The following is a 72,089-nucleotide window of genomic DNA, read 5'->3' as shown; positions in this document are numbered from 1 at the left end:
GTGAATATGTTTAAAACTCGGCCTTTTGTCGGAATTTAAATCCCAGCAATTAAGCATTAATTTATACATGGTGTCGGGACATCCCTCAGGGCTTTCGAGTCGGTATCCCTTTTCTATGTGCTTTATCACATCACATAAAGGCTTTATTTTTTTTTAATTTAGGATATAAATAAGTGCTAAACTATTAAATATTAGGTTGATCAGATATAAATATTGCATGATTGATTATATGAGAATGTCCACGTAATTACGAGGACTATAACGAATTTACAATTATTATAATAGAATACTGATGAAAAATCATTTGATTTAATTATTTAAAAACGAATTCTTAAATATTCAATAATTTGGAAGGAACTTTTTATTTTTATCTTTATTTTCACAAAATCTAAATTTTTTACAAAATATAATAATCCAATTTTTTAGAAAAATAAAATTTTCGAATCGAATATGAATAATGAAATTATTGATTCATATTTTTGGAGGTCTATAATGTAAATAATTTTAAAAAAATATATTTTCCATTTTATTTTAAATTATTTTTTTAAATGTGCTTTATATAAGTATAAGAAAAAGGTAAAAACATTTCAAAATTATTTGTTCTTTAAAAATATTTTTTCAAAATTTAATTTAAAAATAAAATCATAAATCATTAATAAAAATAAAATAAAAGTGTCTTCTTTTTTAAAAAAATTTTGGTTAATTTTTTTAAAGCCTCTATAATATGCTATATAAATTAACATTATTATAAAATAAATAATGTTTATATTATTGTACGATTCTCGAAAAGGGAACTTTTCCGAAACTGAATATTTCCCATAACAAAACACCGTAACTCCAAACGTCCGACTTTGATGAGAATTTCTTATTTGACATTAACACGAATAAAATAATTATATTATTTGTATAAATATAATAACAGTCTGATTATGTTTTCCACTTTTTAGCATTTCGTCTAAAAAAGTATAACTAACCTAGAATAATAAAATTATTTTAATTTTTTATATAACATGATTCAAGTGCTAATCCTTAAAATGAACCATAAAATATTATAATTTTTTTTAAAAACTTTGTTATCTCTAAGGGCCTCTGGTGCTGTCCATTTGATAGGAAATTTCCCATTCGGGTCTTCGTTGGTATTATTTAGCATTTCGCCTTCATTCGCAAGAATATTATTCGTAGTTGAGTGATGATTATTGGTATTGACGAGGAGAGAATTAGAATTCGTGTCCGGAAAATTGTTTGGGGGATTTGGTAAGTTGTTGTTTATGAAGGATCCTTCTTTGGCTAGGCCGAAATCTGAGAGCTAAGTTGATATAGGGGACGGGGGGGGGGGGGGGTGAAACATAAAAATAGTTTGTGTGCTAGATGTTATCATGACGAGAAAGGTTATATTGATTTATAAATGTAATTTTAGTTTTAAGGTTTTCCTAAAATATTTCAACTCAATTTCATGAGTATAAAATACCTAATTCAAATCTATCATTACCTAAATCTATCATATTTTTTTGTCCTCTAAATCAATCATATTGAAAATAAAAAGTTTGTATGTTTAAAATCTTAAAAGCAGCTTGCGATTTATTAATTTAGGTAATTTTTAAAAAAAATCATTTTTATTTTATATTTTTTATATTAAAATTCTCCTAATTATTGATTTCTTTTCTAGTAAGCTGTGCAATTTTATAGGCCTACAAAAAAACGAATCTAATCGAATATTTGTGCTATTCGTATTTGTACGAATCGAATAATATCGAATAATTTATTATTCGTATTTAAATAATAAAATCATTATTCTATTTGATTCTAAAATTTTTCTAAAGCTTATAAAAAATATATAATTTTTTGCAAAAAAAATTATAAACAGATGTAATGTTTTAAGATGACACTTTTAAGGATTCTCTAAACTAATTGTCATTAGCATATAAAAATTTACAGAAAATAAACGAAATTAAACCCAATGATTACATATAACGTCATTTCATAATCATCAAAATATAATACAGAAAAATTATATATAATGATAGATCCGAATTTGATAATAACCAGTTTTATCAAAAGTTTTTCTAAAAGTTACCTCCTTCAAGACATTCTATTTTTCATTATCATATTTGTTCCTATTGAGAATAACCACTAACTTGATGCCGAAGATCCCTGAATTGACAATATATCAGTTGCCATTTTAGACAACACAGGAAAACGATCCCCATGCAATCTCCACCATTCTAGTGGACTCTTATTAGAACTGATTCTTAATTCATTAAGATATGTTTCCACCTCACATATATATTGATGCGATGTTATTTTGTTTGAAAATTCTATCCAAGTTCGACTGTACTATTGCGCTAACTGATGTTGTATTGATATTATATTTCACTTTGTATTCATTATATACATCCTTAAATTTTTCTAATAGAATTATTGTATCTATGTTATATGATGTTGGTGGTTGTTCAAAAAATTCCATTTTTAGTCTAGGACCTAGTATTGTGATATTATAGTAAGAATATTTAAGTTATAATAATTTTCTGTGAGGATGAAGATGATAATGATTATGATACACTATCTGAATTAGATGATTGTTTTTAATTTTCTCAAAAATAAGGTCACTAAATGGGAAAAGAATTTTCCTAATCAAAGAATAAGAACTAGTCAAGAAAATTTAGTTATTTATCTGCCAGGAGTTTAATAATATCGAGAGGCACACTCCATAAAATTTCACTTGTTCATAACACTAAAAATGATTAAAACCAAATCATCAAAATAAAATAGTTATATTTTAGTTTATTTTGTTGGGGCGTTTCTCTTTCCATAACTTTATCAGAAAATATAACTTGTTATGATTTGATAATAGGAAATAAAATAAAATAAACGAAATGATATCCACTAGGAAAATTTAATTACTTCTTTTTTTATTATACTTACAATAAAATATTTTCAAAAAATTACGAATATTTATAAATAAATAATTTCGAATAAATGAATAATTTTCCTCGTTTGTGCTATTCGTATTCGTAAAATACGAATCGAATCAGATTAAATCGAATAACTAATAATTCGTTTTAGGCCTAATTTTACATAATGTACATTATGATTTGTCCTTATATAATAAATAATAGATTTATAAAATAAATAATGATTACTTTTTTCTTAAAGCTGCTTTTGTTTAATGCATTAAGTCATATGATTAACATCATTTTTGAAAAAAATTAAGATGGTAATTTAGATTTAAGTAAAGGTGATTAGTTACATTTCAAGTAAAACTATGCGTTTTGGAAAAGTTTTAATTATAACTAGCTACATTTGAAAAGTAACTTTAACAACACTATCTTTTATACTTTGGCCATTTGGTCCTGGTCCAATAGCACATTTCTAGCGGCTAAATCTCTGTGAATTATTTGTTTGCTCTCCAAATACATCATACCTTTGCAGCAATCACTATTTATTCATTTTTGTTTCAAAAAATATAATTAAATTCCTATTATCAAACTACCATTTTTTCAAATTTATTTGAAGTATTATATTATAAATAATGTTTTTAAAATTTTAATGAAGTTATCAACATAAGGAGTTATGACAAATATAAGTTCGAAACAAATTTCAAAATTAAGTAATTTTAAAGAACACAACGAGGCTGAAAATTTTTTGTTTTTTTAAATTTTTTATATTATAACTAACAGCAAAATTAACAATATTTGTTTCCCCTGTTTTAAATAAGCTTTCCTTTTCTTCCCCCATTCTACAAATTCAGAAGATAAATACGCTTATAACGGTATATTATAGTATACATTACAATTTTAAATACATAATAAAATATATAACTCACTCAGCGAAATTGATTAAACGGGGAGGAGTGAGAACATTTCGACCTCTTGACCTTAGAAATTCTAGCAAATTTCCATGTGTCATGTATTCCAAGACCATATAAACCCTTTCCCCTCCAAAAACAACGCCCAAAAACCTAACCACATTAGCGTGCTTGATGCCACTAATATGAAAAAACATGTAAAGAGGGAGTATATTTAAATGAACGATATCGAGAAGTTAGAAAAAAAAAATACTTGCAAATTTTTTTAAAAAAAGGATCTTATTTTATTTTTTTTATATCAACGTTTAAATTAAAAAGGTATGGACAAGTCAATTCAAGAATCTAGCAAAAAAAAGATTCCCTATATAAAAATAAACATTTATTTATAAACTATATGATATACGTTATTTTTAGGCTATTCAACAATTCGTTTCAACTAATTCTATTCACTTGATAAATACGATTAGTAATTAATCGATTTATTCTAATACAAATAAATAATTATTTAATTCCAATACAAGGAATAATTATTTAATGGAATAATTTGACTTTAAATATCAATAAAAATTATGTAAATCAAAGTTTCAAAACTAATTTTTTAAAATTATTATATCGTTGTTCGTTTTCTTAATATTCTGAGCGAATTCCAGATAAGACGTTTAATTTTCAAACGAAAAAAAAATAAAGATTTGATAGAAATGTTTAGGAGGAATATAGTTTGTGTTTGTTCCATTTTCCTTTAATATTACATTTTTTTGAATTTTAGAACAAATTTATTCACTTTTATTTACTATGATAAATTGCTAGTTAAATAATCATAATATAAATTTTATTCCAATTATTTAAATATTATTATATAATTTGTGTAATGAATTAAATTTTACAATTTATGGCATAATTAATTTAAAAAATTTTAATTTAAAAATTAATAATTTGAGTAAGAATATGTAGCAAATAATTATTATATTCGTTTATAAGAATCGATTTCGAAAAATGCAATATTTGATTCGTGATTGTTTTTGAATGGCCTTTACTATAATTCACAAATCATTGGCGTCAATTTTTTACAATTAGCATTTACAATGATAAAATAAAATATACATTGTTAAATATCATTTTGAAAGTGAAGAGTATCATTATGAATTACAATAATAAAAGATACTTAACAGTATTATTAAAAATGGTGTAGTAGATTAAAATAAAAACAACGTACGTCATGATAGAGGCTTCGGCGAGGAATTTTTCAAAACTTTTAGGGCTTTTGTCTTTAAGAGTTTTAATAGCTACCTTTTTGCCCCTCAAAGTTCCCAATAAAACATCTACGATTAAAATTTAAAATAATATTTTGGTGTTGTAAATACATAGACTTATAATATACACATTTAGGTTGCTTAATCGTTGATTTTGTGAAATAATAAAGATCTTTAAAACCTTCCATCTTTGGATTATCAAGAATTAAGCTTGTTTTATTAATGCTTACTAAATTTAACTCGAAAAAATATTTTATTATAAGAAAATTTCTTAATTTATTATTTTGGAAACAAATTTAGAAAAATTAATAATATCTTATAGCAAATCATATCATATTTATCTAAGAATCATTTCTATAAATTTGATTAAAATCTTTTATTTTATAATCAAAAAATAAATATATAAAATGGGATTTTTTTTGGAACAAAATTTCTAATGCAAGTTAGCGCAATTTTAAAATATAAAACATTTATAAAAAAAATTTATTTTTTACCGGATATAAATTTCTACATAGTTAAAACAATAATACAAACCTTTTAGGAATTGCTTAAGATTGATGTCAATTTTCTTTATTTACTGTACAAAGAAGAATTTTTCAACTCTTGATTTTGGATCAGGTAAAATGTTTGGGCGCCGAATAGCATTACAAAACCGTTGGGAGTGACAATTCTTTACTCCATGAGGGAAAATATTGGTTTTGAACTGGATAGAAAGTTGGGTAGTAGATGAGTAATAAAAAATCTTTGGAAGTAGTTTAAATGAATTGTCAATTCTTATTACACCGCGAAATAAAAAGTTGAAATTTTTAGAAAAACTAAATATGATTTGTTGGTTATAAATTTGGATTTTTTCCTTAGTGGAGTAATTAAAATTGCCAAATTTCATTTTATACTTCCCATAGGTTTTTCAATACTCATCTACTATCCAAAACCAAGTTAAAAAAAATTGTGAAATAAAGAAAGTTGGCACTATAAATTTTAAACTGCTCCCAACGGTTTTGTAATACTGTTCTACTATCCAAAACATTTTACCCAGCGCAAAACCAAGTTGTTCAAAAATTTGATTTTTTTCCTTTTTGGAGTAAAGAAAATTGGCACTATCAATACTAATATTATCCCATAAAGGTTTGTAATACAACCTAGAACTTTTCATTAAAAACAGATTTTTTAAAAAATATTTTACATCTTATAAACGAAGCGCCAAGTTGCGTTAAAAATTTTATCGCGGGCATTAAATAAAACAAGCTTATTCGTAAATCGTGATTAAGATAGGTGACTTTTTTATCCCCTTCTTGGCATATATGTGGTTAAATCACCTATCCTTAGCAACTCTATAATAGCTTAGATTGAGCTCATCAACAAAGATGGAGGTGAAAAAACAAAAATAGGTGATATTTTAAGAACATTCATAGGAAAAGGAACGTTCAACAAAAAGTTTTCGTGTTTTAGAAAAATTATTTGGAACACATTGATGAGAGTTCCAGATGTTTCTACGAATTTGCTTCTAATAAAATATTTCGGCGTCTCAAACCATTTTTATTAAGAAAATTTGAAAAATAATGGGAAATACAATTTAAATCTTATAAGGAATAGAACAGGTACCAATTGTGTTATTATTTGTTTTATCACTTCTCGGCTATATAAATCCTGGCGAAATTTTTTAAACTTTTAAACATATTAATAAACTACCATTCATTCTTATGAGATTCACAAAATTACCTTAAAAAAAATAAAGAAATAAGCGTTTTTATTTTCATTAAAAAGTAAAAACATGCCCAAAATTTTTTATACCATTTTTTTAGAAATTTTAAAAAATTAAAATAGTTTATTAAAATATTTTTATTTATGAAAGTTCTGAAATTTGATCAAATTTTTTTTAAGTTTTAAACACCCTTATGTGTAAATAAATAAAAAACATTTAAAATTGACCTCCAAACTCTCCTTTTCCTATAGGATCTAGAACAGTCAAGGCATCAGGTTTGATAGCCCAACCGGCAGATTTAAAAACGGCAGGTGTAACTATGAATTCGTCTGTCTTTGACATCTTACTATCATTTTCTATATTTCCGTCGATATTTTCTTTGTTTATGTGATTAAGGCCACCATTTTTAGTAGCATTTATCGAATTATTTGAGTTATTTAGGTTTGAATTCAAATTTTGTTTGACATTGTTTTGATGTGGGAGTTTTTTGGGGTTATTGCTGTTACTCTGCAAATTTATGGAAGAGGTTTCAGGGTAAACTGGTTTACACAAGAGGCAAACCAAGCCATCTTCGTTGAGAGAGTAATGCTGATAAAGAATGAAATAGGAAAATTTTATGAAAATTATTGAATTAAATTTGATTATGAAATATGGGCAAAATGTTTCATACATTTTATAAAACAAGTTTATTCATAAAATATATATTTTTTTTATTGGTAATAATTACAAACAAAACAACATCTTACTCATTCAAAAAGTTTCCTGATTCTATATAAATTTTTTTAGCAATAATGTGTTAAGATTTCAAATAATTTTTAGAGAAATATATTTTAATATCCAATTGCTAATATATTAATATTAATCAGAAATCCCATATTATCTTTTTAGCCAAAATAATATTCAAACAATATACTAAGATATTATTTAGTTTGTAAAAATTAATTATCATTTTTGTCTATTGACCGCTGCTATTGGTCAAATTAAAATATATCCTTAACTGATACTTGAGTATATATAATGCTTACTTCTGATATTAATATAAAATAATATATCTTTAAATCTTTTTTGACATTATATTATCCTAATAAATAATTTAAGTATGATCTAACTTAATATAAGAACAGGATATATTTTAACAAAATATAAGATGTTAAATGAATAAAGTCATGCTTATATAATTAACAGTTTTGAAAATAAAATTTGGAATTATAAAAAAATATAAATCTTTGCAATATTTTATTTTAAATATTTTGATATACTTTGACCAGTTGAATAAGGTTGTCAAAAAATATTTCATTATCAATAGTAAACATAGATTTTTTCTCATCTTCAGTATTTATATCATTTTCATTTATAGTGTTTGAGTTAATTATATGATAATGTTCAACAATATTGTTGCAAAGTAGGCAGAGGGTATAATCTCCTGGAAAATTTGTGCTCTCCCTTACTAAAAAATATCCATCTTTTGATTTATTTTTTAGTATAATTTCAGCTTTTTCTCTACTAATTTTACCATGGAACCATCTTAAAAAATGAATTTAATTTAAACGTGCAAAAAAAAATCAATTACAGCATAGAGTTGTACAGTGAAATTTTTTTCCTCAATTCACAGTAATTTGAAGGAATAAGACCTTTTGCACCATCCAATCTTTGAGCAAAATACCAATCTAATTTCTATAGTAATATCGAATACACTAAATTTAATAAAATTTAAAAAACTTGCGATGAAGATAAAATAGTTAATATATCACCCTTATTAAATGATAAATCTTCAGGAGTCCTACCTACATAAGAATATTTTGTGATAACTTCACTGCCAGTTGGCCAAGTCTATAGTTACAAGATATATTTCAATGTTAGATTGAGTAAGTTTAAAATACCATTTATTGGATCGGAATTTTAGCATATGTAGGGTATCCCTGATAATAGAGCTGAATGCATGAATTTTTAAATTTTAAAGGTGGTTTTTAAATTTTGTCATTAATTCCTATAAATTTTTTTAATATTTTAAATTTTATATAATACAATTACAAAGCAAAGTTATATATTAATTCAACCGCTTCAAATCCTTGTATAAATTCCCCCTGCGAAGTAAAAAAAATGCACTGTCAATTTGGAACTAGGCTCAGAGAATTGAAAAGACTATTCTTCTATCCAAAATATTTTATCTAATCTAAAACCAAGATGTTATAGTTTTTTAACTATATTTGAAAGAACAATGCAACGATCTACTACACTAATTTATATTGGTAAATTAATTCTAAATCTTAATTGGCGATTCATTAATTAAAAATGCCATTAGTATAGAGTCAGCTGTAGCGCCCACACCTAGATTCGCTCATTAAAGGAGAGAGATTAACCTCCAATTGAATAGATATTTTGAATAGCTATCGATTGATATCCTTTAAAAAATTGAACTCTTAAAGGGATTCCTTTAAATCCCATGATGATCTCGGATAGTACTGATTCTGATCCCTTTAAAAAATACAACATATATATAGCGTAATTGTAATGAAAAAATTTGATATGCCAAAAATATTAATAAAAAAAATTCGATTGCGAAAGAGAAATAAAAATTAAGTGATTTTTAAAAGCTAAAAATATAAGGAGAAAAAATCATAAGGTCAAATAATTATATAGAATGAAAAAGAGGAAAGAATTGTTAAAAAATAACATAAAAAATGGATTAGAGGAGTGAAGAAAGATAAGAGGGAAAATTAATAAAAAAATTTTAAAAAGACAAAAATGAATTATCAAAAATAAATCGAGAAAAGATAATAAAAATAAAAATGGCTAAAAGAAATAATAAAAACTTAAAAATAAAATAAGAAGGAAAAATAAAAATAAGAAAAATTTACAATTTTTTGAAAAGGAATTTTGATTTATTGACACTTTTCCTTTCCTTTTGGGAATTTTCATTTTTTGATTGGACTTTTTCCTAAGCCTTTGAGACTTTTCTTTTTTGATTGGGAAACCCTGTAACACCCTATATTTGATCAATTACACTCCTGTTAATTTTTTAAACGGTATTTTTTAAATTTGGCTAGATTTTTTATATATTTAATTTTTTGCTGCTTCATTATATTTAATATAATTAAAAGTAAAACTTTCATAAAATACTTTTCATTTAATATATAGTCAATATTCAGTGATTGAATAAATTTACATTACAAATTACAATTCATATAAATCTTATTTGATTAAATATTGTGTTGTTACTTTTAGAACACATTATATAAAATTACTTGATGTTTTTGTGCCTTTCATATATTTATCTTGATATAAATATTACGAAATTTTCAAAACCTGGAAAAAACCTTTAACTTTTAAAATTTAACAGCTGAACCATAACTTTTTAATTTTTTTTCTCCAGATCTGCTTAAAATAATTCAGTCAACGAGATGATCTCATTGCCAGAGTTGTTAAAGGATCAAATTAAAAGATCGCCGATCCTGGATTCAATCCTAAATTTGTAAATATTCTTGGATTTAAGATCTTGACCTTAAATTGTGGATTGTCATCAAGATCATTTTTTTAAATATTCGATCCCGATCCTTTTAAAAATCACTTTTTTACTTAAAAAGCAATAAATAAAATAAAAATTTTGAAAATTAAATTAAAATATTATTTAAAGAAAAATATCTATCTACATCATATTTTATCAACCACCATTCCACCAGATATATTTCAACAATTTACCAATTGATTCATAATATTTTTATTGATTTTTTTAGCCCTGAAATTTTTAAACTGATTTTTTTTCCCGATTCACGCATATAAACATGTGAAAATTAAAATATTTTCCGGAATTTAATGCTTCAAAATGGCCGGAATGTATCCATTTTATATAGTTAAGCAAAAAGAATTTGTTAAAATGATGGAAGAAATATTAGGGCGGGTTATCCGGTGCAAAAATTTTGGAAGTATAACTGATATGTAGTGTATGGATGAACCATCAATAAAAAATAATACTATATCATACTGATCAGGCAAATTTTTTTTATTTAATCATCTTTATTTACAGATTCTATGAACATTAAATCTCAATATTGATATCAATCATTAAGTCTTACACTAAAGAATTTAAACTTAAGATCAGCCACCACCCACCCTTAAACTAATTAAATTATACTGTAGTTCTCGGGTATAGGCTCCTTTTCTGCCCCACTCCTTTTTAATAGGACTAGAGGTTTACGTAACATTTTTCGAAATGTTGCGCCTACAAGTATGTGCGACTTGCCCACAAACGTATTGAGGGCTCCTCATATTTTTACTTTTACACCCAAATTAAATTAGTTCCAATTAGATGGAAATGAGGAAAACCTAGCGTAGTTCTGCTGAACCTTCAACGCTAGAGGGAAAAGTGCTATATATCACGTATCACATAATTTACCAATTTTTTTATACGCAAGTTATATTTATTTATTAATTATATTATAATAAAATAAATAAATTCTAGGTTTGAATAATGTCCTCCATTATAGATTTAGTAGATGATACATCTACTTCTATTGATGTGACAGCAGATATAAGTGAGAATGAGAATCTTTTACCATTTCATAATTTACGTAAGTATTTTACTTTATGTGAAACGGATGGAAACCTTACAATAATCTATGCAAAATGCTCTTTATGCAAAAACAAAATATCTTCTTCATTGATTAGCAGTTCAAACCTAAAGAGGCATTTAGAAGTAATTAATTCTTTTAAAAATACAATTATTATTTGTGAAGATGAAAAGAATAAAGATCTTAACGATATAGCGCGAGGTGCGAGTCAGTAAAAATATATTTTATTAACTAATTTCTTTTTCTTTTCTTAAGGTATATATACATTTTCTATAAATATAAATTAGAATACAAACAAAAAACAAAAAGTAAATATATTATAAAATATAAAAAGTAAGGTTACGCCGAAAGTTATAAAAACAAGGTTACGCAAATAAGTTATAAAATCAAATTACAAAAAATAATAAAAATTAGATTACAAAAATATATAATAAGATTAAGAAATTAGAATAACGCAACATTCTCCCTCTTCTGATAATTTCATCGGAGAAGACACAGAGAGTTTGTTGTCCAAGTGGTTTATCGTTTTGGTTGTCAATGTTGCATAAGTCACTAATCGTTGGCTTGTCCAAATCATTGTTTGTTCGTTTTTGTTTAAATCGTGAGCTTGATATCCATATCGAATGTTTTACAAATCGTGTCGTTGATATTATTATCATTTTTCAAAATCATTATTATCAGTGAGTTGCGAATAATAAGAAATAATAGTTCATCAAAATATAAAAATAAGTGAAGAATGATAAATCAATAAGATTGTTATATTTTTAGCGTTTTAATGACTTTTATTTTTTCGCGTTTTAGTGTTTAATTAATTTTTGCATTTTAGTATTTAATTTATTTTCAATCTCCGAGGTTAAAATATGCAAATATTATGCACCTTTCCCTCTCTTAAAAAAAATTTAAATTTCACACAATATTTTTCTAAAATTGATGTTTAATTTTTACATAACCTTTTGTCTTCAAAAGCTTTATTTCAAAAACATTTTTATCATATTAAGCATTACTTATAAGGGTTATTTAAATCAATCCCTTTTAATTCATATGTTTTAATTACACTTTAATATATTTAAAATTAAAGTTTTATCTTCTTGTTTAGGATTTATAATGGTTTATATTTAATTATATCTAAGAATTCATTTTTAGGATTAGTTGTTAATTTACAATTGGTCATCATTCAAGAAATTAAAAAATAATATTTCACTAAGAATTTAAGTAAAAAATTTTTTAAAGGTGTGTTCAAATAAATCCATTATGATTTTACATTTTAGTGATTTAAAAAATTTATAACATGCCTTTATCCTGGCATAAAATTTTAATTTTTAATAACTTTTCTTCTTACGTGGATTAGAATAATAAGTAATCATCATTCGTCTCACAAAATAGAATTCATAACCTATCGTTCAACTTCCATATCAGTTCTTCCTAGGTTGTCACATTAGGTTAGGTGCTGCATATTCCAGTCCAACATCCAGAGCCGGGACACCATGAAGAAAGAAGCTTTTTGCATGAAAGAACGTGCTAAGGTTTGATTCTTGGTCATCTCCATAGATTAAGCAATCAACACAATAGGTAGTCAATAGGTAGTCATATAAATAGAGTCATCTCAATGGATTAAACAATCGTCACAATAGGTAGTCATATAAATAGAGTCATCTCAATGGATTAAACAATCGTCACAATAGGTAGTCATATAAATAGAGTCATCTCAATGGATTAAACAATCGTCACAATAGGTAGTCATATAAATAGTCATCTCAATGGATTAAGCAATCGTCATAGATTAGATAGTCATCTCAGCAGATTAGGTAGTCATCTTTTTCTAGTCCACCACCCAGAGCCGGGGCACCATGAAAAGAATAAAGATCTTAACGATATAGCGCGAGGTGCGAGTCAGTAAAAATATATTTTATTAACTAATTTCTTTTTCTTTTCTTAAGGTATATATACATTTTTAGAATACAAACGAAAAACAAAAAGTAAATATATTATAAAATATAAAAAGTAAGGTTACGCCGAAAGTTATAAAAACAAGGTTACGCAAATAAGTTATAAAATCAAATTACAAAAAATAATAAAAATTAGATTACAAAAATATATAATAAGATTAAGAAATTAGAATAACGCAACAGAAGATCATAACAATATATATATAATAAGAAATATTTACAATAATTAATAAAATATTTATTGATGTGTTAATCTTAATTATAATAATCAGGAATTTTAGCCCATTCTTAGCATTGATATGAAAGAGAGACAAATATTTTTAATTGGAGTTAAAATTAATTTTTAGTATTTAAAACCCTTCAACCACATATTAATAATATACTTAACTTAATATATTTAACAAAATCTGTGTTGAACCCTTTATTCATAAGTTTTTAAATAATAAAAAACCTCATTTTTATTCATATCATAGGAAAATATTTTCTCAAAATCTTTTGCCCATATCATCTTGGGCAGCTTTTAATGATAGACAATTTTAACTTAAATTTTTAAGATAACCTATATAACCCTTTTAACCACATGTAAATAATATAAATTTGTGTTGAACCATTAATTCATAAGTTCTTAAATACCTAAAAAGCCTCAGTATTATTCATATGATAGGAAAATATTTTCTCACAGCTTTTAATAAAAATTTTAATGGGCCAACATAGGCATTAAAAATTATTAAATTTAATCAATATTATACAGATTGGTCAGGCCTGACTGTAAAATTTGAAAGGGCGGAGATACCTGATTTATATGAATGAACACTTATTTAATAATAAATTAATTATCATTTATTAATATAGATTTCCTTCACTATCTGATGACAGTAATATATTGGCATCAATAATTCACCCAAAGTTTAAGCTCAATTGGCCTTTTATTAATCTGCCACAAAATTTGCTGCTAAAAGAAAGGTTAATTGCCCATTTAAAAAATATACAGGGTCAACCACATGCAGATTCTTCTTATGAAGGCTTGGATGAAATTGATACCTTTTTGGGGAAAAATTCGTCACAAAATGTTTTTCCATTAATAATTTTTTTTATTTTATGATGATTCTGTGAATATTTTTAATAATTATGTTAATTTAAAATAAACATTTATTTAATATAACACACCTTTACCATCAAGCGCTCAATATATACTTAATGAAAAACGTGGTTGTTTAAATGATGATAATTTAGAAAAAAATTTATTATTATATGCTAATTTTAATTATAAATATATATATATTCTAATTGTTATACTAATATATTATTCAATTACAATATATATATATACCATATTTAATTAATTTTTATATTAGTTAATTTTGCATAGATCAGAAATTTAAATAAGAAAAGGATCGTCGTGATCGCGATTCTTTTTTTAAAAAAAGATCGATCCTGGATTTCATCCTATATTTTTCAAAAGATCGTGATTCGATCTTTTTAAAAGGATCGATTAACAAGCCTGCTCATTGCATAGAATACTGGTGCTAAACCTTTTAAATATAAATACTCAATGATTTTTAGTTATATAACTACTAAAAAATATTGAAAAAAGCAATGAAATTAGGTTCGATGTATGAACATATATTTTAAAGAAAAGGGAATATATATTAAATGCTAAACAATTTTCCTAGTATGAAAAATGTTATTTTTTGAATTAATTATCTTGCTATTTGTTTTAGAGTCGTGGGAAGGGAACGTGATTTCTTTTATTTCTTTGATCGATTTTTCTGATAGCCTTTTAATAAAATTAGCACATTTATTTTGCATGAACAAATAAATCATTTTTTAGTTTTAAAATTTCATTGAAAAAAAAGGAAAGTTTTATTTTATTTTGGTCATCAGATGTTTCCAATTTTTTTTAAATATACTAATTATTAAATGTTGTCGTCTAAGATAGCCAACTTCTTATACAGTATAAGAAATTATTTAAAATTAACGCAAATGTTGTAAAATTGTAGTTTGTACTTGTTGCTGTATCTGAGCAAACATTTTTTTAAGGTATTTTAAAATTAAAAATATTTCATTTCTATAATGTAAATAATAATTAAAAATATTAGGATCACATAAATAGACTTTATTATTTCCGCTTGTTATTTTATAACATATATTAAATAAAATTATTACAATAAAATTAGATAATAAATATAATACACCCAAACCTTTAAAAAAAGAAAATTTAATATCAATTATTCAAAAGTTACGAAAATATCCAAATCCCCTTCGTCCTTCATAAATGATTTATCCCCATTATCATAATGAAATGTTTGAATATCGTTAAATGAGCCATTATCATTTGTATAATTATTAGATGTCGAATTCAAAAATTTATCAAAATTCGATAAAGGAGGAACCCATTTGGTTCTGAATATTTGAGCTTTTTGCCATAAAATGCCGTCTAGTTTATAAGGGAGAGAATTTTCAAAAGCTTTAGGAAATATAAATTGAGCCGTGATAAAGAAATAATCAGCACCTATGTACTCTTCGGTGTCTATGTCAAAATTTTCTTTTTTTATTAAAAAATAAAATACATATCAATTTAACTTTTATCAAAAATTATATAAATATACCGTTAGCGGATAACAATATCGATTCCGTTCCGGATTTTAAAGATGAAAGCGGATAGTGAACGTTTAAACGCCATTCGATCTGAGCTATATTAGTATCGTACACCTGAGTGCCTTTAACTCTAATTTTTATTCTTTTGATAGTTGGAATATGAACAGATTTCGTATTTTCTATGATTTTTATATAATTTGTAAAATTTTTTAAAAAAAATTATAATTATGAAAAATATAAATATAAATTAAATATTTCTTACGATTTTCAGAGATAATTTGATTATTAAACGACTTATCCACAAGGGCTGCGAAAGTATTTTGAGATGAAGCATCATTTTTCGACAACGATTTAGAATAGGGGTCTAGTAGGGAAAAATATTTTTTGATAATGGTTAAACATTTATATGTGTAAAAATAACTTCCAAAAAATTATAAAAAAGCCTCTGAAGCAATATTTCAAAAAATAGGATAAATTTATTATTTAGATCTTAATAAAAATATTTTTATACCGTAACAACTCACTTTCCAAACGATTTTCACTGCACTTGTTGCGAAATCATCGATAGCGTGTCCAGGTTCAGGACACAAGTAACAAGTTCTCCAATCACGTTCCGTCTTGCGTATTACATGATTAGTTATATAGCTCAGTGATCTAAAACCTGGGACGCCATTTTTTACTGCATTATTATTGTTTTGATTGATGCTAAGAAAAATTGACATGTTAATTGTGAAAAAAATGTGAACCTAGCAAGACATAAATTAACATGAAGTAAAAAAAATGCAAACCAATATTCGTCAGAGGAGCAAAAATAAAGAACGTGCAACAATCTTTCGTGTGAGGTAGAAGGGGAAAAGGAAAAAGAAGGCTCAAGTTCATCTGTTTATAAGAAAAAATATGTAATATATTTAGTATTTATAAATGTAATGCAACTAAAATAAAATTGAATTATTTTAACAAATAGAGGGTCTTTAAGTATTTTTTTTATATATATTATAATTTAAAAATTTGTATAATTTACTAAATAAAAATTGTATTTTTTGATCAAATTTTATATTTTAAAAATGAAAGGCCATTTTGTTTAACACAATATATAAAATGATACCGGAATAAGGAGCCTCGTTTTTACAGTATTGGGATAGTAACGATGCAAAATTCACGTTGGCCTTATGAATAAGATTGGTGTCACCGTTTTTATTGATAATATTAGGTCCTGTTTCTCCTCTAGATTGCTTCCAATCGATGTCTCCTTAATGAGGGTAATAATAAAAAAATTAAAATAACAAATGCTTGAAATTAAGAAATTGTTAGGTATCTTTTTCCTTTTTTGTTGATGGGGTGGGGGTAATTTATAGTTAATGTTGAATTTAATCAGGTTTGTGTATTTTGTCTGTTAAAATAGACAAAAGGAAATTTACATGATATAATATAATAAATATACAAAATATATTCATAAATCTAAATGAATGCATACCGAATCTGAACAGTTAAACCGGTATTAACCATTACCAAGAAACTGGATCTGAAATGTCAAATAATTTGTCATCCGAACCTGAACCTGAACCTCACCAGTTTAAATCTTTTAATATTCTAACTCTTTTAAAAATGTATTTTTAGATATTGTTATTTGATAGTGCTAGCCAATTTAGCGTATAGAAGTGTTTACAACTATAGAATTTATTCCTTTTCCTTATAGAGATAAATTTGACGGAAGAGAATTTTGAAAATATGGCGATAAAATCTAAAACAAATGTGTCTATTTACACAAGTCTAATAGGCTAGTATGCAAAAAGGTTCGCACATTTTTTGTTCAAACCGAATATTATTTTTCACCAACCGAGCCTGAACCATAAAGGTTATTTTTATCTGAACCTAAACCGACCCGATATTCGTTATGGTTTGGATCCCTGCTTAATTCTAAATAATCTTTCGCTTGCTTTTCCAGTTTTTTTTTTGATTTATTTAGTTATTAACATTTTCTTCTATATTTTAATTTAATCGTAAGTTATATCAATTTTCCTTGTAGTCAACTAAATGGATTTCGGTTCCTCACTTGAATATTCCCAAACGGACCAATTTCTATTTTAAGCAGGTGAACCTCAGAGGGTTACTGACATTTGTCACTTTCCCCATAGGGCAAAGTCCTATCATCAGCTTGATGCCGACACATGATTAATGTTATAGATTCTACCGCGTTCCCCAAGTTCATCAAAAATTAATTATATTCGCTAAAATGGGTGAATTATTCCCACCTCAGAAATCCTGATTCTTTTATTACTCAAGCTTCATCGTTATTAGAAGTTGCGAGCTTTATATTGAGGATATAATAAGTAAGTAGCATTTGGGGTGGTTCAATGTGAATGAGATTTTTTCAAAACTTATTTCAAACATACTTTTAATTTTTCCTCTTCTTCTAGTGGAGAATATATTTGATCATAGCGCAATTGAATATGCTGTTATAAAAATAGCTCTTATTTTTTATGTGAGTTAAAAAAAAGGTGTATCCCCTATTCTTAATATTGACATGACTTATGGTTGAAGTATCGTTTAAAACTTTTTTAAAAAAAATTCAAAATTGTTTATAGTTTAAAATATTATCGACTATTTATCTTGGACGTATATCATAAGCAGTATCTTCAGCTACGGATGCCCTTAAAACTTTTTGCAAATTTGTTTTTGTTGAAGAATTTTATAGAGGAAGCTCACTTTGAGGGTATTGTAATTAGTACAAATGATGTTGATCTCTATAATGAGATAATACAACGTTTATCATGTGTTTAATTATTTTTTAAAAAAATTGATATATGTGAATTAGGAAGAGGCCTTCATAATTTTCTAAATATCTCCAAAGGCTTTAATTAGGAGAGATCTCGCCAAATTTCGACTTAAAATTATTAATAGGGCATATTTTTTAAAAAATTATTAGTATTCGCATTTAAGCTGAACTGAAACGGCGCAAAGCAATGCTCTTTTAAGGTTACTTTAAAAAATAGCGCGTTATAACTGCAACTACTTTCCAAAAAATGTTTTCTGCGAGCTATAGCTTATTACATTTTAAATGTAATTTAGCTATTTTAGTAGCTACTTTAAAAACTATATCTAATATTTTTTCTCAGTAAGTAGGTTAATAAATAAAATATTGCAACCCTAATTATATATTTTGTTATAATTGTAAATGAAATTTGTATTCAGATAAAAATTTATAATAATATCACATAATAAAATATTAGTTGTATATATAAATAATATTTTTTAAGAGAATATGTTTCTCAAGGTTTTCATCTAATAAAGAACATCTTTTTTCACTAAAAACATATTTTGCTATACTAGATAATCTCTCAACAGGAGAACTGTATGGGATAGAGGTATTATATTTAATGAAGAACAGTTGTAAAGGAGGGAACTCTTTTTATATGGCGAGATCTGATATGTGGGATCCCAAAAAATTTGTTATATAATCAATATTATCTATATCATTACTTTATAATTATCGGAAATATCATCAAATAATTTGAGAACATAAAATTATATCGTTTTATTAGATAATTATTTTAATGTTGAGTTTAAAGATGTTGAAATATATAGTTCCTGAACTAATCCGGATTATTTTATCCTTAATTAATGTGTTCGCCTCTAGTTTCAACCACGTCCAATTTTCTTTAAAGAATAAACGTAAAATACTCGTGATTCAAGTTAAAAATTTTCATGTTCTAATCTATCTCATGCTCTCACTCTTTGTCTTGTCTCTTCCTAAAATAAAATATCTAAATTAAATCTATATATTTATGATTACGAATAAAATGTCATCTACCAAAATTTACATAAATAATGAAAGAATTATTAAAAATTAATAAATATAATATATACATATTTCTTTTACTTTTCTTCTAATTTTCTTTTAGTAACAATATGTATATTTATTATTTTTTATAAACAAATTTCTCCCCCCTCATAATTTCCGATTACAGTGAAACGAGTATTATTTAGTGCTGTAAACGTTACTACAAAAAATAAACGCGTTACCGTTACTCGTTACGTTTGAAAAAAGAACGTGTTACAGTTACTCGTTACCTTTTTAAAAAAGGAACGCGTGTTACTCACTATTTAAAAAAGTAACGGGTTACTCGTTACTTAAAAAATTAAATATTATATACAAAAAAAATATTAATTTTTTTTTTACAATAAATATAAATAAAATTATACAAAAATAATATATTATACATAAGATAACATCTCAATTTTTTATTCATTTTCAACAATTGATTTTTAAAATTTTGATCAGATAAACAAGAGTGCTTAGTGCTAAACACAGGTTTCGCTGTGTTAAACATATGTTCAACTGGCACAGAGGAAAGGAGAATTGTATTCTATTGGATAAAAAAAATTTTTAATTGAGGGAATTTATTAAAAATTAAAGAATAATATTTATTTTGAAAAAGCTTAGTTCATCGAAGAATTAACATTCAGATCCTCATCCAATTTTTTTTAATTATCTTTATTAGAAAATAATCTGTAAGTGTGTTATTTTTTAAAGGAATCAAATCTGCCTTTTCTTTGTCATGATCTTTTCTCAAACAGGAAATAAGTTCTCCATCTTTTGCTGACATCTAGTTTCACGAGGGCCAATCTGATTTAAATAGCGGGTGAATTATTGCTGATAATATATATTCAATTGAAATAAAATAAAATAAAATATTATCAAAATATGAATTGTGAACAATTCTTCAACTGTATACCATATATCTTTGTCTAACGTGCATTAATAAGTGGCTTACAAAATGAAATTATTTAAAGCCATTTTTTTAAATATTATGATAGTTATCGTGGGAGTGAGATTTCCCAAATGCATTTTTTCTTCTCTCTCTAAAATCGAAAGAGCCATAAAAGCGGGTTCGATGACCTATAAAATCATATATATAGCCATGCAATATTCACCTATTAAAGACTTGTCATTATCCAATCTCTGTAATAGATTTATTACAAGATTCGTCAAATTTGTGGCCATTCTCCTTAATAAGACTATATTAATTTCACAGAGTTATAGAAAGAGTTCCATATTGTTATAGCCAGTTTAATCAGATATCCCCATTTTTCCTTATAAATGGCTGCACAGTTTGGAGGATACCCACAATTGAGGTTAAAATAGTTGAGTTGGGACACTAACTTACAAAGTATAGCTCCGTACCCTTAGTTTTCTTTATTGGTGTAAAAAATGTTTCATATTGGAGTCAAGGTAGGCTTTACACATCTTCATCTGCAGAAAATGTACAATTCATAATATTCTTTCTAAAATAATAAATCATAATGTTTATAAGAATATAAATTTACATACATTGATTGATTCAATATTAATTAGATTAATAATCTACTAAAAACAACAAAAATTTTAATAAAAATGAAGGAATTTGGTGGTTGATGTGGATAAAAACTCGGCTTAAATTATTTATAAAATTAAAAAAAATAAATAAAAGTAATTTTATAATACAATAAAATATATTTTTTCAGTATTTTTAAAGAAAAATTTGAAGTGACTGTTAGATTTAGGCGTAATTCATTTTTATAAATACGCAATAATAAAAATATAATTTATATTCAAATTATTACGTATTTATAAGAATGAATTACGCCTAAATCTAACACCTCCACCTTTGAGACTAACTTTCTACCGCATCTTTCGTCAGTTCACCACTCTCCCGCACCAGTAACGCTGTATTGTTATTTGATGTCTCCACTGCTATGGGACAGAATCTCAAGTTGTGCATACCTCCACACGACCAACATTCTATACGGCTTTTCTTAACCCAATATGGTTCAATCTTTCGTTCGAATCGTTGCCTTTTGGGTACTTCCTGCAGTCCATATCTTTGTTGCGCTTTCGTTCTCGCAGCCTCAATCCATCTGTTTGATTCTAATGATCAGTCCACCTCTCTAATTTCCATTTTTATAATCTTATTTCCTAATCGGAAGTATGACGCCATCTACAAAAATTACTATAAAAATATATACATATTCCTTACTCTCCTAATGATCTACAATACATTGTATTCTATCCACATGATAATTCTCTTAACCGTTTTAACCTTTATCAATTATGATTCTCATAATTAGGTCTATCATCAATTTTATTTCATCAAGAATTATGATTCTCCTAATTAAGTCTATCATCAATTTATGCCTTTATAAATAGATTCTCCTAATTATGTCTAACATCAATTTCATTTCATCCGAAAATATGATTCTCATATTAAGTCTATCATCAATTTATCTCTTTATAAATTATGATTCTCATAATTATGTCTATCATCAATTTATTTCTTCTAATTATATCCAATATCTCTTTCTTGCCCTAAGCTTCTTAGTTTTACTTGTTTCAGGTGTCTAGTGAAGGTTCCTTCTTGTCCTTCAATTTCTACTTCTACTTTTTTTCTTCCTATATTCTTACTTACTATACCCTTCCCCCATTTAACTGGACCATCAAAAAGTAGAATCCATACTAAACTTCCAACCTTAATTTCTCCTCATATGTATCCTTTTGCTTTATCTTTTCTTTTAAAAAATCTAATTCGGTTCTTGTTTTTCTACCTAAAAACATCTCTGCTGGTGAATTTCCTTTGCCAGTCTTAGTATTGTTATATGCTAATAATAATAACCAACATTTTCCCTCTCCATATTTTCCTTTTTTAGCCAGCTTTTAACAATAGCTACCATTCTTTCGGCTTGCCCATTACTTCTTGGGGAATGTGGTGGCGATACTAAATGCTTAATATTCCACCTATCACAAAATTGGTTAAAAACTCTACCTTAGATATTGGATATAATTAGAAGAAATAAATTGATGATAGACATAATTAGGAGAATCATAATTTATAAAGGCATAAATTGATGATAGACTTAATTAGGAGAATCATAATTCTTGATGAAATAAAATTGATGATAGACCTAATTATGAGAATCATGATTTATAAGGGTTAAAACGGTTAAGAGAATTATCATGTGGATAGAATAAAATGTATTGTAGAACATTAGAAGATAAGGAATATGTATATATTTTTATAGTAATTTTTGTAGATGGCGTCATACTTCCGATTAGAAAATAAGATTATAAAAATGAAAATTGAGGTGGACGGATCATTAGAATCAAACAGATGGATTGAGGCTGCGAGAACGAAAGCGCAACAAAGATATGGGGAACTACTGCAGGAAGTACCCAAAAGGCAATTCGAACGAAAGATTGAACCATATTAGGTTAAGAAAAGCCGTATAGAATGTTGGTCGTGTGGAGGTATGCACAAGTTGAGGTTCTGTCCCATAGCAGTGGAGACATCAAATAACAATACAGCGTTACCGACGCAGGAGAGTGGTGAACTGACGAAAGATGTGGTAGAAGGTTAGTCTCAAGGGTGGAGGTGTTAGATTTAGGGGTAATTCATTTTTATAAATACGCAATAATTTGAATATAAATTATATTTTTATATAATTAGTTGGTTTGTGAATATGTTATCGACGGTTGTAAAGTATTAATTATAGTTATTTGAATATTCAGTTTTGGAATTTATTATTTTTTTATGAACTTTAATGTACTTGTAATTTTTTTTTGCATATTAAAAAAAATGTATATAAATTGGATAAAATTTTCAAATAAAATAGTTGTCTTGTTTATGATTTTAAAAAGCTTTAGTAATATTGTGCAAAATTCAGGATATTATTAGCAAATTTTTTTTTTATCTGCCTCTTATTATTAATACCAGGTTCCATTGAGTTTATTAAAGTCTCTCCCACGCCTTCGACAAATAGATTACAATTCAAATACGGAATTGTAACAGTAACGTTTTGCGTTACCGTTACTCAAAAAAAAAGAAACGCGTTACCGTTACTCGTTAACTCTAGAAGAGGGTAACAAATGGCGTTCCATTTCTTCAAAAAAAAGTAAAGCCGTTAGTAACGTCGGTTACTTTACAGCACTATATAAAATATGTTTAAAATCATGAAATATACATTTTTTTGGTAGCCAATTTACAAACATTTATTTAATTTCAAGACGACTAACCAGATATTCGCCCCGGGTAAGCTTGGCCATCTACAACTTCGGGTGGACTCATAAATTCTACCAATTCCTTAACTGTTCGGAGATTTAATTCGTCGATCCGTTCGGTTAATAAATCTTGTCTCAATCGGGCATTCATATCTTTGATGGTCTGATATAACCACGTTTCTGAAATTAAATTCCTGTTATTTATTTTTTTTGCAATGTTAGTTCTATGTTACCAATCAAAATAGCCTTTTGATAATGATAAATAAATAATTTTCGCATAAATATTTAATGGCTTGGTCCGGAACCTGACTAAATAAAATCATTTCAAAAATTCAGGTCGGATCCTATAAATTAAAAAAAATCCAAACCCAGGCCTGGCATAATAAAAAAAATTTCAGGACCCGGAAAATTTTTAAAATATGGATTATAATTAACTTTCATTTACTGCATATATTTTCGATTTATCTTTGAAAAATTACAAAATACAACCAAAATAATTTAAGTGACAAAAAAAACCCAGGCCAAGATATTTTTTTAAAAAAAAAAATAATCTTGGCCGAAGGCTTGAAATTAAAATGTTGTGAAAATAAGAAAAGTAAAATAAATTAAAGATTGAATCTTAAAATAAGTGTTCTAGGGGTCAAAAAAATAAGGACTTATAAAATTTAGTTAAAATAACAAGAAACGTCAGTGTTTTTTAAAAAATTTATTTAAATTTTAAAAGAGAGTTCGGATTCTCCGATATATTTTATAACATTTATTACAATGATTTCGTTTAGTATCAACCATCAGCTGAATTTAAAACAAAAGGCTAATAATATAAGAACCTTTCAAAACATAAAATTAAAAACCTTCGTTTCAATAGTGTCTTATGATCGTTGGAATACCTCCAACTGACGTCCATTATTTCTTGACTAGAAAAAGCGATTATGTAAGACAGAGGTTTGGCCCAACCAATATGATAGAGCAGCGGTTTATCGCAAATACATTCACATGGGTCGATATGAATCCATCTTTGTTGGCTAGTGGAATAATACTTATTTTATATTAAACTTTAGGATATTTTAAGTAAATTATTTTTTAAATTTATACATATCAGATCCCGGTTAATTTTTTTTAAATTATTGCTATGCAACGTATGTGTCGGTAAATAGTCACATACTTTTTAAGATTAGTGTGTGTTAGAAAAAGACTACTAGTTTGAGAATAATTGATTTATTTAAAGATAATATATAATGAATCAAATTAATGTAAAATACAATCGATTAATAAATTTATTTTAGATATAAAATTAACAATTTCGTATATAAGAAAAAAAAACATAATAGTCATTTTTGATTTTTGTCATGCTTTATATATCTATGCATAAAATATCATCTTTTTTTCTCAAATTTGAATAATAATCTTTTTAGCTTGCATATTATAAAATATAATTTTTTATAATTGTTCATATAACAATTCATAAAATATAATACTTTTCTTAATTTTGAATAATCATCTTTTATGCTTGAACTTAACTCTTATAAAATATATTTTTTTTATGCTTAAATATTAAAAATAATCATTTGCATAATACAACAAGATAATATTTAAAATTGGTTATATAGGATAAGACGAAGGCCTGATTTTGGTTTGGGGCTTGCTTTAAATGTATTAAGTCTAAATTTCATAATTTCTCAAATTCATTTAGATATATTATATATCTCATGTGCTAGATTTCTATAAAATCCATCTATAAGGCGGGGTTAGTTTCAAAATAAAAAAACGGTGTATTTATTTGGGGTTTAAAATATCTTTTTAGTATGAGACTATCTACCGACACCTGTGTTATGTATCATGGATTATATTTATTATCAAACATTAAATTTTTAGGTTGAAAGTTAAATTGAATTTTAGATTCACAGTTATTATTATTTTGTGTTATATCGCATTTATTAGTGTGTAATTATAATTGTTAACAATTATTTATATATATATATAATCTCTAAAATTAATATCATCTTGATGTATCAAAATTTAAGAAGACTGTATAGTACAATGTTAAATTTTTGCCATCTAGTATTAAACTAGGAGACCTCTGTTTCAAAAGCACACCTTTTGGGCCTGAGCTACTATTAGTATTAAAATTACATATAAAAATTTTATATTATATTTTGCTTTTCTTGTATTTTTTAACTTTTAACTATAAAAAATATTTATGGATCAAATTAAGAGTTTTTCAATTCAGCTATTTCATCCATACCATAGTTTTAGAATTTCATTCAGCAATTTTGAAAGCTGGACAGAGAATATTTATATAACATACTTATTTCAATAAAACTTTATGATTTATCAATTACTAAGATCTGCAGTTAAAGGTACTAAATATATATTTTGCCAACATTGTATTTTTAATACAATAATGCTTTATTAATAAATATATACTTTACTCTCCATCTACAAAGATATTTTAAAATATTTTTAAAATCATTTCTGAAGGTTCCAGCAAATATATGTACTCACAATTATGCATAAATTATTTAGAAGAAAATTATAAATCCTTTTAATATAAATTTCATAATATCTCAAAAAATTTCTTTATATATTCAATCCTATTATAATTAGTTAATGATATAGTTTCAGTAGAAAAAAATAAGAATTATTATAATTTTAATTTTTTTTTGTTATCTTAGAAATTAGAGGACTGTCCTGTATGGACAATAAAAAATAAGGACTGGGCTCTCAACTTATTTTAAGCATCTGACAGCCCTTATATCTATTATCTTTTCATAGAGTTGTCTTATTATTGAAGTTTTTTATATATATAAAGTTATGCTCATATTAACCTCACAAGAATGATGTTGAATAATAAATTTCTCCTTTATTTGATGATGAGTAATCAGAAATGTTACCTTTATTATTTGATAAAGGATGAATCAGAAATTAACCTGTGAATCAGAAATTGATCTTTGTTTTAATGTTTAATGAGAACTTATTAATTTTTTAATATTATTTTTATAGAATATATTAATGAAGTATATATTTATAGTACCTTCAATATGAACAAATTGGAACATATATGTGATCAGTGGCTGGCAAATGATAAAATTCTCAAACTCAATTATAGTGAGAATTTAGTTAATGCCCAGTTCATAAATATTTGCTTGGTCAGGACCAATTTCAATTTTTTACTAATGTTGTCTGGCCTAGCCAAATTTTTAAATTTTTTCTGGCCTATACCAAAATATATCTTGTTGAACCTAAATAAATAACTATTTATGATCTTGTGGAGTGGTTAAATTGAAAACCCTATATTTTATTCATCAAATATATATATACATAAAATTTGCACGGCATGGCCACTTCATTTTTTTTTCTAGCCTGACCCAAAAAAATTCTCAGATGTAAGGGCTTAGACCTGGTATTGCAGACCATTGATGTGAATTATTTAAGAATGTCTTTATGTGCATAATATAAAATTATTTTTAAATGCATTTTAAAATATCTGTAATTTATAACCTAATAATTTAATCTTGCTAGATGAGGGTTTTGTAGGGCAATATATATGTTTGTCCAATATATTTCAGAGACCTGCAGGCTGGCCCATATTTTAATTTGTTTTAATATACCCAGGCCAGGTCTGAAATTTTTTTTAATTTTAACTAAATATTTTAAATCATCATTATTAGCTATTTGAATTATTTTTGAAAATAAGTTTATTTTGGCATCGTCAGTTTCAATTTTATAAGGCTTTTCAAAATAAAATATATTACGTCACTTTTTACACTCTTATTTTTTTCAAAATCGACAAAGTATGCCTTCGATAATAAGGTAGGCAAAACTCTCATCTAGCAATAATAAATCTTTTAGATCAAATTACAAATAAAAAGGTAAAAAATACAGGCGAAAAAATTAAACAAATAAAAGCAATTTCTTAGATATTATGAAATTGCTACCTCACCATGAGCTAAGTTTAACTGCTTCATTCCCTTTAAAATTGCTGGGAAAGAAGGAATATATAAAATACTATAGAAATATTCCTGGCATAATATTTTAAAAGTTAAAATTTTTATAAATACCGATGTTGACATTCGGAAGCCAATGTGGCTAAAATGCGAGTATGGTAAATATCTATAACCGTCAAGTCGTAAAGTATAAATGCTTTTTATATTTTTTTAGAATTATTTTTTTTATTTTTTCCTTCTCTTTGCTCCCCTAAAATCCATCTCCCACTTTCATACAATGGGGAATGAACAGAAATGTCGAATAATGGGAGCTCTCATGTTCAGATAATGTGAGTAGTTATTTGGTAATTAGTAACATTTTCAGTGTGTATAAAACCGGAATTATTGGACAAATTTTTCCTTACCTCATGCCTAAGATCGGTGCATTTTTGCTGTCATGTATGATAATATAAATATATTTAAAGTTGGATGTCCTGACTATAAATCTGCAAACCCAAACGAGCTTCGGGCCGAGCTCGGGCCTAATTTTATTTAAATAAATCGGGTTCGGGTCGGGCCGGGCCTAATATTTTTAAAAAAATTTCGGGCCGGGTCGGACCTTGGAAAGTTTATTAAATATATCTAAATTTATCAATTTTATATTGAATTTTTTATGTAAAATAAAAATTTTTGATTTAATTTATTGAAACTAAACGCTATATAACATATGTCTTTTATTTTAAGTAATTATAAAAATTAATTTCTATATTTAAATAAATTCGGGCCTGGCCAGGCCGGTAAATTTTTTTAAAATAAATTTCAGGTTCGGGCCGGGCCGGCAAAACTCTTTCCAAAAAAATTTCGGGCCGGGCCGGGCTTGAAAAATTAGGCCCGATGCAGATCACTAGTCCTGACTAAACCAATGCATCTGGCAGCCCTAATATCTATCATATTTTTTTCCTTTATTCGATGATGAATGAATATTAAATTTCACCTTTATTTCAGGTGTGATTCGGAAATTTATCCTTAAGGATTATTCTAAATTTTATTATAAAATTTCTTAATGAAGCATATATTTAGTTAATTTAATTTATGTGCACAATAAAAAAAATTTTAAACCAAAATTTTTAATTATTGTTGTTATATAGGTGATAACAGTGGTGAAAGATAACGGTGGAGATTTTAATTTATAATAATTTTATTCTAAAACTAAAATGATACTAAAAATAAATATAAAATAAGGTACATTATATGTATTATAAAAAAACAATTTAAACGAAATACATAGTTAAAGGCTATAATAACAATTTAAGTTAAATAAAAAATCAATCGATCAACAATTGTATTTTTAATTTAAAACCTAAAAGATATATTCTTGCTATATAAGAGTTTTGCATAACTTATTTTTGATGAATTTTGTGGGGCAATGTTAAATCAAAAATAAGTGCAAGAATATAATTTTAAATTATAATCTGTTACAAATGAATAAAAATTTAGTTAACATTTTTATTTTGCACATAAATAAAAATTACTAAATATAGGCTTCATTAACATATTATATCAAATAATAGAAAATTTTAGAATAACTCTTTATCTAAATAAATACAAATTTCTGAATCACACCTCATAAAATAGGAAAATTTCTAATTAATCCATCATCAAATAAAGGTGACCATTAACTAATAAAGGAAAAAATTCTGATTCCCTGAGACACATACTTTTAGAATTTATTAAGTATTGTTTGTTTCCTTTTTTATAAAATTTTATGGAAATTTTATTAATTCAGTTAATAAACATTTATGATCTCAATAATTTTTTTTGTCAATATATTTATGTCAAAAAAATTCCTTCAAAAGTAAGATTCAAATTTTAATTCAGACACAAGTAAATTGTGAAAAAATAAATGTTTGAAGACATATACCTCACACCAAACATGATCAGACCAATCAGCCACATATCTGGTCTCAAAATCTAAAGCTCTAAGAATTAAGGTAAAACAATTGGCCCATTCACCACATCTTCCTGTTCTGCTTTCTAATAAAACACCTGGGTCATTAAAACGTGGGAATTCCTTGATTGTCCCACATTTATTACCTTTAAAGAAAAGAGAGAAAAGTAATTACTAATTTTAAATAAAATATAAGAGTAATGCTCACAATTTTAAATTATATTAAGCAATAAGCAGTGACCAATTATAGAACATTCTGTAAAATAATATGAAAATCTTAATTTAATTTGTATTACATATTATAAATCAGCGATATGTTGGCCAGTATGGGTAATTGCTAAGCTTTTAATTTTAACATTAGCTAAGAAAAGGAAAAGAAAGAAGGTAATATTCCAAGGATGTTCTAAAACCTATATGGAACAAAAAACACCTTTTTTTGTCATAACTCAAACAAAATAGTGTTGATAAGCAGCTCAATTATTAAAAATGGATATCCCAGTATTTTGCCAAAAAATATTATGCAAGCCTAAAGATTTCATTAATAGATATCTAAACTAGTGATCTGCATTGAGTCTAATTCAAGCCCGGTTAAAAAAATTTTTAAAAAAGTTTGGACATGCCTAAATTTAATATTTTTTTAAAAAAGTTTTGGTGACCATAGCCCAAACCTGAGATTTTTTAAGAAAAAATTTGCCAGCCCAGCCATAATATAATAGAAATTAATTTTTTTTAAATTATAATTTAAATTTTTTTAAAATTATTATACCCAAAATAAAAGATATATGTCATATGGTGTCTAGTTTCTATAAATAAAATTAAATATTTTTATTTTACATAAAAAGTTAGACATATTTTAAAAAGAATAGGCCTGACCCAAATACAGTTAATCCAAACATTTCAGCCATTTAAGAACAAAATCTCCAGACTTGTAAAAATTTTTTGCTTAAATATAAGACAAAACACCATTTAACAACAAACAAAATAACACAATAAAAATGGGTCACTGATTTTGAGTAATAATATTTTAAACATCTTACTCTATATGTTGATTAAATATTTTCAAAAAACTTTGAAATCCAAAGCTAGTAGCATTAGGACAACAATAGAGTTCAACTCTTATGATAGCATTTTCTGTATTTTTGTATTGATCTCCAGCATTTATAGTTTTTTGACCAATACCAGTCATTTTAATGAGGCATTCAGGACAACACCAGGGCTCAAACCATTCAAAAAAGTCTTCCTTGAACCACTTAGCTAGGATTAAAGCCAAAAAATCCCTAACATTTGGAATTTTATTTTTGTCTATATCAGATAGAGATTTTGTATTAGTTTGTTTTAAGCATCTTTTGTGGGCACAAATTGCTCTTTCTTTTAGTTCTTCAATAATTAAGTGTTTTTATTAAATGTTGTTTTATAAGAAATGACTTAGTAAATATGATATAAAGAAAAATTAAAATTTTTCAGTTTCAGTCAAAAAAAACTGTTTAAAAAAAGGTAGAATACGTATATCATAATTAATTACTATAACATATTATTTAATATAATCAAGACAATATATATTATATGAGATATTCCAATATACTTTTAACTGGAATTGTCTCTAAAACCTTTTGCCTTAATGAAAGGGATTCATAGAGTTTAGCTGCGTGAAGGTGAGCTATCAACTTTTGGTAAAATACCTGAAAAAAATAGTTAAAAAAAAATAATAGGGAACAATAATAAATATCCAATAACACCTACAAAACTAAATGTTAAATTTTGTTGAAAATAATATAAACTATAAAATGTTCATCATTATATTTATAAAATCTTAACTGTACGCCTAATTAAGGTCTTAAGAGGTGCAAAATTTTAACAAAAGGTGGAAAAGAATAAAAATAAACAATATACATAATAAAGTTAAGTTATTTCTGCTCACTTTTTCTTCCATGCAATTTTAAAAAAACTACCTAAAATTATATGATTGCCACCCATCATTTATTGTTTAATATTTGACAAGATAGTGTTCTAAATATTTGAAAAATTATTAAATATACTAACTTTTTTATAGAATTATGATTTCAGCAGAGACGTAACCAGAGGGGTGGGGTAAGCATAAATTCATGTCAGAAATTTTAACATTTTAAGAATATAAGCTCTCCCCTATCCCCCAAAATGTACACTCTATATTATACTAGAATTTGAAAGAAAAGTAAAATTTAATCATATTTATAACAACGACTGTATTTTTGTCTTTTTTAAATTGCTTACATAATTTTTTTATAAATGGCATTTTAATTTTTTAAATGTCATTTTAATTTTTTAAATGTCATTTTAAATTTTTAAATGTCATTTTAATTTTTTAAATGTCATTTTAATTTTTTAAATGTCAATTTAATTTTTTAAATGTCATTTTAATTTTTTAAATGTCATTTTAATTTTTTAAATGTCATTTTAATTTTTTAAATGTCATTTTAATTTTTTAAATGTTATTTTAATTAATATTGATTTATATATCATACTATTTTTTAAAAGATAAAATTTATATAATAAAAAAAACAAGATTCTTTGAAAAAACATTTTTGATAAAAAATATGAAAGCCCAATCTAAAATTTAGTAATTCAACATAGCCAAAACTCTATAATAGGTGGATTCACAGGCCTCCTAAAGATTAAGGTGGTAAAATTTTGATTAGTGGCTACGACTATATTTTCGATATGTATTTTAAATTTTAGGTGAGATAGAGATTTGGGGAGGGGGGGGGGGGTAATAGATTAAAGTAATAGGGGAGGAAATGTCTCCATACCTCTCTCCCCTTTATATCGCCTATAATAATAGCAGTTGGGTAGCCAAAAATTTTAAGGGAGGTTACTAAAAATATTTTATGGTTTTGCTGCAAAACCTCCATTTGACCCTCTCTTGGACCAATTTACTTTCCTCTATGAAAAATTCTGATTAGGTATTATTTTTGATTTTACCGTAAAATATAAAATATCTATATAATCTCCGTTAAAGTTGGCTAGGAATTTGAAGCCCTATTTTTATATATGCAAATTCTTGAGGTTTTTATTAATACTTATGAGTGCTTTAACCAATCTTATGATTAAAAAGTGATATTAGACATTTATTCTAAAATCTTTTCAAAAATTATATTGTATATTTAACTTTAATCTTTTTAGTTGATAATAAAGAATAATAGTTGTAAGCAAAATTAATAAGAATTGCTAAAATTGACATATTGTTAAAATAAAAAATATAGAATATCTAAATATCTGACTTGCGCTACTATTTAGTGACAGCTAGTACTTATTAATTCTTCATTCAGTTTTTGACCCACAAAAAAAGGAACCGAGTTATAAACAAAATAAAAATATATACATATATCAAAAATAATTTGAAAGAAAGAATGTATAAGTTAATAAATTTTTTAAATAACTAATGACAATAATTCATATTTTTTTTAAAAAAAAATTAAAAAAGTGATAAACTAAATATATTATTTAAGATATATTAATGTATATATGAATTTATTATATTTTATTCAAACTAATAAAAATAAATTTGATATTTGTTCCAGACTTAGTTTTTTAAACCAACTCTTGGTAAAAATTTCGTGCATTTTAATTAGTGTGGTTAAAAGGCTCGTTTTGAGCCGATTTTTAAAAACGGCTAACTAATTATTTTACCCAGAAAAATATAACTCTAGCCTGAAGATTTTGCTCATAGAAAAAACAAAGGTCTAGACATATATTATCAAAATCTCGAGGCATAGGAAATATTTTTCTCACTGAAATATTGAGTTAGCCTTTTTATAAAATCGGCTCAAAGCGAGCCGTTTAACAACATTAATTTTAATTAATGAGAATAAGTTGTTTTTATTAAAATTAACCTCCTATTCTATATAAATATTTTCTTGTTATATATATAGGCTAAAGAAACCCTGCATAGGCCGGGCAAATTAAAAGAGGGGTTTGAGGGAGGGGGGGGGGGCTTCACAAATTTATTAATTTCATTCCCTTAGGAAAATTCTGACTAAGCCTAAGATTTTATTTACAATATTCTTTATAGGTTATTATCTATTTAGTATTGACAAATAAATGGTTAATTTGCAATTTAAAAATTTAATTATAAATTTCCTTTATTTGGCCTTAATATATGGTCATAAAAATATTTGTTAATAAATATAATTCTTTTTATTAGTAATTTTATAATACATTTTTAACAATAAAAAATTGTAATAGTAAAAAAAAAATAAGAATTATGACAATATTCAATATCATCTTTCCCCTTAAATATCTATTTTAAACTATCTTCGTTAGAAAAAAATGAAATAGTTAAAAATTGACGATTATGACAAATGTTACATTATTTCATTCACAGGAAATATACCAAAACATTATCTATTTCAAATTATTGGCTTCAAAAAATTAATTTAAATGATAATTATGAGATGATGGGCTCTAGTTATTAATCAGTTGGAGAATCAGTCACATTTTATCAAACTTAATTTTTTAGACCAAAGGATTATGCGAGAAGATAATAAGGATGCTCAGACTAATATAATTGAAAAAATGTTATATTTCTGAATGAAAATAGTACAGCATGTGATACACTGTACTTTTAATTAGAGTATTCATAGTTTACTTTGTAATTTTTAGCTTCTACTTACGATAATTCTCATACCCCAACAGAGATGATTTTTCCACGATACTAGGAGAATGTCATTAGCATTAAATTAATTCAATATAATTTTATATACTACAAGTAGATATTAAATCTTACAAGTGTGAGAAAGGTTAGTTCCTAAAATTTGAAAAAGATTCTCCGGCTTTATCTAACCTCATTTATCAATTATAAAGAAATTAATTTGTCATTTTATTAAATTTTTATGTTGTGCAAAAAAAAGTATTTATAATCTATTTTATTTTATAATTGAACAATCAATAAAAATATTTAAAGTATAATAATACCCTAGGCATATTTGGAAGTGAGGCCCTTAATTTCATTAAAATCATAGGAAAAAAGTGAGACAGATCTCAGGGACCCCAAAGATTTTACCTTCGTCAGCAGATTTTTCTGGAAATCTGTCGGTCCAATTTTTTAAGTATTCACTCTTCTCTAGGGTGATATGTTCCCTTTTTAATATTTTTTTTTCTCTTAGTTCTTTTTTATGTTTTCCTTCCTAGATTTTTAAATTTAAATTTTTAATATATACTCATTTGTTTTTTAATATATATTTTTAATTCAATAGTGCATATATCCTATTTTAAAATAAAGTATAATCTAACATAAATTTAAAAAAGAATTAATATTTTTATAAAATATATATACTTATTCTATCTTTAAATGGCTGTAAATTATTGATGAATAGAAATGCAATTGGGATCCAGATTTTGGAGGGTATTTTTTTTGTCTTAGATAGAAATAATTATTTTAAAAAAATATGAATATGTTCCTTAATGTCATAGCTATAAGATAAAAATGGTCGGAAGTTTATAGCTTAATTAGAATACATGGGGTTGTGAGTAAAACGGTTAAAATATTCCGTCTGATTATAGTTGTAAAATAATTTTTAAATATTACCGTCTACACCATATAATATTTTTTTGAACCTAAAGGGGACATTAATAAATAGTTTGCGTTTTTTGAAATCGGCTTGCCTAAGGTGATTATAGAAACGAACATTAAAAAAATAACATTTTCTAAAAATGCATAATTAACTTGTTTCAGTATTTCGTTAGCAGCAAGGGTGAGGAGAATAATTCCGCCTAGGATTTATGGTCTGAATATTGAGCCCCGCGGTTCTAAATGAAGATTATGAGGTTTGTGACCTACCTTTGGAATACTTATAGTCTATAAACTAAATTAATTTAAGTAATTGTAGCTATCTTAACTCTTATTCTTAGCAGACTCTTATAACTTTTTGTAGATTTGGTTAATTAAACGGTAAAACACTTATACTTTTATTTCTATAATATACTCTTTATAAAAAAAAATTATTTCATAAAAAAAATTATTATTCAAACTACGCGATGAAACAAAAATCAATATAATTAGGCGAAAAAAATTAACTAAAAACATTTTTTCTTTTTTTCACATAAAAATATATTACAACCTTCACATTATCTCTTTTTCATATATAAAAATACAATATATCCTTGACATTATTTCTTTTTCATATAAAAATACAATATATCCTTGACATTATTGTGATAATAATTTAAATACACATAATACTACAACACGCCCTCTTAGCAAAAATCCTGGGCAAAATTATATACATTTTTTATATCACTCTAGCAAAAAAATTAATCAGCGTATAAACATTCAATAAATGATTTACATATTTTTTTTATACATTATTTTTATGTCTTTATTTCTTCTTTATCACTTCATGCACTCAATCAGATCTTGATAATCCTCTCAGTATTGTTTTTAGAGGGTCAATTCTAACTTTGCCATCCTCCTTTCATTTATTGGATTTTCGTAGTATCCGTCATAAATTTGTTGTCATCCTAACATTGTGTCGTTCCTCTTTTACATTGGACATACGATGTATGTGGGCAGTGGTTGCTTCTTGATTTCAAGACTCTTTACATGAACAGTGATTGCTTCTTGATTACACGATTATTTACACCATTGAAATCTACATCTTTACCAGGAACTTTCCTTAAATATTTTCCTTTTTTACAAATTCCTCTTTTAACCATTTCTATGCACTCTCTTCCGTAATTAATCCCTGTGCCTGATACCTTCACTATTATCATCAAATTTTACCCTATTTAATTTGTTTCCCAAATTTTTTATTACTACTCCTTTCTCCCATTACTTCCATGTAATCTAATCCATACTAACTGTCCCACAGTATATTCCAATTCTCTTCTATCAATAGCCTCCACAACTATCTCTGTTTTACTGGGTATTAACATATCCAAAAACATCCTTACTTTCCGGCCTATCATTTTTTCAGCCGGAGACAAACCATCATTACCCATCGCATTATTATAATACAAATGCGTCACCCACATTTCTCCTTTTCCACTTTTTGTTTTCTTCAACCATCCTTTAACCGTCGCTACCATCCGTTCCGCCTGTCCATTGGAACTGGGATGATACGGTGGCGTTAACACATTATATACACCCGCTTTCTCACAGTATCTCTTGAATTCTTCACCGATAAAAGCTGGTCCCCCATCCGATACCACAGTTTTCGGAATACCAAACTTCGACCATACGTTTTAAAAATGTTTAATCACAATATTCGCCATTAACCCATGAATTTCTTCAAATTCTACCCATTTGGAGAACGCATCTACACTTAATATATACTTTTTTCCTTCATATTCGAAAAAATCAACATGAACCCTCTCTCCTGGTTCTATAACTTTTGGCCATGTACTATTTTTATCCTTACGGGCATGTCAGACCATGCATTGCAAATCTCACATTCTTTTCCCAATTTATCAATATCCTCGTTCATTTTCGGCCACCATACGTACTCTCTTCCCCATTGTTTCATACGTGTAACTCCTTGATGACCCGCATGTATAACATTCAAAATTTTCACCCTCAATTTCCGGTGTATAACAGCTCGGGGTCCCCTCATAATACAATCGTCCACTATAGTTAATTCTGCTTCAATATTTTTGAGGACTTTATCATCATCTTTCCATGATCTTTTTCCCATTAGACATAATTTAACTATTCCCTATCTTTCCTTGTAAACCTTTGTATATCTTCCCATGTCGTTGGGCTACCTTTTATACTTCGCATTACCGTACGTACAAGACATTCTTCCCGATTATCACTTTTCAAAACCACCGATTCATCCAAACTTTCGCCCGCACCTAACCTCGACAAAATATCAGGTAACTGGTTCTCTTTTCCCCTTCGATATTTTAAATCCAAATCAAAACTTCCTACTAACAATAACTATCGCTGAAGTCGAGGCGATAACATCAATTCTTTGTTATCCTTTTTAAATAAATGTATCAACGGCTCATGATCTGTAAAAATAACAAACTTCTACCTATAAGGTATTCGCGACATTTCGTTAACCCAAAAATCACAGTCAAAGCCTCCTGCTCTATCACTGAATACCGCTTTTCTACCTCTCGAAACACTCTCGAGAAAAATAAAACCGGTCTTTCTATTCCATCTATCAAATGCAACATCGCCCCACATACTCCTCTATTACATGCATCTACAGCCAAAACTACTTCCAGATCACTATTAAAACACACTAGAATGGGCTCTTTCCCAATTCTCTCCTTTAACCTTCTGAAAGCAATCTCTTGTTTCTCTTTTTATTCAAAATGTACCCCTTTCCTTAATAATTCATAGGAGCTGCTATTTCCGCAAAACTCGATATAAACCGATGGTAATAATTTACCATTCAATAAACGATTGGACCTCTACTTTACTGATCGGCCTATTCAAATTCGCAATACTCAACAAATTCTTATCTAAAGGTTTAACCTCCATTCCATTAATTCTATGACCCAAATATGTTACTTCAGTTACTCCCAACACACTCTTTTCACGACTCGCTTTTAATCTTTTATTTCGAATTCTAATAAATACTTCTTCTAGCCTATCATCATGTTGTTTTATCGTTATTCCTACAACCAAAACATCATCCATATAATAAAAAACACCCTCCAAACCTTGGAAAACAGCAGCCATTGTCCGCTGAAAAATAGGGGCTGATACACTTAACCCAAATGGTAATCGACAAAATGTAATCAATCTCTTGAATGTCGTAATCGTCAACAACTTCCTAGTCGTTTTTGTCATCGGTAATTGCAAATATGCACACGAAAAATTAATCTTGGAAAAATATTTTCCCCCTTTCAAACTGGCCAAAATTTCTTCCATTCGCGGTAGCGGATATTTCACCTCTACCACTCAAGGATTCAAGGTCACCCTAAAATCTGCACATAACCTCAATTTTCCATTGGCCTTTCTAACAGGAACCAACGGAGTTGCCCATTCACTGTAACCAATAGGACAAATAATTCCATCTTTCACCCAGTTATCTAACTCTTTTTCTATTTCCACCCTCTATTCAAATGGAACTCTTCGCACCGGATAATACTGCGGTACAAAACCTTATTTAAACGGAGATCAACTTCATAATCCACTAAACACCCTAATTTCTCCTCAAAAATTTTACTATAACTATTCATTAAAACTGCCACTGCAAGCCTCCAATTTTCCAAATTCGACAATTGTTCCTTTCCTTCCTCTCCATTAATCTCTTTTTCCTCTTTTTTTTCTTACAAATTTCGCCGGGAAATTCGGTAACCCTGGAATATCTTTCTTTTCATTATCCAGTTCCTTACACATTTCTTGACTAATTATTTTCTCCTCTATTTCTTCTATTTTCGTGACTATTTTTATTTCCTTATTATTTCTCTTATTAATACATTTTCTACAAGGTATTTCTTTTTTTTACCTCTCTATGTTTATCATTTTCCATAATATTAACACTTTGCGAGAACTCAGCATATCTTACCTTTCTTTTTTTAACTGGAACTATCCACGTTTGAGAAATATTTTCTTTTACAAACTCACTTTCCCGATTACCCATCATACCATTTCCAATGATTTCATCTTTAATATGACACAATTCTTGATTTTCTATTTCAACGTTGTGAACTTTAACCATTTCATCTCGTTTAATTTCATTTGAAAAAATACCCCAAAAATTATTTAATGGACCAATCTTAACAATCCATTCCCACCCCAGATCGTCTCCACTTTTTTATCAACAATCCACAAATTTAAATAATCAACAATCCACAAATTTAAATAATCAACTATACCATTTATCACAAACGGTACTTCAATTTTTCCTAAAACCTTTATTTCCGATCCATCAAACTGTTTAACTATCATCTCCTCTTCAATTATATTCTCTTCTGGCCAATATTCACAATAATTTTCATAACTTATAATCGATATCGCAGCACCTGTATCCAATAGCAAGATATCTCTCTACTTCCTACAACTACTTCTACACGAGGACATTTATCCTTCTCACTTTTGTCCTCTAATTTTAAAATAAGGAATTCTATAATTTTTCATATTTTCACCATTTACCAAATTTACATTTCTTTTATCTACTAAATTTCTTTTAACTTCTACATTTCCACCGATCCGAAATTTCGTTTCATTGTTTAATCTAATAACTTCCATTTTACTATTTTCGCTATCATTTAGTCACCTCTCTCGACATTCTAAAGCCCGATGTCCTTCCTTTCTACACTTAAAACACATACTTTCATCTTTACCTTCCTTCAAAATATCATTATTTTGTATCATTCTTACATTAGATGCCGGTGCTAAGTATTTCACTGCCGGAAATGCTTCCCCATTTATCGGTTCTCTTACATAACAATTCTCTTTAACATGTCCCATTTTTCCACATCTTTCACATTGAAATGTTCTTTAATTATTTCCAATAATACGATACGTCGGAACATAACATTTTTCACTACTATGTCCAACTCCTCCACATCTATTACATTTAATCGGTTGCGTGTTAAACATTGCACCGTTCTGAACGCAATTTCTACTTATATGCCCCAATTCTCCACATGAATAACATCTTACATTTTGCATATTAATCTTCGGACGATTAAATCTATTTCGGAAAAAATTTTCTTTTTCCCAATTTTCTCTTCATTTCTCTGCAAGTTCATTGGCGTATTATACTCTTTAAAATAATCGTATTCCTTATCATTCATTCGATCTTCTCTTTTGAAATCCCTTTCATACCTTCTCTCACAATTTTCTTTATGAACATAATTATTTCGTTTATCATTTCTTATTCCATTTTCATCTTTAATCTTTAATCTCTATTTCTCTTTTATTATCAATATCTTTTCGTTCCTCTCCCAATCTAAAAATATTGATACTTTTCCTCATTTTTTCTACCATATTTTCATGTAACATTTTCCATATTTCATCTTTTAAATTTAACATCTCTTCCGTAATTCTTTCATTTTCATTAACGTTTTTTACTTCCCTTTCATTTTTTCCTTTTTCAATTTCATTATTTTTCATTTCAATTTCCTCCGTAATTTTTATTCTATCTCTTTCTATAACTCTTTTTATTTTTTTCCGATAAAACATAATACCAACTATCCATAAACATATCATTACTACAACTATAATACAATTATTTCTCTGTGAAACCATTTCCACATACTTTTGTGTTTTTATACTTCTTTTATAATTAAACATTTATTCTTTATCCACAAATTTATAAAAAATTTATTAAAACTTTTATTATAAATATTTTAACATTGCTAAAAGTTAGACAATATATTAAACTTAATATAATTAATAATATCAAAATTATTTGAATGCACATCATTTTATATATTGTAAAAAAAATTTTACCTTTTATTTTTAAGAATATATTCCTTTGCCTTGTGTCCCAGTATATGTTCAAGGTTCATGCACCACTTTTTGTAGCTATCTTAACTCTTATTCTTAGTAGACTCTTATAACTTTTTGTAGATTTGGTTAATTAAACGGTAAAACACTTATACTTTTATTTCTATATTATACTGTTTATAAAAAAAAATTATTTCATAAAAAAAATTATTATTCAAACTACGTGATGAAACAAAAATCAATCTTATAACGCGAAAAAAATTAACTAAAAACATTTTTTCTTTTTTCATATAAAAATAAATTACAACCTTCACATTATCTCTTTTTCATATATAAAAATACAATATATCCTTGACATTATTTCTTTTTCATATAAAAATACAATATATCCTTGACATTATTGTAATAATAATTTAAATACACATAATACTACAACAGTAATATAAAATTTTTGGTTATGGGCCGCTATTACTACTATTAAAAAATGTTAAAAAAGCTAATAAGCTAAAATGGCTGTCAAAATGGCCCCTATAAGTTTGAAGTGAGAGATTTATAATAAATATTGCAATCTATCCATTCCACAATTACTTTCATAAATAGCTGGGTTTGTGTAGATCTAGGAGTATCTATTAATTTTATTCATTATAAAAAATCTTATATCAGTAATTTGAGTAATTTTTATTTAAGATGTTTTTTATTTTGAGAAGTATGTGAAACTAATGTTGATAAATAGGTATCTAATAATATCATATTTTAGCTTTAAGTTTCAGTCATATACCTCTTATATATTAATATTACAAATTCTACTCCATTTTCCATTTTCATAACATTAAATTATTTATTAAAATTAAAACAAAATAAATTCTTATAATGACTTTTGCAAATATATTAAATCTTATAATATATTATAATTATATATCAAATAATGAATTAATGTGAAGTCATATTTTCATAGTAAAAAATAATATATAATAACAAACATTGATACTCAGTATACACATATAATTTCATTAAATAATCAAACAAATGAAGAAAATATAATATATAATAACAAACATTGATACTCAGTATACACATATAATTTCATTAAATAATCACACAAATGAAGAAAATATAATCTTTAATATCAATATTAAATGTAAATAATATTTTATAATATTAAATACAAAACAATTCTATAAATATTAAATGCAAAACAATTTTATAAATATTAATTGCAAAACAATTTTATAAATATCAGATGTAAAACAATTTCATCATTCATAAAAGGTAGGGTGAGCCTGATTGACCAAATAATACACATGATAAACTAGACAAAATCATTTAGAAACTAATTGTAATAGTTTGTTCACTTCTTTAAAGAACATTATAAAATAATAATTCATATTTTACTTTATATCTTTTTTTATCCTAAGAGAGTAAAGCTTCTTTTTTATACTGTGCCAATTGAGATAAATAAACTTTAAGCTTTGAGCATATAAACTTTAAGCTTATTATGAGCATACAAATTATAAGGTTAAGCGAAATTTAGCGAAAAGTTTGCCGACAAAATACCTAATTATAACTAAAAAATAGTAAAGGCGGTACGATACCAAAATTTTTATCTTAAAAAATATGGTAACTCACTGAATCACGGGGAAATTTTTAATTTTATTATTTATTTATTATTTTTAATATTTTTTTTTTAATAATTAATCAATTTATTTGAATAAGCATAATACATATACAATGATAATATAAATATATTTAAGGAAAAACAAAAATAGTTCTATATAAATTTATACCAATTAAAAATTTAATTAATTTATTTATATTAGATATATTTTTAATATTACGAAAATAGGGATATTCATATATATATAAATGAGAGGAAGATTTTCTTCCATTTCTGGGGATGCTTGCTTTAAGATCTCTCCATATTGGGTTGATATATCATTAGGGTTTATAAAGTTTTTTTCCATTTTTTGGATAACATATTAATAAATAAAAATCTTTTCTTAAATTATTTCAATATTTCTTTTAATTTTTTTAAAATAATATATTTATTTTTAAAATTTTAAATCCATTTTATTTTCAATTTCAAATAATCGCATAATTTAATAAAATATATATTAAAAAAATAATTTTTGGGTTGAAAAAGTCGACTCAAAATCTTAAACTCCCGTTATAAACTCGGCTAAGAGAAAATAATTCCCGGAAACCCCAAAAATAATTCTTCGAAAATAATTCCCCGAAATTGATTTACTCAAAATTTTCAAATATTTTATTTGAGGATTTTTATTCCGTGGATATATTTATAGGGAATTTTTTCTCCTATTTTTATTAATTTTGTAATTTTTAATATCTTAAAAAACGGGGATTTTTTTTCAAGGAATTCTCTAGATTCATAAACTCGAATCGTGGACTCTAGTAACAAACTAAAGTCGTTAACTCGAGGTCGAGTATTTCAATTTAATATTAACATTGAATTTGAAATAATTATCTTGTATTCATAAATTATAATCCATTTTTTACTAATTGTTCTGTTTTAATTTGTAATTATTGCATATTTTTACTTTATACTACCAACTCTAAATGTAGACCAGGTTATGAACTTGTGAACGAGTATTTGAATTCAATATTAACATAAAATTCGAAAATATCTTGTATTAATAAATTAGAATTTTTTTTACCAATTGTTCATTTCTTAATCTACAAATATTGTATATTTTTACTTTACAGTATCCCCTAACCTTATCTGGTTAATCAACTTTTTTAAAAAAAAATTAACCAAAATTGGAAAAAATAAATATCTCAATTACGTTACAATATATTTTCACTGGCAAAATACCCTGGTTAGGTGAGAATTGTCATGATCTTTATTATAAGGCTTCTTCAAAATTTTTTAATATGTTCTGTAAAGCTTGGCCCGTAACCGGATCAGGTCTAATATTTAGAAATATTCGGGACGAGCTTACACTTTTAAATATAATATTTAATTTTGTTTTTAAAATTTCGCATAAAACAAGGCGTCAATATTTTTTATTTGAAAAGGTAAAAATAATCATATTAAATATTAAAATTAAGACTAATTATAACGGTAGTGTTTGGAGAAGAAAATAAAATAATAATCAACAGTGGTAACAGGTTTTTAAATTTTACTCATCAGTAGCGCTGACTTTACATAGACAAGAAACAATTTAAAATTCAACTTCGTGGATACTTTATAGTGCAGTACTGCCAGTATGAAAGGGGCTTACATCTTATATTTAAGAGTGAATAATTCAAATTTAATGTTCATAAATTTTAATGAACCTTTGATATCAGAGTGGATTCTATATCCATATATCAAATCTGAAAAAGGAATTATCGCGGACCAATTAAATCTTTTCAAAAAATATCCCAAAGAAAACGAAGAAAAGAAAGATTTATTTCATTCATATTTATGTATATTTTAATTTGTATAGATTAGTGGTATATTACATTAGCGGTACTATTATTGAAATATAATAAAATAGAATCATATTCATATAGTATATATTAGGTATCTGCATTGGACGAATTTTTCACCCGCCCACGCCCGCCCTTAAAATATTTTTAACATTTGGCGGGTGGCGTTTGGGTTAAATTGTAAAGTAATGGGCTGGGGCTGGTAAATTTTTAATATTTTTTATGCGAAATGAGCAGAACAGACTTCAATTTGTTAAAAATAATAGCTTTATTTCATAGTATTGCTTATTATATATGTTTAATTAAAAGTATATTAAAATAAATAAATAAATAAAAAGCCAAACCAGCCATTAAAATATTTTTAAGCATTAGGCGGGCGGTCGGGTTAAACAAAATTTATAGATAAGTAGGTGGTATGGCGGGTGAAATATTTTAAGAAATTATAAATGGGCGAGCGGGTAGATTTTAAAAAATCGAAAACAACGAATTAGTTGGCTTTATGGCTAAAAACCCGCCCATTGCAGACCTCTAGTATATATCATATATTTTGATAATATATAAAATAAATTATAGCCACCACACTAAATTTTTAAGCAATACTCCACTGGCACCTTCCATAATATACCACTATAGAAATTAATAATATTCTAATATAACGATTAACTAGATTTGATTGACATCTGTTTCAATAATTCTACTTAAACTGTATATAGACAACAGTTATAAAATTCAAAATTACATTAGCATTTGATTTTGTAATTTAAATGATAAATAATGAGCATTGCCAGATGATTGATATATCATTGGAAAGGGGTCATATTCTGTTAAACATGTTAATACTTCACAATGATCCCTTTTTATTATTTTAGGATTCTGTTATGTCTATCTCCCCACTCGTCCCGTATAACTTATTTCTTCTCTTTACGTTTTTTTATTTCTACTTGCTTTGTTTTCCCATCTTCCTTTTTTTTGTTATGAAATTGATATTATACCTTATTTTTATATTGCATTTGAAACTGGTTCCAACCAGTTTCAAGAATGATTGTATCGCGATTAAATAACAACCTTTTTTTTCTCTTAGTTTCAAAAATTATAAAGGTTGGAAAAATACCTTTTTCTGGACTATTATATTTTTTTTTTGTAAAATTTAAAATACATTTCTTTTATGAAAATTTATTGTGCGTAGTTTTTAATTATTTTGTAAATTGTAACATTTTAACAATAAAGTTAAATTACTAAAATTACTCTGGATGATGACAAAGTTAAAAACCGGTCCCACGAATTCTGCCGATCCCTCACCTTATCCCTCGGTAGAACCGCTCGCGGTCGTGGCCCCAAACACAACAGATTCATTTATATGTAAATTTGTTTCTAAACTCGGTCTGTTTATTGGATATCAAAAATAAGTCGGAAAAATCTAATTTGTATATTTTAAAAAATAGTTTACGCCTCCGAGGGAATTTGCAGAGTTAAATACACTACGATATCTTAGCAAAACATCTTCATATTTATACTGAAGAAATTGACAAACTAGATCAAAGTATTAAATTATATGTATTTGTTGGAGGAGCCAATAAGAAGAATCTTAGGCAATTACAAAGAAAAACCTCCCTTCAAATCTCCTGATTTTAAAACCTTAAAAAAGCTTATTTTAAATAAAGTAAAGTCACAAACAAATTTGGTTGGCACATTTGATAAGAAATACTTTTTTTAAATGGAAATCAAGCTGAAATTTTCTTCCAGGTTTTTTATCCCAGAGATTTTTCAGGATTCAACTATCATTTGAAAAGTAACATAAAATAAAAATTTTAATTTTTGTATTTTTATTTGGTTTATGATATGACTATTTGATGAGAGCAAAGATTAAGATGGTCATAAAACACAATTCAAATATTATAAAAGTTAGTAAACAAGATAAATCAAAGCAAAATAAATTAAGTTTTATTATCGAAAGTTCATTTTTATTTTCATTACAGTTAGGCCTCGTTTATGGTAAGCGCGAAATACCGCAATGCGACCCAAGCGATTTGTAATTCATAGAAATCATTGTATAACTGTATTGACCATTGGCGTACGCAGCGGGGGGGGGGCAGGGGGACAAATCTTCCCCTAAAGCCAAAATGCAGATGCCGGACATATTTTTCAAAAATATTATTTTTTATATTTTATTATATTTATTCATATCTATTTCTTTTTAAATTTTTATATTATTACCTTTTTCATTTACTAATTTACTTTATCAATTAATTTCATTTTCAAGTTTTCCTTGTGGCGTAATATTTATCTATTATTTTTAAATTTCCCGGTATTATAATTTTCAAATTTCTAGTCATGGATATTAGACTTTTTTTAAAAAACGCTGAAGGTGAAAATCATGCCAAAAAGCAAAAAAGTATAGTAAAATAATTTAATAATATTTTAATTTAAAAATATTTTTAGCAATTAAAACCCTCCCCCATAATAGCTAATAATGAAAGAATTGTTGAAAAAATAATAGATAGTCAGCATATAGAGCCATCTAAAGGTCAGTTATTCTAAAAATACATTTGGGCAGTTTTATAATAACTTAGCTGGTATTATTTAATAAATAATTTAACATTTTTATGTACTTTTGGAGGTTTTTTTAAACACCTACTTTGAAAATGAAATGTTAACTTAATTATGTAATAATAAAATAACTGAATTTTTTAAGATTCATATAAGTGAATCTTAAAAAATTAAAAGTAATAATTAATCTTATATAATTATTTTCAAAAATATAGCTAAATATAAATATGATACGTGGGCAAGGGTATGATGGAGCACGTGCAATGAGTGGACAATTCAATGGGCTTCAGGCATTTATTAAAAAAAATGCCCAACAGCTATATATGTCCACTGTGCTGCCCATTCACTCAACTTAGCAATATCGGATTCATGTTCTTTACCATTGATATCAAATAGGTTTTTAATTATTAAAATAAAATTTTTATATTTATATCAGGTAAAATATCTAGCATCTATGAGATGTTTAGATACCCCAAGCGTCAAAATATTTTGAACAGAATTATATCTGTAACTCCTTGCCCAACAAGGAGAAAAAAATTGCAAAAAGCTTGTCCAACAAGATGGAGTCTTCGACATCAAGCAGTAACAGCTTTTATCGATTTAGAAGAGCCGATTATTAATGCTCTTACAGAAATATCACAATGGTCTGAAAGAGATATTTCTTCAGAAGCAAGCAAGTTACTGGATTCAATACTTATACCAAATTTTTTTTTCGCATTAGAATGTATTTATAAATTATTTAATTATACAACTATTTTATGTAATACTTTTCAAAAACCTGATATTGATTTGATTGAGATGATGAGAATAGCAGAGACAATTTTATTAGAACTCAAAGAAATTAGAGCTAATGCTGATGAGGAATTTCATATTTTATATGTTAATGTTGAATCAAAAGCAGAGCTATACGAGTTCAATATTTGTCTCCCTCGACTTGCAGTAAGGCAAACTTATCGCCAAATATAAATATAGGGTCAATAGAAGAATATTATAAAATAAATGTCTTTATACCTCTTTTGGATACATTTATAACCCAAGTAAATGAAAGGTTTTTAAATCATCAAGAAGCACTTATCAATCTGCAGATATTACTTCCGCAAAAGCCCTCTGAACCTTTTTCAGATGGTGATAGAAAAAAAATAATATATTTGAAAGATTTTTATCATGAAGACATTAATGTATCTCATGATGCTTTATTAGCTGAATGGCAACTATGATATAAAAGATTAACTATGGTTGATATAGTCCCAAAAAATGCTATGGATGCTTTGCATCATTTCAAACATCTTTTAGATTATTTTCCCAATATATTGAAATTATTATATATATTAGCAACTCTTCCCATTAGTACTGCAACTAATGAGAGAACATTCTCTTCTTTAAGAAGATTAAAAACTTACCTAAGAAGGACAACTTCTGAAAGTAGGTTGAATGGTCTGGCCCTTTTGAATATTCATAGGCATTTGACGCCAAACACGGATGAGATAATTGAAAAATTAGCTCACTCCCAAAGTAGATTGGATTTTACGTTATAAAAATATAATGTTTCTATAATATTTTTTGTGCTATCATTTTTTAATGTCTTATTTATTTTTCTTTTACATAAATAATATAATTATTCATATTTCCAACATTTAGATTTTTTATACTTTGTATATAAATTTTAAAGGCTCAAAAAAATTTATATTTCTATTATGGATTATTTATTTATAGTCATCATATCCTTGTTATATCCACTTAATATTTTATAATTCAGATTTATTTAAAGTATTTATATGCCGCCGGTTATATCCGTTTAATATTTTTTAAATCAAATTTATTTTTATATACCGGTTTATATATTTAATTTTTTATAATTCATATTAATTTAAATTTGTATATTAGAAATAGTTATTAGTCCTAATAAATTTATGCTTGATATTTTTAAATAACAATAATTTTATTTTTAAAAAATTTAATTATCCCCCCCCCCCCCACACCAAATTCCTGCGTACGCTACTGGTATTGACATTATGTATTTTGTAAATTATGCCTCGCTTGAGTGGCATCACGGTATTTCGCGCTTACTATAATCGAGGCCTTAATCATCCTAACCTGGTTAATTGATATATATTTTAACGTTTTGTACTCATAATAAAAGCTAACCTACAAGATTAGGTTTTAAAATGTAAAATATGTTAATGTGTGATAAATAATTTGATTTTTTTTTTAAATTCCCCATCTATGTTGTTGAAATTAATTTCCTGCAAGCTTCAAAAATTTTTCAAATATAATTTCGCCTTCCTGGTTCTGGGTAATAGCTCCGCATTTCCACATGTATATTGATAAAATAAAATACACGCCCGGCCTATAAATAATTTTTGGGCAAGGCCAGACAAAAATTTAAAAGGGCCGGACACTTTTTAATACATATATATTGGATGAATTCTAATATTTCATGGAAATGATAAGTCATAAAAGTGTAGTGTTTTTAATGTAACCACTCCTCAAAATGATAAATAGTTGTTTATTTTGGTATTCGACAACATTATTTTGGCATAGGCCTTGTATTTAATTTTAAAAAATTAAAAACCAGGCCGGGCAACCTTTATGAAAAATATTTTTAAACTGAGCCGTGAAGGGCAAAAACTAAATTCCTATAAAGATGGGCAGGGCATGCATAAAAAATTTTCTATTTGCAGACTACCGTATTTATGCGCCCACATTAAGGGAAATAGATAGTACCTTCTCCATTGAAATTTTCTAAAAGTCGTCAAGATATAATGCTATAAATAATATAATAGCTAAAAATAGGCCAACATCATCTAGAAAGTGCTACTAGAAATTAATTAACAAAATAAAACAAAGAGGAATGATTAAAAAAACTAATATGTGTATTTTAAAATACTACCTGAAGATCGGTTATTGGTAATCTACTTCGTTTACGGGATGATTTTTCCCTCTGCCCCCCCCGCTATACGTGGCGAGTTTGCACCGATTGCATGAAGTAAGCATAAGCCTCGTACTATCGAGACAAAAAGGTGACTAGGCACCTATTTGGTAGGGGACTTATCCCTACAACATATTTGTTCACATCTAATCTTTAACTAAATTAAATAATTATTAAATCAATGGCAAAAAATAATAAAAATTTCTCAAATCAACACTTGGCAATTTTGGTCTTTCTAATAATAGACAAAGGAAATTAACATTAGTCTCAGAAGAATGTTACCTCCATCAAAATAGGGCTGAAGATTTGCAGATCTAACTATTATTTATGAATAAATGCCCTCCGCAGCATAGGATAATTTTACCATTTTTTTAGACAATTTCTATTTATAAATTATTCCTATTTTTTTATAGAAGATCTTATATAATATTTTTTTAATTTATTGCTTATGTTTTTAACGTTGAAATATTATAAGATAACAGTTTTAAATCTTTAAAAACAAAAAAATGCATAATTAAAAGAATTCTATTATAGAAAATCAAATTTATAATATCTAATAAATTTTATTATAAAAAATCTTAATGTTCTATAGTAAAATAAACTTGTTTAGCTGATACGAACATACTATGCTCATATTAAATGATCATAGATTCAATCCATGTTCCTTAATAATGATGGTACTAATGAATCAAATCTCGTAGTTTTTATGTTACTATTCTTGAATTTTAATCTTTGGAAGAGTCCTTTAATTACAGCTGACCAACAAAAGTAAAAAATAACGTTTATAATTTAAATATTTTAAAGATAAAATATAATTCATTCGATAATTTAATAATATGAATTTATTTTAAATTATTTAGTAAAGGCTACAATGGCTAATAATATTGACATTTTTTTCTGAACCATTTTTAGCTTTTAAAAAATTTTTAATCAGAAATTTAAGACATGCAAGGAGTGTCGGTGCTTCAAACACAGTGCAAATACTTGGCGGCGAAGGAATATCTGCTTTACATTTCATTAACAAAAAAATAGGCCAAAATTCTAACTACAAAACTTTTGACGAAATTTTATTGCCCGATTCACCGAGCCAAGTACTACTGAAAAGATATAAAAAAAAATGCGTTATGAGTTACCCCCATACCGAGTGCCGTAAGTTAAAAGAAAAAATTAGACTACTATTCATGAACAAATTGAAAACGTTTATGAATGAATATTTAGAAAAACAGTCTGGAAACAATGTGTCATCAGAATCGGTGTCAAAAATGTTGAAGAAGACTCAAAATATATTGAGTTCTGAGGAGGCGTTTGCAAAAGCTCAACCTAAAATTCATTCATTGACATTGAATGTAATCAAACAAAAGCGAAAAAAAACATTCACCGAGAATGTGATGGATTTCAATGAAAGCAGCACCGACGAGGCCACATGTTCAACAAAAAATGATGATGAACAAACTACGGGGAAAATATTGAGTGAGAAATACCCTATTTTCATGAAGGTTATCAGCGGTAAAATAAATAAAAATCAAAGGAACATCGAAAAAATACTTGCCTTCTTGATGAGTAATAAGCAAACTAAACCTACTACACCTTATATTCCTCCAATAACTACTTGTACAACAGTGGAGAATATTCCGCTTAAAGAAACTCCAAATTTTAACGTTTTGGTAGACGAAGAAAAGAGTATGTTTCAAAAACTAACCAAGAAACTCGCCAATAAAATTTCCAAAGGTATTAAAAAACAAAATAGAAATATGGAATATTTGTTGAAATACATTTTGTCTTTCATTCGAGGTGAAAAGATGAACGATAAAGTTTTGTTATCCTTGATTAGTAAATATCAACAATACGATGTTAAAATGAGTAAAATGCTGTTAGCTAAAATTGAAAATATGGATAAACGCATCTACTATCGAAGTAAATCTAGTAGTAAATTCGATAAGTTTAAGAAGGATAAGCTGGAGAAAAAAATGAAAGAATTGATTTCGAAAGCATCTGAAATAGATAAGAAATATAAGAAAAATGATAAATTTGTAGAGGAAGAAGACAAATTGAAATTAATTTTTTATGAGGTGACCACTAAATTTGATGATGACATTGGAAGAAAATTTGACATTAACATTGAAAAAAAATTTGAGCCTGACATTGGAAGAGAATTTGACACAGACACCGGAAAAAGGGGAGGAAGATTTGATCAAATAATGGACGAAGTAATTTCATATAATTATAAGTCTTGTTAGAATTTTATTTTAAGGGCTATAGAATATTAATTTAGTTGATTAAGGATTAAATAAGATATGATATGCAACGTTTTCCAGCCCTTCTTATGAATGGGTGAGAATGGTAGATACCACCATTTATTTTATAAAAGATTCGGATTTTATAATTGATTTATAAACAAAACAAACATTTATGAGCAGTTTTTTTCTTGTATCAGAAAGAGTTTAATGGATAATTGTGTCTTTTAGTAATTTTCTTGGGTTTTCGTTTAGATTTACTAAATCTTTTGAATACCATTTTGAGAATTTAATGATTTTAGCCTTATATATCTTAATTTTAACTTGTTCTGATACTTCCAATTTTGGGAGTTTTTCATGATTTTCTTTATTGATTTTTTTTTCTTCATTTTAGTCTACTTTTATATACCCCCCCCCCCCCTCACCACAGCTTACATGGTTTTAATATTTTTTTTAAAGTTTTATTTAATTATATATGAATTTTTTGTATGTTACAATGTTTCGGTAATAAAGAATTCACTCGATTCCCATAGCGTTATATATTTTCTTTAAATATAGATTCAATACTAACTTAGATCACATAAAGCTAATTCATTTCTCGTAAAATCATTTTCAGAAACACCTTAAGTCGTATTCGATATAATCCATCTTCTTGGAATCATAATTGCCAACAGATTTTATGGTTTTTTCTTATGATGAAAATTTAGAATCAAATTCTCTGGGTAGTGAAATTATCTAGGATGTTAAAAATTTTTCTCGATTTGTTTCTACTTTACATTCCTTTTTATAAAGAGTACTTAAAGATTTGTTTCAAATTGATTATTATTAGTCTCATATTGAAATAACGGCGGGATTTAATTCTATTCTTTTATAAGCCTTGTTTTGAATCTATTGTTACCGCGAGGAAAATAAAAATAAAAAAAGTAAATAATTTTAAACAAAGTGGCTAGGTTTAAAAAATAAAAAGAAATTTCGAATAATTAGAAAAAGAAGGATTCATAAATCCATAAGGAATATATAATAAATAAGCTTAAGAAATCGCACCATCTAATAAATCTTATCACTGGACATTGTGGTAGCCAAGGGAGAACGGGAAATCCCCTCTATGAAAGATTTGCATATATATATGTAAATATCATTTAAAGGAAAAATTCCAGTCCCCTCTCATTCAAAAATATGAATAAAATAACTAAATTATTAAAAATGGGTGGAAAAGAAAAATTAAGTTACATTTTTTTATAAATTATTCAAAAATGGGAGAAAAAAATATGAAAGACAAAGATGCGAGCAATTTTTTGAAAAATCAAACTAATCAAAAATGGGTTTAAAAAATACATAACCGATAAGAAAAAAAAGTTAAAAAGCATAGAATACTCAAAAAATAGGGAATATTGATTCTAAAAAATCAACAAATTAAAAAATATATATTGCTAGCTGAATTGTATATTCTAGCTAAGACTCTAGCTAGTTTTTATAGATCTAGTTGGTAAACTAGACAGTTTGTAAAAACTAGCTAAGCCTCTAGTTATTTGTAAATTAGATAAGTTTGTATATTAGCTTAAACATAATATTTTTTTAAATTAATGTTAACATATAAGGTTGTTTAAAAGTTGCTTTCAAGAATATTCAAGTGTTACATTTAATTTAAAAGATAATCCCTATTATGCTCAACTTGGTTAGGAATTTTTCATTTTAGGTTCTTTTGGATAAAACTAGCATACTAGTTGCAAAAAAATAATATGATTATTTCCTCTATCTTTTTATTATGATAACATTTCTTAATCTCCATTTTTTTTTATCAAATAAATTCTTATTAAAGCAGAAAGAAATCGTTGCATCGGATATCTCACCATCAAAATCGCTAGAAGTGGAAAATAGGGTAAACAGCTATAACAAACGTTACAAGATGTTTCAGGATACTCTAACTAAAAATAACCTAAATTTCAACAATAAACAGAACGATAATGATTTACCTACAGCCAAATTGAATAAGCCGAGAAAAATGGCTTATTCATCTAAAGATTTAAATGCTCTCAAAAACCGATCTTTGATCAAAGATAACACTAATTCCGAATTCAACGACATTATAAACAGAGAAATGGTGATAAACACGTCCAAAAGAGCAAACGATTCTCCAAATGGCAAAAATCATTACGAAAATGATAAAATAAACGGAAGTAATGGGTCCAGAAAAAGTCCAGATGTCATATTTTGGGAAAAGGGAGATTCGAATCAAAAATCTTTTAAAAAACGGTTAAAAGATAAATTGACTATGCAAAGGATGATAGAGCCGTCTTTGGCTAATCAAAGCGCCTATTCCATAATGGATTTGCCGTACAGTTCTTTAGTAAACAATGATCATCAGGAAAAGGTAAAACATCGGTTTTTGCGTTGATTAGTATACGTAAATAATTAGAAAAAATAATATATTCGAAGAGCAATTCAGGCTCAAAAAATGTTATTAAATTATTTTAAGTTTTCTTACTTAATTCATAATTATTTTTTTTAGTATTAAAGATTTATTTGTTTATCTCAAAATAAGATCAAATTAAAATACTATAATAATTCGTAATGATCTTATAAATATCCCTCTACTCCATTAATAATAGTAAAAAATTATTTTATAACAATCTTCATAATAATAAAAATATCAAACAAAATACCATAAAAAAGGCGCTAGAAAGCACAATACAACATTCACCCAAAGACAACAAATTATTCGATTCATCAAAAAAAGAAAAAAGGTATAAAACCCCTAAAACGCATCAATTTTCAGGATTATTTGCTGAAGATACCAAACTGAATGATGAAAAGTGATGCCACAAATTTTGATGATGATGTAGCACTTTATAGATGCGAACCAACAATTTTTTAATGCAAATTTTTTTTTATACAATAAAGATTTAGGACAAATAATTAGTCTACAGAAAATCAGAATTATATTATGTTCAAGAACGTATTTTTAAATAATAAAATAAAACGAAAGCAACGTGATAAACTTTTTTGCTTTTGATATTTTATTCTTTTCTCCATAATTACTTTATATTTCTTGTTGAATTAAAAAGTATTAAAAAAAATATATGAATTATAGAATTTTTTTAAAAAAATTACATACAACGTATTTATTTATATAAATAATGATAAGGTTTTGTACAATATTTTTTAGAAATATAATTATTGATAGCAGACATAATCTAAAGGGCACCAATAGAATAATTTTTCCTTAGAGGGGGCATGTATACTTTAAAAAAAACTTATAAATATTTATTGGCAAATAATTTAGATTCATATTCTTTGCAAAAATTTTATAATAAATAATTAACAAAGAAAAAAATATTATTACCTCATATAATAGTTTACAGCTATAAAGTCTCCTTATTTGTCAGTAAAGGAATATACTCTTACATTTCATCTTTGTTAGGTAGGTATCCTCCAATGTGATTATTTTTCTATTACTTCTGTTCATTGTTTAAAAAAAATAATATCTTGTATATGTTTGACTTGCCATTAATCAAGTAATTGATTTGCTAATATTATTTTCAATATTATTTATATCTTTATGGTTAAAAGAATAATTTCATACTATTAATTGAAGTGTCATCACTAGCTTTCCAATCTCAGCAGGCTCAAATATTATTTTTCATTGAATTTTTATTTTCTAATTTTAAAAAATAACTTCTTTTTCAGCTAACAATTTTATAACTCTTTTTTTAAGCAAACAATTTCAAAATTTACATTATTAAGGGATATTGTAGGTATGAAAATTGAGTAATACTATATTGTAATTGATAATTATTTTAAAAATTGTTTTAATTTTTCTAGGTAAAGGGCATATGACATTTAGCCAATCTGTTGGGCACCCATTACTATATTTAAAAAGGGGTAATCTTTATGAATATCACAAAAATCACAATCAAAATAGAAAATATGCTCATTATAAAAATTTGACATAAAAAAAATTGCATATGGAGTATATAAATATAGATTGTGGTAAAATTACAAACATTATACTGATTTTATAACTTTTGAGCTTTTTGTCTGAGTAAATGCAATGCTATTAATATACCTAATGAGATTCCTAAAGAAAATGAAAATAATATTGGTAATTTAGGACCAGAAAAAAAAGGACTTTGTTCATTTTTTGGTTCAATATTATAAGATAATCTATTATCATAATTATTATGATTATTTTTGTCCAATATAGATTTCCAGCCACCTCTTGATTGTACCCATGCACTTAATTTATGTTTGATATATTCTACAGTCCATTGGAACAAAGGTAATATTGTATCATTTTGGTTGTATGTCAAAGAATTAAATAATTGTAATGTTAACATGGATTTATTTTTGATAGTCCTTATAATGAGATCACTGGAAAAAAGAAAGAGAATTACTATTCTGAGTTCATTTGTGATATTGAATTGAGCTGGAAAAAAACAAAATATTTCTGTAAGGAGATCCATAAAATGTTCCAAGGTTAGTGTACACAATGAAACCTATTAATTAAATAGTAAATATTAATATAAATCTCATATTAAATAATCAATTTATATTTATGCTAATTTAATCAAAATTACATACATTAAAGTATTTATACTAATATAAATAAAATAGACATTATAATTTTATATTGTATTTTAATCAAACAAATTGGTTTGGAATAAAATAACTTGGTTTGCTTTATTGTAAATCTGTTCCCTTTCTTTTGTGTTTGAAAATGCATCTGCAATTTGTCTTAAATCATTACCATATTTTATCCAAATAGGATCTTTAAATGCATTTTGAATTGGTAAACTGTAAATTCATAATATTAGATGACTGTGATTTCAAAAAATTTTACTTTAGAATAATATTTTGTTGTAAATGACCAGCTCTAATGATTTCTTCTCTTAAAAAATTTTGGAATAATTGGGCACTCTCTTCAATTATATCATTTTGAGCAAAAATAATCTCTAGGGGATTCTCAAATATTCTCATCGAAGTTTGGCTCATTCTTTTAGGATCAATCGATAGTATATTACTATCATAATTAGTTTGACTGGAGTTGTTTTTGTATTTATGCTCCATTCAAACGCTAAAATTTTTTAACTTTTCATAATTTTGATTTTGGAACACATGATAATTCACGATAGCGTCAATTGATCGAAATTTCTTTTTCAATTGAATTGCATTTTAATAATCCACTCAATGATATATACAGGGTTGGGCAAATTTTCAGAAAATTATATTCGGATACAGATACAGATACTTTATAAAATATTGTATTTAAGATACAAGATACTAGATACTTTAGAAAAATTTCAATAAGATATAAGATACAAGATACTTGTATTTTTAAAAAAAAGTATCTAAGATACAAGATACTTTTTTAAAAAACATTAAATAGTCAAAATCAAAATGTATAAAGCTTTATTTTATTATCTGTAGTATAAATTTATAAAAAAATATTTAAAATAAATTGTAGAAAATAACAAATTTATTATAAAAGATAATGCGATATTCCATTTAATAATTATATAATTAGTAAATAATAATAAATCAGCATCATATATCAGCATTATTTTTGAATATAATTAATTTTTCAAATGATTTATCGTTCAATCTTTGACGACTTGGTCTATTAACCATATTAGCAAGGCTAAATAATCTTTCAACGGGGGCTAAGGAGGGTAATACTGTGTTATATTTAATAAATATTCTTTTATATATTTATAACTATTTAACATATTTATACTCCGCCTGTCATCTTTCATATAATTTAGGACCTCTATTTCAATATCATTCATTGAATTATTAGAATTGGATGTGGTACTTTTAAGGCAAAAGTAATCATCATCTTCATCAATTGAAGATTTTGTTGAAGTATTAATTTCAATATTATTTTTAAAAACAATTAAAATTTCATGTAATAACAAATCCTGAAGGTATTTTTTTTCTTTTTCACCATCAATCCAACGATTTTTAAAATAGGGATGAGAAATAGTTGCCAAAAATGCACTTTTAAAATTGTTATCAAAATCATATATATTTTTAAATCGTTTATTTAAATAATTTTCTATGGCAACAGCTAATGGTTTGCAAAATTGTAGATTGGTTTGAATTAAATTTGTAATTTTTTTTAACGACATTTAAAATTTGAGCTGATTCTCCATAATAGCAGTTGATTTCACTTTGTATTTTGTCAATCGCTATAGTCAATGGGGCCATTATATTGCAATATTCTTCTAAATATTGAATTTCAATATCTCTTAATTTAGGAAATTCTAATTTTTGACATAATTTAGGAAGTTCGCCTTTAAATTTTAATAAACTATGAAGACTATCATACAAACTATTCCATCTAGTGCAACAAGGTGTAACTAATTGTTTTCCTAAAACTGCTTTGATAAGTTTTGCAGTTTTAGGCCTATTATTTGCATTCCATAGCTTAGTACATTTAGCTATTGCAGGATGATGAATTTTAGAAATGTTAGGAGAATCCTTAATAGCTCTTGACATCTGTTGTAGCAATTAGACTTATCGTATGGCACAAACAACGAATGTGTTGAGGCAATGTTATTGAGGCTTCTCTAAACCCTTAAATAAACAAATAAATAATTTTATTTGAATAAAAATTTTTACTAAATTTACAATATCATAATAAATTTTAAAGAAGTATTAAATAATACTTTCAATGATTTAGAATTCTATACATTCATCATCATTGATGTCAAAGTCATTCTCTACAACTTCCATAGAATATCTAAACTCCTTGAAAGCTTTCTTAAAGTTAGAGCCGTTATCTGTAACAGTTGCTATAACTTTTTCGTCAATACCAAAGTCACGATGAATTTCTTTATTATGATCATTTTGAAGTACTTCAAAAAATTTGCCATTAAGTATTCTTAGTTATTGTTATAATTTTCGGTTGAAGAATCATCTGAAGATGAAGATAAACATATTTTTCTATTTTCTTCTTCCATAATTTTAAAATAGACAGCGACCAACTATATCAAAAATTATCTTAAAATATCTAAATTTTGATTAAATTTTTTATTTAAATCTTAAAACAATATCATTTTAAATTTTAATACTATTTAAATTAAACAATATAAATTTTTTTTAAAGTATCTGTATCTTTTTGAATACAAAGTTGGTTAAGATACAAATACTTTTAAATAATATGTATCTTAGATACTGAATACAAGATACTTTCCAAAATCCGCGATACTGCCCAACCCTGGATATCTATATATATAATCCTCAAAAAATGTCAATCAAATTTAGCCAATAGTTTTCTTTTAAATATTATTTGTCCAATCAAAATGATTATAGCAGTCACAGTCACAACTGTGACATTATATAGTCAATTATTTTACCTGATAATAGTCAATTATAATTTTGTTAATATATTATGTAATATTCAACTTCTTTATTAATTATTGGACGTTTGTCCTACTTAAATAGGGAGTGATTCTTAATAATATTTAATTAATATTAACAAATTCGGAAGTATTTAAGTTATGTTAAATTGTAGTTTTAATCTCCATGATATTTAGCGCCATCTATAATATTATATTTTATTTTAAATAGCATTATATTTCTAAGTTGAAATGTAAATATTTTGTCTTAATTGATGTCAAATATATTGTTCTTTCTATATATATATAATTTATCTATCTATCTATCATAGCAATTTTAAGCCAATTTAGATCATATTAGCAAAATGGATTTAATCTCCTATAAATCATGGAAAGCATTTCAGAAGTATTTTGAGGCAATAGGTAGGAAGGAACATTAGTATGAAAAAAATGTTTGCAGATAATCCTACAAGAGCTAAGGAATTCAAATCTATAATATATATATTCAATAAAAATCATCATAGCTTAAACATATCAAACATGCATTCATAAACCAAATCGAACCGCCATTTTCAAAAAAAGAATTTCAATACAAAAAACAATTACAAAACATATAATAATATAATAATTACAATAATTGATATTTTTTTTAACAGACACAACATCGAGCAAAACCTTCAATCATCAGTAAATAATTATATTTTTTAACAGACACCACATCGAGCAAAACCATATACTTTCAATTTACACATCTTAATCTTGAAGATACTGAAAATCAAGAACAAGTTGAACATTACTGTGGGCCATTAAAATCTATTTTATTATTTTTTTTTAGATTCCTACACAAGATACCATTCAACAAAACCAAACAATGGAACGTTTCATACTACCAAAATTTAAAGAAGGCATTATTGCTTCAACAAGAGTAAATTTTATATTTTTAAGATGTGATTCCGAAATATATATTTATTAGGTGAGGGGCTATTCTAATATTTTCCATTATTTTTTATAAATATGTTTATGAAGTATTTAGTAATTTTATTTTATGTCCACAATAATAAATATTTTAAACTAAACTTATTTTTATAAAATTGAGTAATTCTTATATTTTTAAATTTTAATAATAAATCAACATAAGGAGAAAGCTAGAAAGAGACAGGCACTGTCGTATCAAGAAAAGGAACGAACAAAGTCTTATTCCTACAACATCCAACCATCTTGAAGATACTGGAAATAAACAATTTGCTTCAACATCCAATCATCTTGAAGATACTGAAAATCAAGAACAAGTTGAACATTAGATTGCAAATCTTATATTGCTGATAAGTTTCAGCAGATAGAGGAATTATTATAATTGCCTTCCAAAAATTAAAAATACTGTGGGCCATTAAAATCTATTTTATTATTTTTTTTTAGATTCCTACACAAGATACCATTCAACAAAACCAAACAATGGAACGTTTCATACTACCAAAATCTAAAGAAGGCATTATTGCTTCAACAAGATTAAATTTTATATTTTTAAGATGTGATTCCGAAATATATATTTATTAGGTGAGGAGCTATTCTAATATTTTCCATATTTTTATAAATAAGTTTATGAAGTATATATTTAGTAATTTTATTTTATGTCCACAATAATAAATATTTTAAACTAAACTTATTTTTATAAAATTGAGTAATTCTTATATTTTTAAATTTTAATAATAAATCAACATAAGGAGAAAGCTAGAAAGAGACAGGCACTGTCGTATCAAGAAAAGGAACGAACAAAGTCTTATTCCTACAACATCCAACCATCTTGAAGATACTGGAAATAAACAATTTGCTTCAACATCCAATCATCTTGAAGATACTGAAAATCATAAGAACAAGTTGAACATTACTGTGGGCCATTAAAATCTATTTTATTATTTTTTTTAGATTCCTACACAAGATACCTTTGGTGTAATATCTAAGTATAATTTTTTCAGTGATCCTATATCAATAAAAACAAATCAAGTTAAAAATTTTAATTTATGACAATAAATAAATTTATTTAAATTAGATTCCATGGATCATATTGCCGAAATTGCCATTCAACGGACTCTTAATCTACCCAAATCAATAAAAACAAACGAAGTTAAAAAATTTAATTTATGTTATCAAATAGATTTTTTTTAAATTAGATTCCACGATATATATTACCGAAATGTACCATTAAGCAGAATCTTAATCTACCAAAATCAATCAAAATAAACCAAGTTAAAAATTTTAATTTATCTTAATAAATTAATTTTTTTAAATTAAATTCCACGAATCATATGACCAAAATGTACCATTCATTCAACAGAATCGTAATCTACCCAAATCAATAAAAACAAACGAAGTTAAAAATTTTAATTTATGTTAAAAAATAAATTTATTTAAATTAGATTCCACGGATCATATTGTCGAAATGTGCCATTCAACAGAATCTTAATCTACCCAAATCAATAAAAACAAACAAAGTTAAAAATTTTAATTTATGTTAACAAATAAATTTTTTTAAATTAGACACTACCAAAATCTACTATTCACCAAAATCTTAATCTACCCAAATCAATAAAAACAAACCAAGTTAAAAATTTTAATTTATGTATAACAAATATTTTAATAAATATAAATTTCTGAATCACATCTCATAAGATAGATAAGAAAATTTTTGATTTATCCATCATCAGGGGTTATTCAAAATTTATTATTTATTTATGAAGTATATGTTTATTAATTTTAATTTATGTCCACAATAAAAAATATATTTCATCAACTAATAAAAAAGAAAATTCTTATTTCACTATCATCTTGACGGGCAAAATATAAGATAAAATAAGTATGTGCTACATAATCGTAATTACCCATGGAATATTTTAGAAAAAATTATTATAAGCCTGGCATATGTTTACATCAGAGCCGGTGTATTGATTGTGAAATCAATACCCATTGTAACTTCAATACCGTATTGATATCATTATAGATTCAATACCGTAGTGATATATTGCTATTGTAGAATCAATACCGTATAGATTTTTAAGATGTTTGCATCGCTTCAAATATATTGGCGACCATTAAAATTATAAAATATTTATTTATTATATATTTTTTCATCGCTTTATAAATATTGGCGGCCATTTTCGATTTGTAAAAATTTTATTTAAAATAGATTTAATAGTTTTAAATATATTAAAATGATAAATATGATAAATATGATTTTCTATTCTTTTATATAATTTATCAGGGAATTTATTTATTTTACAATTCTTGATATCCTATATATTTTATATTTGTTTACTCATTATTTGTAATTTGTGAAGTGCTATATAATTGTTGATTCAAAGTTTTATAAATGATATTATGAATTCAAATAAATTAAATGGACCTTATTGATTGAGTTTATAAAATTTTGTGATTCATATATAAATGTCGAATCAAAGATTTATAAAAATCATTAACGTATTGATTTTTGATGGTATTGATTTTACAATTACACCGGGTCTGCAGGTCTCTGAATAATCACAAAAATATTAAATTATATGTATAATTTTTAGCAGGCCTCAAATTTATTTTATTTATTTTAGATAAATATTTCTGCACAACAATCATTAGTAGAAGAACATTATTGTGGATTACTTAACACTAAGTGCGATTATTGCGATTCTCTAAAATTTTTATTGGAAAAACCCACAGATGGCAAATTTAAGAATTGCTGTCATAAGGGTAAAGTTAAGATACCATCAATCCGATATATTCCTTTTTTACAAGACCTTTTATCTAATCCTAACAATGAATTTCATTCAAACTTTATGAAATGTATAAGATCTTATAATAGTTCACTTGCGTTTGCATCCATGGGAGCACAGATTTCTAATAGTTTAAACCCAGGCCCATATTGTTTTAGAGTTCATGGGCAAATTTATCACCGAACATCTCATTTATATCCTTCCACTGGGATGCCTCCTAAATTTGCACAACTATATGTCCTTGAGACCACCCAGGCTGTTAATGGCAGGTTACACATGAAAGAAAATTCTGGTTGCAATGAGGATCTCTTAAAAAGATTAGATATTTTAATAAGACAGAATAACCCATTTTCTATTAGTTTTAAAACCTTGGGAGAAATTGAGAAAGAAGAAAATAATAGGGCTATTCAAGAAAATCGTCCAGTTCAAAAAATCAATTGATTTTTCGTGCAGATCGCTCAAGTGACAAGCGAAGATATAACATTCCTAATATAGATGAAGTAGCTATGATGATGATGGTGAACCCCCATTTAAACGGGATATCAAGGTCTATCCTCGAGTTGATGGTAGTGATCTGATAAATATAAATATATTAAGCCCTAATCTTGATCCAATGGTATATCCTCTATTATTTCCTTTTGGTGACCCTGGTTGGAAACCAGATTTAAAGGGTGAAGATACAGGGCGTACAAGGGCAAATATCTCACTACTACAGTTTAAAATATTTAGATTAGCAATTCGTGAAAATGAATTCAACCCAATCCTTTTTGCTGGGAAATTATCACAACAATATATTGTTGATTCCTATTTACAGGTCGAGGCGAATAATTTAAATTTTATTAGACAAAATCAGCCAAAATTACGAGTAGATGAATATTCTGGATTAATGGACTACTTGGAAACAAAGTCAAACAATATAATTCCCGGCAAAGCAGTAATATTACCATCATCTTTTCAAGGTTCTCAAAGAAATATGCGAGAACGCTATCACGATGCAATGGCCATTGTGCTCAAATTTGGCAAACCTGATTTGTTTATTACTTTTACATGCAATCCTAATTGGCGTGAAATTAAGGAAAATCTATTTCCCGGGCAAAGTCCTACAGATAGACCAGATTTAATAGCCCGTGTTTTTAAATTGAAATTAAATGAATTATTGTTCGATATAAATAAAAAAAATTTATTTGGTAAATCTATGGCTTTTATATATACAATCGAGTTCCAAAAAAGAGGTTTGCCTCATGCCCATATACTTATTATTTTAAACGATGATAGCAAAATTGAAACATCTCAAGCTATAGATAAATTTGTTTGTGCCGAAATGCCAGATAAAATTCTCGATCCTAAACTTTTTCAGATTGTTACCCATTTTATGATACATGGTCCTTGCGGGATATTTAACCCCAAATCGCCTTGCATGGAAAATGGCATATGTACCAAAAAATTTCCGAAGGATTTTCAAATGGAAACAAGACCAAATATTGATGGGTATCCATATAATAAAAGGCGAGATAATGGTATTACAATTCTTTCCGGTAAACCTACGAATAATCGTTATGTTATTCCATATAATCGATATCTAATGTTAAAATTCAATGCTCATATTAACGTGGAAATTTGTACATCTATTAAATCGGTAAAATATATCTTTAAGTATATTTATAAGGGCTATGACTGTATTAATGTTGACATTAATGTTGCTTCAAATATAAATATTCATGACGAAATTAAATCACATTTAAATGCGCGATATGTGAGTGCATGTGAATCAATGTGGAGATTATTAGAAAATAATATGCATGACCGCTCGCACGCTGTTATTCGCTTAGGAATTCATTTACCTTTACAACAGTCAGTATATTTCACTGCTGGACATGAAAGAGATGCTTTATTGAGATCAGAAAATAAACATACTACTTTAACGGCATGGTTTGAGTTAAATAAGACAGATCTAAATGCTAGACAATATCTTTATGGGGAAATACCTTATCATTATGTGTTTACAAATTACCATTGGACACTAAGAAAAAAACGATTAAATGTAATTTCGAGAATGTATTCCGTTCATCCTAATTCTGGTGAACGATTCTTCCTTCGATTATTATTACTTCATGTTTGCGGGGCTACAAGTTTTGATTATTTAAAAACTATTAATGGAATTTTAATGAGTACTTTTAAAGAGGCAGCTATTAAAAGAAATTTGTTATCAGATGATAAAGAGTGGGAATCATGCTTAGAAGAGGGATCAATATATCAAATGCCGTCACAACTTCGGAGTACTTTTGCCTTTATCTGCATTTTTTGTCAGCCTGAAATCTATGGAATAGGTTCAGATTTATGATGATTGAAGATTATTTGCGTCAATATTCAGAAGTAATTGCAATAAACATGGCTTTAATGGACATCGAAAACGTTTTTCTTGATCATGGTTTATGCTGTCAAAGTTTTGATCTTCCTTCACCTACAAAAATCCCCCCAAAACAACATTATGATGCCCATGTTGAAGCTGCCGATTCAATCAAGCGTATATCTAAATAAACCGATTACAAAAATATGCTTTTGATTTAATTATACAAGCGATTGAATTAGAAAATATTCCAGAAAGATATTTCTTCGTGGATGGCCCTGGAGGTTCAGGTAAAACGTATCTTTACAATACCTTAATGTGTTATATAAGAGCAAAAAATCAAATTGCATCGCCTTTTGCAACCACCGGCATATCCTCTATTCTTTTAAAGGGGGGAAAAACCATCCATAGCGGATTTAAATTACCTGTGCCTATCTTTGAAACTTCTACATCCCATATGAATTTACATAGTTCGCTAGCTCTAGATATTAAAAATAGCAAATTGATTATTATTGATGAGGCCACAATGATGACTAAACACGCTTTGCGATGCATTGACCGATTACTTAAAGACATTATGAAAAATTCCCACCCATTTGGCGGAAAAGTAATTTTATTAGGTGGTGATCTTAGACAGACTTTACCAGTAGTGCCTAAAAGCTCCAAAGTCGATATTATAGAGTCCTGTATAAAAAGTTCATATTTATGGAGTCATTTTAAAATAATACATTTGATTGATAATATGCGTATTTCATCAGATCAAGTTGATTACAATGCTTGGTTACTTAAAATTGGAGATGGGCTATCACGCAGCAATTCTGATCTTTCTACAAATAGTGTTGAAATCCCACCTTATTTGCTTGAAAATGATTCATTAATAAAATGAGTGTATGGTAATTCTATAGAAATTGCTGATATAGATAGTCTTTCTACTAAAATAATATTAACCACCAAAAATAAAATTGCACTTACCCTCAACAACGATATCATTAATATAATTTCAGGCCCTATCAAACATTATTATAGTGCAGATTCCATTGAAAGCGATAATAAGGATGATATAATGAATTTTCCACTAGAATTTTTGCATACACAAACTCCATCCGGTATGCCACCTCACAAGCTAACACTTAAGGTTGGTACAATTGTTATGCTATTACGCAACTTGAGCCCAAAGAAAGGACTTTGTAATGGTACCCGTTTAATCATACGACATTTACATATTAATTTTATCGACGCTGAGGTATTGACAGGCACTAATAAGGGTTATCGAGATTTTCTCCCACGAATAGATCTAGCTCCAAGTGACTCTCAGTTACCATTTACTTTAAAAAGACGACAGTTTCCTATAATTCCTGCTTTTGTGATTACAATAAATAAAAGTCAAGGACAAACTTTTGATCATGTAGGCTTATTCCTTCCTGAGCCCGTCTTTGCCTATGGACAACTATATGTGGCTCTTAATAGAAATCTCAAAATATTATGAAAATTATGATATTGCCATCAGAATTACAAGGAAAAATTTTAAAAAATGATAAAACATTCACACAAAATATCGTATATAATGAAATCTTAAATTCATAATTTGTAAGAAATTTAAAAAAGTCACCAACTTTGTTATTCACCCTCAAATCACCAACTTTACATCATCTTCAAAAACTAAACCACCTTGAGCAAAGAAAAGAGAACTTCTTCACCATCGCTAAACCATCTTCCTCACCAAAAACAGTATATTCTATTTTATAATTTCAATTTACACGTTTTATTTCAGATTATTTACAGCAAACTACGAGCAAGAAAATCACAACATCATCTTCAAAAACGAAACTACATTGAACAAAAAAAAGAGAACTTCTTCACCATCGCTAAACCATCTTCCTCACCAACAACAGTATATTCTATTTTATAATTTCAATTTATACGTTTTATTTCAGGTTATTTACGGCAAACTACGAACAAGGAAATCACAACATCATCTTCAAAAACGAAACCACCTTGAGCAAAGAAAAGAGAACTTCTTCACCATCGCTAAACCATCTTCCTCACTAACAACAGTATATTCTATTTTATAATTTCAATTTACACGTTTTATTTCAGGTTATTTACAGCAAACTACGAGCAAGAAAATCACAACATCATCTTCAAAAACGAAACTACATTGAGCAAAAATAAGAGAACTTCTTCACCATCGCTAAACCATCTTCCTCACCAACAACAATATATTCTATTTTATAATTTCAATTTACACGTTTTATTTCAGGTTATTTACGGCAAACTACGAACAAGGAAATCACAACATCATCTTCCAAAACGAAACAACCTTGAGCAAAGAAAAAAGAACTTCTTCACCATCGCTAAACCATCTTCCTCACCAACAACAGTATATTCTATTTTATGATTTCAATTTACACGTTTTATTTAAGGTTATTTACGGCAAACTACGAACAAGGAAATCACAACATCATCTTCAAAAACGAAACCACCTTGAGCAAAGAAAAAATAACTTCTTCACCATCGCTAAACCATCTTCCTCACCAACAACAGTATATTCTATTTAATTTCAATTTACACGTTTTATTTTAGGTTATTTACGGGCAAACTACGAGCAAGGAAATCACAACATCATCTTCAAAAACGAAACCACCTTGAGCAAAGAAAAGAGAACTTCTTCACCATCGCTAAACCATCTTCCTCACCAACAACAGTATATGCTATTTTATAATTTCAATTTACACGTTTTATTTCAGGTTATTTACGGCAAACTACGAACAAGGAAATCACAACCATCTTCAAAAACGAAACCACCTTGAGAAAAGAAAAGAGAACTTTTTCAATATCGCTAAACCATCTTCCTCACCAAAAACAGTATATTCTATTTTATAATTTCAATTTACATGTTTTATTTCAGGTTATTTACGGCAAACTACAAACAAGGAAATCACAACATCATCTTCAAAAACGACCTTGAGCAAAGAAAAGAGAACTTTTTCACCATCGCTACCAACAACAGTAAATTCTATTTTATAATTTCAATTTACACGTTTTTTTTCAGGTTATTTACGGCAAACTACGAGCAAGGAAATTACAACATCATCTTCAAAAACGAAACCAACATGAGCAAAGAAAAGAGAATTTCTTCACCATCGCTAAACCATCTTCCTCACCAACAACAGTATATTCTATTTAATTTCAATTTACACGTTTTATTTCAGGTTATTTACGGCAAACAACGAGCAAGGAAATCACAACATCATCTTCAAAAACGAAACCACCTTGAGCAAAGAAAAGAGAACTTCTTCACCATCGCTAAACCATCTTCCTCACCAAAAACAGTATATTCTATTTTATAATTTCAATTTACACGTTTTATTTCAGGTTATTTACGGCAAACTACGAACAAGGAAATCACAACATCATCTTCAAAAACGAAACCACCTTGAGCAAAGAAAAGAGAACTTCTTCACCATCGCTAAACCATCTTCCTAACCAACAACAGTATATTCTATTTAATTTCAATTTACACGTTTTATTTCAGGTTATTTACGGCAAACTACGATAAAGGAAATCACAACATCATCTTCAAAAACGAAACCACCTTGAGCAAAGAAAAGAGAACTTCTTCACCATCGCTAAACCATCTTCCTCACCAACAACAGTATATGCTATTTTATAATTTCAATTTACACGTTTTATTTCAGGTTATTTACGGCAAACTACGAACAAGGAAATCACAACATCATCTTCAAAAACGAAACCACCTTGAGCAAAGAAAAGAGAACTTCTTCACCATCGCTAAACCATCTTCCTCACCAAAAACAGTATATTCTATTTTATAATTTCAATTTACACGTTTTATTTCAGGTTATTTACGGCAAACAACGAACAAGGAAATCACAACATCATCTTCAAAAACGAAACCACCTTGAGCAAAGAAAAAAGAACTTCTTCACCATCGCTAAACCATCTTCCTCACCAACAACAGTATATGCTATTTTATAATTTCAATTTACACGTTTTATTTCAGGTTACTTACGGCAAACTACGAACAAGGAAATCACAACATCATCTTCAAAAACGAAACCACCTTGAGCAAAGAAAGAACTTCTTCACCATCGCTAAACCATCTTCCTCACCCAAAACAGTATATTCTATTTTATAATTTCAATTTACACGTTTTATTTCAGGTTATTTACGGCAAACAACGAACAAGGAAATCACAACATCATCTTCAAAAACGAAACCACCTTGAGCTAAGAAAAGAGAACTTCTTCACCATCGCTAAACCATCTTCCTCACCAACAACAGTAAATTCTATTTTATAATTTCAATTTACACGTTTTTTTTCAGGTTATTACGGCAAACTACGAGCAAGGAAATTATAACATCATCTTCAAAAACGAAACCAACTTGAGCAAAGAAAAGAGAACTTCTTCACCATCGCTAAACCATCTTCCTCACCAACAACAGTATATTCTATTTAATTTCAATTTACACGTTTTATTTCAGGTTATTTACGGCAAACTACGAGCAAGGAAATCACAACATCATCTTCAAAAACGAAACCACCTTGAGCAAAGAAAAGAGAACTTCTTCACCATCGCTAAACCATCTTCCTCGCCAAAAACAGTATATTCTATTTTATAATTTCAATTTACACGTTTTATTTCAGGTTATTTACGGCAAACTACGAACAAGGAAATCACAACATCATCTTCAAAAACGAAACCACCTTGAGCAAAGAAAAGAGAACTTCTTCACCATCGCTAAACCATCTTCCTCACCAACAACAGTATATTCTATTTAATTTCAATTTACACGTTTTATTTCAGGTTATTTACGGCAAACTACGATAAAGGAAATCACAACATCATCTTCAAAAACGAAACCACCTTGAGCAAAGAAAAGAGAACTTCTTCACCATCGCTAAACCATCTTCCTCACCAACAACAGTATATGCTATTTTATAATTTCAATTTACACGTTTTATTTCAGGTTATTTACGGCAAACTACGAACAAGGAAATCACAACATCATCTTCAAAAACGAAACCACCTTGAGCAAAGAAAAGAGAACTTCTTCACCATCGCTAAACCATCTTCCTCACCAAAAACAGTATATTCTATTTTATAATTTCAATTTACACGTTTTATTTCAGGTTATTTACGGCAAACAACGAACAAGGAAATCACAACATCATCTTCAAAAACGAAACCACCTTGAGCAAAGAAAAGAGAACTTTTTCACCATCGCTACCAACAACAGTAATATCTATTTTATAATTTCAATTTACACGTTTTTTTTCAGGTTATTACGGCAAACTACGAGCAAGGAAATTACAACAACATCTTCAAAAACGAAACCAACTTGAGCAAAGAAAAGAGAACTTCTTCACCATCGCTAAACCATCTTCCTCACCAAAAACAGTATATTCTATTTTATAATTTCAATTTACACGTTTTATTTCAGATTATTTACAGCAAACTACGAGCAAGGAAATCACAACATCATCTTCAAAAACGAAACCACCTTGAGCAAAGAAAAGAGAACTTCTTCACCATCGCTAAACCATCTTCCTCACCAAAAACAGTATATTCTATTTTATAATTTCAATTTACACGTTTTATTTCAGGTTATTTACCGCAAACTACGAACAAGGAAATCACAACATCATCTTCAAAAACGAAACCACCTTGAGCAAAGAAAAGAGAACTTCTTCACCATCGCTAAACCATCTTCCTCACCAAAAACAGTATATTCTATTTTATAATTTCAATTTACACGTTTTATTTCAGGTTATTTACGCTACGAACAAGGAAATCACAACATCATCTTCAAAAACGAAACCACCTTGAGCAAAGAAAAGAGAACTTCTTCACCATCGCTAAACCATCTTCCTCACCAACAACAGTATATTCTATTTAATTTCAATTTACACGTTTTATTTTAGGTTATTTACGACAAACTACGAGCAAGGAAATCACAACATCATCTTCAAAAACGAAACCACCTTGAGCAAAGAAAAGAGATTGAAATCTCCTTTTTTTGGTAAAATTTTCTATATTATAAAATTTATAATATTATATTTTTTATATGGCTACAAATGCATATGTGTTGTAACCCGATAATCATCAACTCTTGAAGTATAAATATTTATTATATTTTCTTATAATTCATATCTTTGTCTCTTTTTTTCTATTTCTTCCTTCTTATTTTCATTCTTTTTTTCATTTCCTTGCTCCCCTAAAATCCATCTCCTACCTTCACGCGGTGGGGAGTGAACAGTAATTCTGACTAACAGGAGCTCTGGTAAATAAAGTTAGTATTTAGGGTGCTAATAAGAGATATTG

At 26.8% G+C, this 72,089-nt stretch overlaps 6 protein-coding genes across 7 annotated transcripts in view; 3 read left to right on the top strand and 3 right to left on the bottom strand.

Annotated features, from left to right (window-relative positions):
* LOC135928938 (tyrosine-protein kinase CSK-like) overlaps positions 1-8,744 on the bottom strand; it is an 8,957-nt gene extending 213 nt beyond the window's left edge. Inside the window, exons 1-11 of the mRNA XM_065465426.1 lie at positions 8,638-8,744; positions 8,477-8,587; positions 8,328-8,431; positions 8,017-8,281; positions 6,985-7,345; positions 5,019-5,124; positions 3,824-3,985; positions 3,336-3,435; positions 1,070-1,306; positions 778-864; positions 1-141 (exon numbers count right to left, since the gene is read on the bottom strand). The exon at positions 1-141 is cut by the window's left edge and continues 213 nt beyond it. Coding sequence (XP_065321498.1) covers positions 1-141; positions 778-864; positions 1,070-1,306; positions 3,336-3,435; positions 3,824-3,985; positions 5,019-5,124; positions 6,985-7,345; positions 8,017-8,281; positions 8,328-8,431; positions 8,477-8,587; positions 8,638-8,640 — 1,677 coding nt within the window. The 5' untranslated portion in view covers positions 8,641-8,744. The remainder of the gene's footprint in view (positions 142-777; positions 865-1,069; positions 1,307-3,335; positions 3,436-3,823; positions 3,986-5,018; positions 5,125-6,984; positions 7,346-8,016; positions 8,282-8,327; positions 8,432-8,476; positions 8,588-8,637) is intronic.
* A 6,627-nt stretch (positions 8,745-15,371) lies between these two features.
* On the bottom strand, positions 15,372-31,718 carry LOC135931672 (peptide-N(4)-(N-acetyl-beta-glucosaminyl)asparagine amidase-like). 2 transcript variants are annotated; one of them, XM_065468935.1, is made up of 12 exons: positions 31,691-31,718; positions 31,355-31,451; positions 30,841-31,149; positions 29,746-29,918; positions 24,753-24,937; positions 23,917-24,095; positions 16,975-17,118; positions 16,658-16,748; positions 16,381-16,574; positions 16,132-16,233; positions 15,881-16,048; positions 15,372-15,816 (listed from the first exon to the last, which is right to left on the bottom strand). In XM_065468935.1, exons 1-12 carry the CDS (start codon positions 31,700-31,702, stop codon positions 15,500-15,502), a joined length of 1,971 nt encoding a protein of 656 aa, XP_065325007.1. In that variant the 5' UTR covers positions 31,703-31,718; the 3' UTR covers positions 15,372-15,499. The 2 variants fall into 2 exon arrangements, with proteins under 2 accessions (XP_065325007.1, XP_065325008.1); XM_065468936.1 differs by lacking the exon at positions 30,841-31,149.
* A 23,787-nt stretch (positions 31,719-55,505) lies between these two features.
* LOC135930317 (apoptosis regulator BAX-like) lies at positions 55,506-57,364 on the bottom strand. Its single transcript, XM_065467100.1, has 3 exons — positions 57,138-57,364; positions 56,968-57,091; positions 55,506-56,793 (listed from the first exon to the last, which is right to left on the bottom strand). The coding sequence occupies exons 1-3, from the start codon at positions 57,362-57,364 to the stop codon at positions 56,314-56,316; spliced, it is 831 nt and encodes a 276-aa protein (XP_065323172.1). The 3' UTR covers positions 55,506-56,313.
* Positions 57,365-60,002: 2,638 nt separating this feature from the next.
* Positions 60,003-63,836, top strand: LOC135930309 (uncharacterized). The gene is made up of 4 exons (XM_065467092.1): positions 60,003-60,043; positions 60,473-60,562; positions 60,776-60,926; positions 63,234-63,836. Exons 1-4 carry the CDS (start codon positions 60,003-60,005, stop codon positions 63,834-63,836), a joined length of 885 nt encoding a protein of 294 aa, XP_065323164.1.
* Positions 63,837-64,008: 172 nt separating this feature from the next.
* Positions 64,009-65,736, top strand: LOC135930303 (uncharacterized). The gene has a single exon (XM_065467087.1). It carries the CDS (start codon positions 64,009-64,011, stop codon positions 65,734-65,736), a length of 1,728 nt encoding a protein of 575 aa, XP_065323159.1.
* A 47-nt stretch (positions 65,737-65,783) lies between these two features.
* On the top strand, positions 65,784-67,228 carry LOC135930294 (ATP-dependent DNA helicase PIF1-like). The gene is made up of 3 exons (XM_065467078.1): positions 65,784-65,919; positions 65,973-66,437; positions 66,648-67,228. The coding sequence occupies exons 1-3, from the start codon at positions 65,784-65,786 to the stop codon at positions 67,226-67,228; spliced, it is 1,182 nt and encodes a 393-aa protein (XP_065323150.1).
* The last annotated feature ends 4,861 nt before the right edge of the window (positions 67,229-72,089 follow it).

Source organism: Gordionus sp. m RMFG-2023, chromosome 1, assembly GCF_954871325.1.
Source record: "Gordionus sp. m RMFG-2023 chromosome 1, tfGorSpeb1-WG-v2, whole genome shotgun sequence".
NCBI lineage: Eukaryota > Metazoa > Nematomorpha > Gordioida > Chordodea > Parachordodidae > Gordionus > Gordionus sp. m RMFG-2023.
The sequence above is the reverse complement of the archived record's forward strand: the minus strand, read 5'-3'. Positions and strand labels throughout refer to the sequence as shown.

Bases quoted from the DNA above. Each gene is read 5' to 3' on its own strand.
- LOC135931672 (XM_065468935.1), bottom strand. The intron at 16,749-16,974 runs GTATCATTTTAT...TCTTATAAACAG, and splicing joins AAACGAGGCTCCTTATTCCG to ATGAACTTGAGCCTTCTTTT. The intron at 16,049-16,131 runs GTAAGAAATATT...TAAAAATCATAG, and splicing joins TCAAATTATCTCTGAAAATC to AAAATACGAAATCTGTTCAT.
- LOC135930317 (XM_065467100.1), bottom strand. From the start codon at position 57,364: ATGGAGCATAAATACAAAAACAACTCCAGTCAAACTAATTATGATAGT. The intron at 57,092-57,137 runs GTAAAATTTTTT...ATGAATTTACAG, and splicing joins CAACAAAATATTATTCTAAA to TTTACCAATTCAAAATGCAT. The intron at 56,794-56,967 runs GTTATTTTATTC...TTTAATTAATAG, and splicing joins TTTACAATAAAGCAAACCAA to GTTTCATTGTGTACACTAAC.
- LOC135930309 (XM_065467092.1), top strand. From the start codon at position 60,003: ATGGATTTAATCTCCTATAAATCATGGAAAGCATTTCAGAA. The intron at 60,044-60,472 runs GTATTTTGAGGC...ATTTTTTTTTAG, and splicing joins TCATGGAAAGCATTTCAGAA to ATTCCTACACAAGATACCAT. The intron at 60,927-63,233 runs GTTGAACATTAG...TATTTATTTTAG, and splicing joins ATACTGAAAATCAAGAACAA to ATAAATATTTCTGCACAACA.
- LOC135930303 (XM_065467087.1), top strand. From the start codon at position 64,009: ATGGTATATCCTCTATTATTTCCTTTTGGTGACCCTGGTTGGAAACCA.
- LOC135930294 (XM_065467078.1), top strand. From the start codon at position 65,784: ATGGCTTTAATGGACATCGAAAACGTTTTTCTTGATCATGGTTTATGC. The intron at 65,920-65,972 runs GTATATCTAAAT...TAATTATACAAG, and splicing joins AGCTGCCGATTCAATCAAGC to CGATTGAATTAGAAAATATT. The intron at 66,438-66,647 runs GTTCATATTTAT...GTAATTCTATAG, and splicing joins TATAGAGTCCTGTATAAAAA to AAATTGCTGATATAGATAGT.